A 72089-nucleotide genomic window follows, 5' to 3' on the forward strand; every position below is an offset into this window, starting at 1 on the left:
TTGGTCAATAGGTACAATCCCTACCTATACCCTCAGGAAAAAGAGTGGGATGGAAATGCTTCAGTTACTCTGAAGCATGCTGGGAGGAGGATTTGGGGTCATTTTTATTATTGTAATTATTTCGGTCAAGAATAGTGCAATTTGGGGATGTTATTTTGAATCAGCATGAAATCACACCTGGAAAAAAAATCAGAAGTGATGGTGAAAGAGCACGTCTATCCTGTACCCAGCCCCTGGTGCCACAGCAAGGGGCAAGTTGTTCAGATGCCACACGCGTTTGAGCTCTTTCCTTTGCCTGACAGGGAAGGTCTAAGGATCTTTTGGGTTTTGCAGCTTCTGCCCAAGGGGGAAGGAGATGCTCAACCTCCTACTGCCAGCAACAGAGTGACCTCGGGGCAGGGACTTCTACAATAGAAACCTCAAGAAGGCAGAAAGGGTAGCAGGAAAGTTGGTGGGTATGTGGGAGACAAAAGGGCAAACAGGGCAGCTGCTTCTGGGGATAGGGCAAAGGTGTTTTACCAAGGTTTCTGCAGGAGGGAATTCCCCAGCAGCTATTTATTGCCATTTCTGACAGGAAAAAAAAAAAAAAAAAAAAAGACTTGGGGAAATTCAGCACACGGGTAAATGGCACTGAGAAATACCCAACTCTCCATCGCCCATTTTGGCTTCAGATGAGGAAGCTAACCGAAGCCTGCTTCTGCTCTACAGAGCAGCTGCATCACACATACACTTTACATGATCTTTTCGTGTGCCCAGGAGGAGGACAGGGTGAGGGGAGCGATTCCATTTACAGATACAGAAAGCCTAGATTTGTTTCCCAAGAAGAGCAAGGCAAGGTCAGACAAGGTGCAAGCTGGCAGAGCTGTGCTGGTTTATGCTGCAGGTTATTTTTGGCAGCTCTGAGGGGGAATCCCAGTTTCAAAGCGAGCCTTGTCCTACAAACAGGAGCTTTCTTATGACGAGGAGCCCGTTTCACAGGCACTTGTAGGGAAGAGAGATGCCTCCAAAACCCAGGGAGGTGGGAGGAGAAAGGGGGGGTGTCTGCTTCATCTTGAGGCTTCCTGCAGGGACACGGGCTGTGGTCTACCCTGTGGCCAGGGATGAGGACGGGGGGGGGGCTCTCTCCCACACCAAAGCCGGACCCTTTCTCCCAGGACAGGGTCATTTCATACGCCGAGTGACCAGATAGCAAAGCTCAAATGTTGTGCTAGCCTGTTTCAGAAAAAAAAAAACCAACCCAGGACAAAACTGGCAGAGCAGAGGGAGCATACCACATGAACACATGCACCCACTCACCAAAACACAGCTGGCTGGAGTTATTTTTAGACCCACTTTGACAGGGTCCCTTTAAATTTCGCTAGCTTTTGTCAGTTTGTATCACAGAGCTAACATTGTTTAAACAGAGCACATTATTTTTGGCCGGTGAATCACAGGACTCGCTCAGCAGCCTTTTCATGCAAACCATCGAGAGGCCTCTGTTTTCTCTGCACCAGATTATTGCAAAAAAGCCCCCCTTAATCACCAGGTACAGTGATTGGCTTCAAAGATTTGCAAATTAGGAGTAAGCTATCAAATAGCTTCCTAGGGGCTGTAAGCCACACAAATCTCATTGCCGTTAACAAGGGCTTATGCCTCTAAATAGTATCTTTTCTATACACTCACATACATATATATATACACACACACACACAGAGCGTATAGCGCCTTTCAGCTGACGGCACGCCTGGCTGGTTTACCCCTGTAGAGGAGCCACGTGGGATTTCCCCAGCATAGCATCCTCACTAAACCGGCAGGCAAGCGGGGAGGTCTCCCCGGGACCCCTCGCCGGGACCATCCTCTGGGAACCAGCGCCCTGGGAGCAGCGGCGGGTAATTGCTCGGCTGTGGTTTTAAGGGAGATGCTGGCAGAGGAGCTGTGGGAGTGTTACGAGGGAGGGCGAAGCACCAGGGGACTTCTAAGTGTTGCAGGAGGAAAGGAAAAAAAAAAACCCAAGAAAAAAAAAAGGGAAGGCAGTTTGTTTTTCAGCTGTATTCCCAAAGACCTCTGTAAATACGTATGCCTCGCGCCTAACCGCTGTCAGCGGTGACGGGGATCTTCCCGGCTGGAGGAGGAACATCCCCAGCCCCGAGCTCAGCGCCTACGTAGGAGCGTGGTTCCCCGGCCAGGCTGGGCTGTGGGCAGCCCTCCTCCTGCCCTGGAGCATCACCAGCACCCTGACTCACAAGGCTGCCGGGGCTCGGCGCCTCGGCCAGCAGCCCGCAGCCCACGAAACGCTTGGGGGAAGCAAAACAAAAACAAGCCACATGCTCCCCTCCGCTCCATCCCGGAGTTCGCTGTCCCGAGGACGGATTTACGAGCGGATTTGCAGCTGTTGCACAAGACCGTCGACCTTCAGAGGCATCGGCCCCTTCACAGCGACGAGGGCGAAGGAAAAGCAAAGCCCGGAGGAGGGCAAAGCTCCGGGAAACCCAGCTCTCCCGCTGAACCGTCCCAGTTGTTACTGGCTTTCCTCAGCTTGTGCACATTCAAACCCGCTATTTTAGAACGGCAGGAATATCCAAATCATGACATATGTGTGAAAATGAAAGGAATGCAAATGTTTGGGTTTTTTTACTTGGATCTGGAGATTCTCTTCTGCTCTAAATAAAAAATAGAGAAGGAAAAGAAAAAAAACCACATAGCTTGCGTTTCCCAGGTTGAAACAAAATTATGTGTTTGCTTTTGGACTGGGGATTTCCAGGCTCTTCCTTCCTCCATGAGGGCCAGCCCCTCGGCACTGCCGGTCTCCCCGGCACAGCTGGAGCCTGTGGCAGGCCCGGGGCAAAGGGCAGGGCACGAGTGGGCTGTCTCCAAAATAAGACTCGGCTGCGGCCACATTTCCTCCTCACCACCCTTTTTGTGACAAGTCAGGAGCCTTGCCCAATCCTGTCTAGCCTGATTTTTCTTAGCCAAGGCAAGCTGTGCTGCAGTTTGTCTGAAAGGGATAAAGAGAAGGCAGTGGGTAGGGCTGCAACAGAGCCCGAAAAACCAAGGAGGTTGGGAGGGACAAGAAGCGGGATTGAAACAGCAACAATCATTCCCAGAATAAAAATGGTAAATCCCAAGAAATGATGGCTTGGAGAGACTCCAGGCAGATGCAACACTCAAAACTTCATATTTCTATATTAAAAAAAACCCACCACCACCACCACCAACAACAAAAAAACAGAAAAGAAAAACAGAAGGAGAAGCCCTGCCTAGCCCTCTCCATTTTAAAGACCACTTTCCTAACGTGGGAGCAGCAGTCATTGCCTTCGCTGGCTGCACAGCCCCATGGAGCGGGCACTTAACACCATGCCCCACGTCCAGGCACAGCTCCTCTACTCCTGCATTTCAGTCAACACCATCATTTGGGCATCCCAAATTCAGCCATCCCAGAAGGGCCCGAGAGGTGTGCCAGCACCTCAGCAATACCTGGGGTGGGATGCTCAGGACATCGCCCCGCAGCACGGCTGGGACACGGGGACCCAGAGGTTGCAGGTGGGCCGCCAGCCCCACCGCACTCAGGTCACATCACCTTGCCTTTCCTCACTCTCCCCACCACAAATGGTGAGCAAAATAAATGCATTCAAGTCTCAGAGGAAAGTCTGTAACAAGTACTTGACAAGGGCTCGAAGCTGCAGTAAGAAGAGGTGCGTGGACACGAGGTCAAATGGTTGTTTCTTTCCCCCAGGCAAACATTTCCATTTTGTTCACCCTCCGATGACACTTTCTCACTTTGTGAGGCAATCTTGGCCCACTCCAGCATCTTCTTTGCAAGACATATCATCATCTGGGACTTGTGGATAAAACTTATCCACTTAAAAAATACATATTACATACAATTACCAGTGTTGCTTAATAGGGAATGTATTCTCTCCAAAATAAACATATTGGGCCAGTGAACTCCAAGTGACTTTCAAACAAGGCTTACCAAGACAGAAGCAAAACAAATGTGAAAAACCATGCCTACTGTCTGCCCCCCCGAAATAAAACGTGTTTGTCACCGATGGAAGATTCCACCAGAAGTAGAGGAGATACAGGATTACACGGAGAGAACAAAGCCTCCTTCATTAGGGAGGGAATTTATTTCTATTAAGAAAGAGGAAGAGTCTGATGACTATTAGCTGCTATTTCACCTCAACAGTTGAGCAACAACAAGAAGGGAAATGAGTTAGTTTTGTGATTGAGGACACACAGACCTTAGCAGGTCCCAGGGAGTAGTAACAGGAGAGATTCCCATGAGGTCCCTGAGACAAAACCGCAGCGAGTGAGGGATAAGGAATTATCACCTTAATATAGAGCAAGTGTCTGCAGAGGAAACCTAGGATGACCTGATTTTGGGGGCAGGTCAGGAGGTGACAGGCCAGTTCAGTGACTTGCATGGTAATCCTTTACACCGTATGTCATCCCTAAGGAGTCCAGATCCCTTCCTTCCAGTGTTTCACTTGAATTTAAAGTTGCTGGGCTATGCCTCTATTCCTTCACAGGAGACAACCAGCATTGGAAACTTCTCCTTCCTACCCCAAAAAACTAACTGGGTAGAAGATGAACAAGGTGAGAGGAAGGAGAAGGTCTGCTAATGATCTCCCACAACTTTTTGACAAAATAGCCCGCACCAGCAGTGGGCAGACACCCAGCTGCAGAGGACATGCTGTGCACCAGTGGAGAAGGGATGTGTGAAATCAAGTCTCCTCTACTGGTTTCCTTGAAGCACACCTTTTCTGCAAGAATTGTGTAACACCCAAAAGCTGAACTACCAGAGAAAGGGCAAGACTTTGCATCACTTCCATTTGACCAGCATAAAGCACCTGTAGTTGTTAAGAGCTGCCAAACCCCACAGTTACCCCCTTCAGATAAAACTGTTTGCTGACCACATGTGCACATGGTTAGATGAACTCTGGCCACTGAAACATTGAAAGTGGGAAAAGAAGAAGAGATATTTGGGGACTAGGGGGTGGGGAACAAAAACCAGAACACAAGAAGTCTCCTTTTTAAGTAGCTCTGAGGCTGCTGAGTGATCTCAACACCAACCCGGGAGGCTGTGCAGCCCTGTTCCACCTCCTGCAAACTGGGGAAGCCCCAAGGGTTTCCTCTAACAGGTGGCAGCAATGGGGCACATGGTGCTGGAGGCGAACTGGAGATCTCAGCCTGAGTCCAGCCCCAGCCTAGCATCTCTTGGGAACGGTCCTCTCCAGGTCACAGCTGTGATGCGGCCCAAAGCATCCCCAGGGAAGGGGATGAAATGGGCAGAAATGACTGTGCTTGGCTGGGTGCGGACCCCACGGCAGCCCAGGTGGGGGGAAAAAGAAACAGGGTGAGGGCCAGGTGACACAGACTGATTTTCATGAGGCTAGTGTATTGCGCCTGCAGAAGGATAAAACTTTGTACAAACAAGAGCACGTTCGATCAATGCATCTCCTCAATTAGAAGCAGCATGTGGCCTCAATGGGGACTTTCAGCTGGTTCTATACGAGTCTGCTGTGGGCAGCAGAAACTCGACCAGGGCAGCTGCAACCCCAGTTCTTGTGCATTGCTTCTTCGCACATTCTGCGTGCCCTCATCTTAGTTTAAACCAGCTGCTGAAGTCACCTAGGGCCCTGGGTTTGGGGATGAAGCTGATAGACATTAATGAAAATGACAAAGCATACACCTAAGAGCTACCAGTTACAGCTACAGATACTGAACAGCACACTGGAAATATACTGGATTTACTCAAGCTTTCAATTCACCCTGCTTTAGGTAGAGGCTTAATCACAGAATAAGCAACCTACAAGTTAAATGTGACTTCTGACTGAAGAGTGGTTAACGCACACCATGGTCTCATACAGAAGTCCAGTCCAGAGACTCCCCCTTCCATCAGAGCACTGTTCCGACAGAAACAAAGCAACCCATGTAAGGGCATTCAGCATGTTGTCATGATCATTTTACATATATAGATATACATATATATATAAATGCACACAGACATTATAGATAAATAAATACAGGGAATCCAGAAGGCAGAATCCTCCTCCCTGTGTCACCAAGCTGTTTTTTTATTCTAAAGCAACAGCCTTAGCAGCGTATCCTCCTTGAAGGAATCAATACCCAAAGGTAACAAGGCCACTCCAAACTGCTGCTCCTGACATAGCTATCTACTTGCACAGGTGATCTTCTACATTTGAAAAGCAAAACAGTTCAAAAGAATTATACTCCTGCTTCCTGGAGACTGTTTGCTGTTTCCTCTTTCCATTCCTTTAGGCCACTTTCCCCCTTGCCCTCCTACATTCTTCCTGTAGTTCTCATGATATTTTTCAGTTCTTCACCTTTTTTGCCTGCCAAACTTCTCTCCATGGCCTAAATGCAAAGCTAACCACTGAGGCTCATTCAAAGGGAAGGTGCACTCAGTGAGACCAATTACACCCAACAGAGGGCTTTTTTCTCTGCTGCAGAAATACACTTCAAATAAATTTTTTTAAGAGTCCATACGTGTCCCACAGAATTACGTGGCTAGCTTCAGATTTGCAACAGCAATCCTCAAACCCATCATTTGAAGATGCCCAGACCACTGCACTACTGAGTCAGTTCAAAGAGCTCGCTTAAATGTATATTCTACATGTTTCCACATGGTGTTTCTGGCATTATTTCATGTTTTGGCTATATATCTAGAGCAAAAGACCAAAGAGTAAACAAGATATCCCATTTGCTGTTAACTGTATGTATCCAAAATCCCTGTACGTTGAAGTGCAAGGCTCCTGTTGCAGACCTAAAGAAGGGCTTTTGTTCGCAGAGCTTGTCTGCTTCTCCCCACTGTACGAGACTTGCTGATGAAATCTGTTACCTTTTCTCTCCCGTAAGCTGGAGTCAGTATTGGAGTGGCTTCTGCAAGTCCAGCATAGCCATGAATTCTGTGGAGTCACTGGGGAGCCACAAAAACTAGTTTTGTGGAAGAAACAGACTTGGGATTTTAAATGTCATGCAGCTAAGATATTGGGTTTTTTTTTAGTTAACTGATTACTCCCCAAGATGTTTTCAATAATCTATAGCAAAGCCCTTGCATGCCCTGACTTTTCTGTTGTTGCAAAGAAGCTCCATTCTCATGAAGGTGCAAGTCAGATCTGCTCAATATTTTCCACATTAACTTCACTCTGCTCAAAAAGATCTCTGCAACAGGCTTCCAGCAAAGCAATGCAAAGCTGCACTAGCAAATCCCTCTGCCAGCTTCGGGTCTTAAACCTGCAAGCCGTCCTGGGCTGGACCCCTTCTGGTCCTTTGCAGGACCTCTCCTAATTGACTTTTGCTGTGCTCACAGAAACCATCTCTTGCACGATCCAGCCCTTGCTACTTCACAGGTCGTGGTCTGTCTGTTTGGTGTGCGCACACACACCACCACGCTGCATTTTCTGGCTCCACTGGAAGGAGACTCAGGCGTGCGGCAGGAGGGAAGTTCAACAGCAAACCTCATCTGGGCAGCTAGGGGAGCAGGGCTGTGGGGTGCACCGCAGCTTCTACCTCCCACGCAGTACAGATGCAGCCCAGGTGGCTTACAGAGTCTTTATTACTGCACTGGTGGAGAAGCTTGAAGGAATGCAGCTATGGACAGTCTGGAAGTCATTATCCCATGGCGCTGCGTTTGGAGTAGCTATTCTGCCTTGAACAAGGCTCTCTGAAAATGTACACAACCTAACTTTTATGCTTTAATAAGAGAAATACAGCTTTACTTGAAAATAGCTGCCAGGGTATATAGATTGCTCTTTGAGAGGAATATGCATTTGCTAAACTAGAAGAACTGCCGTGGAAAGCAAAGATGCTCTGCTCAAGGTTGTTACTATATATCTGCAAAGAACCACAGAGGCCCGACTTCATTCAGCACAGACTTTTGCTGTGCTGTACAGTCAGCAATATTCACACGTGATACTTGGCCTGCCTGAACTGCATGCTTTACAGCTCCATTTAAAAAAAAAAAAGGGCAAAAAAGGCAGTTCAAAGCATCCTCAGCATGTGCTGCAGTCACGTGCCACATCCTAGCTACAGCTAGGGGGACTGAACTAGACATTTTCAGCAGACAGTAGTTTGATCCAATCACTGGTATTCTCAGCAAAGTCTTTCTTCTAGCGTAGCATCAGCTTGCTTCAGCTCCAACACCAGGCTGGCTAGCGGATTACAAAACTTCCAACCTTTTATATGGCAAGAGTATACTTCTCTGTTTCCCAGTCACATGCAAAGTAAAACTTCTTTTCCCTTTAAATGTCCTAAAATAATGTTAGCTTTTGAGCTTGGAAATTTACTTCTCAACAGAGAGGAGAGCAAGACTGACAGAGAAAAGGGTGAGAAAGCAAAATAAGTGAAACTGGGAATGATCATCTTTTTAATGTGGCAGTCTCTGTCCCTCCCATTCTGGTGTGAACTTTAGGTCCCTTCCTTTAACTACATTTGCTATTTGGCTATTCCTTAGTTTTCATTCATTACTACAGACAGCCTGGATTCTCCTCCATTTTGCTCCTGGTTTCATCACGAAGCATGCATAAAATACTCTCCAGCATCACTTTTCATTGCAACCATGGTAGGCTGAACAAGGATGGTTTATTGACAGTGACTACACATTTAATTAGAAGAGCAGTGGCGTCTGGATTCACACTTTATTGCATCACCCCATCGGCAGACATAAGGAAAGAAACACAGACTGTGCTTATGTACATCTGTGCAAGTGACAGCTTCTGCCACTGAAGTCAGTGGAATAACACCAAGCTAAACCCAAGGGCACCCGCAGGCTCCGGGCTCTTAGTACCAGCGCAGGATCACCTACTTTTTCCCTTGTGCTTTCCACATACGTGCTGGGCTGAACTCCAGGGATTAATTTACCACCCACTGCGCAGTTTTGCAGAGGAGGAAGGGATCAAACGCTGGTTCAACAACACGAAGCTGTCGCTAATGACGCAGAGGCCGATATTTCCTCTTGGCAGCCCAGGGTGCAGAGAGAGACGGTGCTGGCACCTCATTAGGTGCCACCAGCACCCCTCTCCATGCCAGAGGGGCACTGCTAGAAGGCAACACTACCCAGCCCTGGTTACATCTGGCTGCAAGGAAAGCTTCAGGCTTTGCATCCCAGCAAGACTCCAGCTCAACTTACAGGAGGCTGGTGCTGATGGTACCCAGGAAAAGGCTCATCCAGGTCTGAGGTCCTTTTGATTCTTTTTCCACTCTTGCCCTTTTTTCCCCCACGTATTTTCCTATCTTGGTCACCAGCACCGAAAGGAGCCATCAGAAGTCAGACTCCCCCTCGCAGCCACCTGCAGCGGCACCATTCAGCATCAGTGTATGTTATTGTGGGCAACGCCATTATTGTGCGAAAAATTTGGGAAGAAACAGGACCCTCTGAACTCCTAACTGTTTTTTATCTTTTCACCAACTTCCATCTAATGTGTTGGGACCAACACCCCTGCGCAGCTCCTCTAGAAGCTCAGGTTTCCTTCTTCAAAGTACAGGCAATGACACCCTCCCTTTTTAAAGGGTCTTGAAACATGCAAGTAGAAAGCAGCACTGCAGATAGCCGCTGAGCGTTACAATTAAACAACAGCAGAAAGCTTCTGATGAAAACAAGCAGGCAGCGCTGTCCGGCACGCTGCAGATGAACTCGAGCTCGCTGCCAAACACAAACAGTTGTTTAGCTGCGTGAACAGTAAACAGTAGAATTAGCTGATAACCAGCATCTTGAATTTGGCAAGGGCAGGTTTCTTTTCCACCCCCACTTTTCGGAAGCAAGAATGCAAGAGAACTCCAAGCCTTCGAGATGGGCAGCTAACAGCAAACACTGCCTCCCCCCACCAGCTGATCCCAGAAGCATAAAGGTATACAAACCACCTATGTTTTCGTTAAGCGGCTAAAGCACATGACTGAGAAAGTTCAGAGCCCTCAAATGCATTTAGCATTAATAAAACACACCATGTTTTCAGAGGGCAGTGAGAAGGAAGAGGTCAGCACAAGAGTTTTGTAGCAGATGGCCTTATTCCAAACTCAAATTCCTCACAAATACGTCTGATTATCTGACCAATAACCAAATGAAGTGTTGCAAAAGGTGGAGGCACTTTTCCTCACCACTGAAAATAGCTGTAAGGAAAGGAAACGTGCCAATGCGCGTCATGTAATGGAACAAACAGTGGCAGAAGGAAAGTTAAGGTGGATTTCGTCAAGAAGGATGAAAAGGATGTTGAGGGTTTTGTGGTTTTGGTTTTGTTGGGGTTTACCCCCCACCCCCCTTTCCTTTCACCCAAGTTCACTTCTACATAGGATAACTTTTGAGGGATAGCTTTTTGTTATAGGAGACAGCCTGTCTTGTAAGCAGCTATGGCAAAATGCTCCGTGAGAAGCCACCACTAAATCAACCCAGTCCACGAGATCGCAACCTGCTACATCAAGTAAAGAGACGCTGGCTGCAGATGCAAAGGTAAACCACAGCTGCTGCAGGAACAGCATCTCACTCCCTCACAGAGGGCAAGCTGAAGCTGTGCCCCAAGGACAGCCTGCAAACGGAGAGAGCAGGGCTGGGGAGCAGATAGAAAGTTCTCTTAATGCCCCGTCCATCACCCACAGCACTGCTACAGCACACGCAGATTGCAGATAGGTGCTATGTGTCAGAACTGGGTACTACCTAGCACAGCTGTTTGGGTAATACATGCTTTACCACAGTACCTTGGGGAGGTAGGAAGAGCAAAAGCCACCCAGACACGAAGGTCTCTGCATATTAAGAACTACAGCGAGCAGGTACACACGTGAGAGCTAAGAGGAAGCTAGGGGAAGCAGACTGACCCCCTCAAAAAGATGTTGGTGTTGGGAAACATCTTTATGTGGGGGTCGGTCCTGGTGATCAGGCCAGGAAGAAATGGAGGGGAGGCAGTAGGCTACTTCAGCTTGAGGAATCAGGGCGTGATGTACGCAGAGTCTTGCTCTGAGCATGACCCTTTCCGATCCTATCTTCAAGAAAGGGGCAATAAAATTCGGACATCTTCCCATGGCGAAGGGGCTGGGTGATAGGGAGCAATTTGCCAGCTCTTCACAGTAGCAGGAGTACTCACACACTGCTGCTGAAGAACTGTAGCTGAGACACCGAGATACCATTGGTATCCCACACAGCTCCTGCTGCAGGATTTGCTTTTTTGTTTGAGAAGGAGATGAAAAGCGGCATTCACTTGGTAAACTGGACACTTGCCTGCTGACAGTGCCCCATTAGAGCCTGATTACCCAGGCAATGCCTCACCCCCAGGGCTGTGCAGGCTGCACTCGGAGTCTGAGCAGCCCTCCCAGTAACCCCAGTTCCAGTAAGGAACCACCAGCAGCTGACTGCTTCTTACACAAGTAGGGTCCAGGGCCACGAGCTGGGTCAGACTCTACTGATATGTGAAGACCGTGGCAATGGTGTGACTGCTTTTAGGTAGGAAACCCACTTGTTGTCCCCTTTGCTAGGCAGGCAGTCTGACCAAACCACTGGTTCAAGCTTCATTATGTTGTTGGCATCACGTTGTTAACATCACTAAAACATTGCAATCTTTGCTTTACCCTTGCCTTTGACAGACTGAAAAATTTACTTTGTTCTTCAGTGTCTCGTAGCGAGCAGGAACTGGACATTGGATTGGTGTACAACAGCTATTAGTGCCCCCAGGGAGAGGAGATCCTCGTACTTGCCGCTCCGGCCAACTTGCAAGATCCCCAGAATCTAGCAGGGTTTGGGAGGCCCTTGGGGCTGTGGCATGTTTTATAACCTGTTGAGTCATCTGTCAAGGTGATACCAGTGGTAGGGAGCGAACCAGCACCTCTTCAACATCTCTTGCAGAATTACATCCTTTCGACTTCAGGACAACGATCATTAATTTGCATTTCAACAGAGGCTTTCAATGTGACCTTGGACGCACCATTTCACTGCTTTGGGTTGCACTTCTCCGCTCATACAGTGGGGATAAGCAGTTCCTTCCTCTGCCCAGCATTTGTTGCAATCTAAGTACCAAAGGTTGTGACAACAGATTTAGGTACTACACTAATACAGGCTATAGATAGGCCTTCATTATCTAATACCCATTTGTAACAATATCTGCTCTTTAAGGTAGATTTGCACATAAACTACACCATTTCAGCAAGCACTGACTGGTGGGGTCAGCGTTGGATGATTCTCTATTGTCTCTTATATGGAATAGTTATTTGTGATTATACATAGACCACAGAAAGTCAAGAGTAACATGCGCTAGATCTGCTAATCTTCTGAACAGCAAGTGGAAAAAAGCCACAACTGATTACTTCTTATAATCATGAAAGAAGAGTGACTTCCTTGATTTTCCTGCTCTGCCACCTGCAATTCTTACCCCATCAGACCAGCAAGGTGCTCTCTACATCATAATTCTTTATGAAACTCTTCTGTCAAAGAGTTATTGTGTCCTGCCCTAGAAGTTGCTGAGTTTCAGTAGTAGATGAAGAAACCCCACACAAATCAAAACATTTTGTTATGCAGTATGTTAACAAACACACATCTATTTGCAAGACCTGTTGGTACATTTTTGGCCCCCTCTGGAAAGGGCAAAGAAAAAAAATAATTAACAAACAGATTTCTTATCTTGCCCACCACAATTATCAGGCAGGAAGGAGTCTAATGAGAACCAGTCACACCTTGCGTATCCAAGATCTAAAAAAAAAATACCCTGGCATTTCTTCCCTAGTACACTGTGGTTTAAATGCTTGTTTCACTCTGAACTTCAGGTTGGTTGTGCACAATCTTTCTAAATGGACAAAGATTAATTTTGCATCTCTGACAGAAAAGGGAAAAGGTGAAATTGAGAAGCAATGTTATATATCTCTTCAAAAAGTATATAAGTTTTGGAAGATGTTGAGAATCAATGAAAAACATACCTTTTATTTCTAAGCAAAATTCACCTTGCCAAGAGAGAAGACACTATTAGGGTTTGGTGATAAGGCAAACAATTCCTAGTTTCCACTACAGGTTGGAGATAATGAGACAGGCAAGCATTTTTCCAATCAAATGTTTCTTAATTTCAACATACCTACTTTTAGTACCCAAGTTGTTGGCTGAAAAGGTTTTGTTTTGATTAATGTCATCATTTTCATTCATTTAAAAGAGTCAGAAATGTCAAATCATTGTTACACAGGAAGTTTTGTTTCTGGATCAAAGTGACATTTCATTTGGCAGTCTGAATAAACATATAGTTTAAAAGCCAATAGAACTCAATGGGAAGGAGAAACTCTGAAATCTGAGCAAGTACTTCCAACTACTGAATCCAGTTTCTCCTTGTACACCAGTCATCACTCTGGGACTGAAAAATCCCTCTGAATTTTGGCATTTTGGAACAACTTTTTAAAAACAATTCAGAACAAACATATTAAGATAAGATAAATCACTTCCTGTCTTCTCCTTAAAAATATATATTTAAAAAAAAAAATCTCACACAAGATAAAGAGGAGAGGCTCATGCAGGAGGATATGTAAGCTATCTTTCAACTCTCTAATTTTCCTGCTTGCCATACACAGCAAGGAGATGTTGCAGCATTGGTTGTTCTCAGATTTTTAGTGAGGGATCTCAGGATATTTTTATCGATCTTCATTAGCTGTCACCATCACTGCTGTGTCACTGGGCAAGGCCCTCAGCTTTTATTAGCAGTTAAAACATTTCTATACTTGTCGCTCACACAGCTGTGAAGAAGAGTTGGAAAACTCAGACCCCTAGGAGCTACTAAAGCCCAAGACAAATAAAACCAGAGAGAATTAAATCTTGTGAATTACAGTAACCACATGATTTGGGGGAGTTTGCCTCAGGATTTGAGAATGCCTGGAGCAGACTATGCCGGGCTTGCAATTTTGTCAATTATGTTTCATTTCATACATCAGGACCGTCACAGAACAAATCATTATTATAGACATCCCCAAGGACATAGAGCTCAGGCAGCCTCGCACTACATACTAAAAAGCTTTCTTGGCTAATGCTTATCAGAAAATACTTCTTCCGCACAGACCTCTGCATTACCTGCAACTAAACCAGAACATAGCAGAGATGGAGTCTGTTAACTGCGGACACGCTCCCATAGCGCACGGAGGATGTTGTACAAGAACAGCCCCAGGCCCTGCTTTCAAGGAACGCCGCCCTTAATGCAAGCCAGCTTACCATAGCAGTAAATTAAAGATAAATAAATTATGAAATCCACGCATGAGATAATAGAACTGCATTGAGAATAGAAACAAGCGTCAGGAAACTGGAAGAAAAACATACTTACCCAGCTCCTCATATTTTCTTCACCCTATGAAATCCCTCTGACCTGCACAAGTCCCAGTCGCGCATCAGCCCCTTGTTCTTAGATCGTGCCTAGGAAAGAGAGCCAGGCACAAAGACCCGGTTTTGCTTTTGAGGCCCCCAAACCTTTCCTAGGGCTTTGCTTGGCTTTGAATCCTTTCCTTCCACCTGGCCATAACTGTGTCACCTGCCAGTAATTTCCTGCGCTGCTTTCGCTTGTTCTGCCACCCCTGGATGCTGCCCTGACAGAGAGGAAACTTTGCCAGTGCAAAAATATTGAAGAATATTTGAAAGGCGCCTAACTGGTCTCTAAATGAATTGTCAGCCCATGAGGAAGCAGGAATATTTGTTTCTACCAGCTGCCTCATTAGCAACAGGCTGAGGTAGTAACTAACACTGTATGGTAATGACGGACTTACGGGGGAGTGCTCGATAGCCTGGAAATACCATGCCCATCAGTGGAGACACACAGTGACATTACAAACAGACATGTTGGTCTAAGATATTACCGGTTTACACTGTTTGCTGTCATCTCTGTACCTGAACCATACTAATAATATGAGTGAGTCAAGCCCATTTCGGTGCAAAGTCAGGCAAGCTGGTGTAATTCACCCCTCTAGAAGAGGGCATGAGCAGAGGACATTTTGTATATACAACGTGATTTACAGCTCCAGTTACTCGTTACTATTCTTCAGCTGACCCATGTTAATGGACTAAGTGGGAGCTCCCAGTTTGCTTCAGTACAAAGTCAGCTGTTGCTGCTCAAAGCAGTCGAGCCCCTGAAGCAGACTGGGAGCGTTGGCAGAGTGTGTGAGTGTGGCTCAGTGCCAGGGGAGAAGCAGATGTGAGCTGGGGTGTGATACCAAGCAGACGGAAAATGGTGTTTCCCTAAACGATCCCGCTAGATCCGTAGCAGCACATCTGCCCGTGCTTCGATGTGCTCCTTCTTTCTTCCTCCTCTCCACCCCCTGAAAAAACTTTGGGGCTGAATTTCCTGTTCCACTGAACCTTGAGTAGATGTTCATGCCCTTGGAGAGAAGGTGTAAGATATGAACTTTCCAGTGTATTTGCTCACTGCAGTGAAATAAGAAAGAGTCCATGAACTGCGGGGTATTAGCCTTCAGATCCTATCTGGTTCTCATCCTTTCTTTGCCATTTTTCTACATCTGAACTTCATCCCTTATCTAGGCTGAAGGATAAGTATCTTGCTTCTTGTATATGGGAAAACAAAGCAGATGGTCTCAGTCTGTTGGACAGGTGTCCACATCAGAAAACTGTCACCGTACTTGACACCTTCCCAGCCATACTGGCCAAGATCCTCCAGAAAAGAAAAAACATACTTTGTCATTTTCCATACATTTACATTCATTTGCATGCATTCGGGCACCTACTGAGCAGAAGCACATGCCTTCCCATTTTTAAAGTTGCTCTACAGCAAAACCTCAGAAAGGCTGGTGTGAAGATAACTTGTTAAGTGCTGACTGCTTGGTGCCTTTGATATGCAAATCGCTAATAAAAAGGGCCCTTCCATGCCATGGTCCTATTCTGTTCCTGCCTTTTGTCACAGGGATGAGTCTTAACAAGGAGAAGCAGAGGAAGAACAGCTCATGACAGCACTGCCTCTCCCCAGAAAGTTTGTAAAGGCAACTGAAAACTATTTTTTGCTGGATTTCCTAGGAAAAGACTGGTGACATTGTCAGAGTCCAAAAAACATATTCCCATCTTTTTTTTTTCTTTTTTTTTCTTTTTCTGGCAAGGGTTTTTTTTCCTGCAAACTCAAACAACCACAAAAGTATCTACATCTTTATTTTTCCTAAGTGAGGCAGAAATATTTCACTGGGATTGTGATGGCTGGAATGCCTGGGGAATCTGGATGTGGGTAATCTCAATTAGGGGAGAAGTCAATGAAACACAGGAGGATATTGAAGTGCCTTAGTGCAAGGGCTGTTTCCCAACATGCATCCACATTGCTGTCTGAGTTCATAGGAAATCATCCCACATGGAGCCTTATGTCTGGTACCAGGGGGGAAAAAAAATGCAAGAGAAAAACCAAAACAAACCGAAACACAGCAGATTGCTTAATGCTGCCTGTAGGCCAGTTAGAGGGGCAAAAAAAAAAGAGATCCTTTAATGCAGTCTGCTTGGCCGAAGCCCAGCCCTGTCCCCGGGGACAGCCTCTGCAGGGGCGAGAAGAGCATCCCCCTCTCCCCCTCTCCCCGTCCTGCGTGGGCAAGATCCAGGCATGGGCTGGGGCATGGTACCCGCTACCCGGCAAGGCTCCCCTGAAATGCTTAGGTGGCAATTACTGCTGACAGCACTGCGATTACGGAGACTCTGGCCCAAATAGCAAATGCCGTGTGTGTTTTCCAGGGCTAATTAGGGAGGGGAAAATGAGCATTTCCATGACAACTTTTTTGATCGCTTCATTTTAGGGTCGTTGCGTGAGCATCGGTTCTTCTCTTCTTGACCCCAGCCCCGACGGTGCGATAATGTCGCGCCACGGAAGAGGGGCTGTCTGAAAGTGGATGGCAGCACGTAAAGCAGCAGGTAGGCGAGATGCCCTGCTCAGTGCTTAGGGCTTGTCACCCAAGGCCTTTGCCCTGTGTCTCCATCCCTGCCAGAGCTTCAAAGCGACTCAGGGTTTGGCCGACCTGCCGTGCACGGTGGTGACGGATCCCAGCTGCGTGGAGCGGCGTAAAGGCGGCGGAGCCTTTTCCCACAAAAAAATGTCAACACTCGCACTGATTTTCAACCCCAAGGACCTTTGCCTACGAATCCTCTCAGCTTCCTTGCCACCTCCATAGCCTATCAACAAATCAACTCGTTTTTTTTCTTTCACAGACCGTTATGTTTCCCACTTCTTCCTTTGGCACAAGGGAAAAACAGTCACAGAGGCTTCCCAGGCTGAGCTGGAGAAATGGCTGCACCCACCGCTATGAGTGAGGAAAATGCCACTTGTTTTCACTTGCTACCCGAAGCGTGACAGCCCGTTACACAAAATCAGCAGCAAAGCTCCCCCTACTTTTGCAAAAAAAAACCCCCAAAACTTATGTAACTCTGCAACTAATCCGCTAATCTTGAGCAAAGCATTTAAATCTGGGGAATAAGCCTATTCTTCTTCCCCCCCCCCCCCCCAGCCTATCTGTACAGTGAAAAGGGAAACAAATAGAAGCAAAGTTCGCAGCCTTGTAATTATTTCTTTTGACGAGAGCAAAGCGGCAACAACGTGTCCAGAGTCTGCTCCGAAGTACACCCTCCTGCCCTGCCATTTCCCATGCACAGCGGCCGAGGACCTTAAGAGAAAAGCTGCTTTTGTCCCGATTATCACTTGCTCTTAGCTAAAGCATGGAAATCTCTACTCTCGCAACGTACCATTGCCTTGCTTTTGTCTGGTATTTTTTCGTTGCCTATTCAATCACACACGTAAGAACAGAAGAGCGGCCATCTGAAGTGTTTCTTTACGGTGGGCAGTGGAAATATTTGACAGTCCTCAATCTGGTAAGCAAATCATGTTGTACAGTGATATCAATTTGTCTATTTGTTTGTCTGCCATCTGTGCCTCAAGACATATGCAGCTGGTATATTTGCTGCTGTTAAACTGCTTTCTTTAACGGTTTATACCCCAAAAGAAACTAAGTAGGGATCCATGCTTGTGCTGTGAAACGTATTCACAGGTTTTATGCAGAAGGAATATTGGCTGGTGGGCAACTTGGCTTTCAGAAAGTCCTCTGAAGCTAGCTGCCTCCTTGTAAAAGAGACAAGCTATCAGTGAGGAGAAGGACAGAAAGGTAGCATACGTCCAGCCAGGACATGTGCAAGTCTGATGCATGTTACCTAACCCTTAATTCAATACACATTATAATGCTGCTTGAAGGTTTACTTCAGGTTTTTAATAGGCTTTTCTGTCCTGTAAATTACAGAAAAAGATAAAACAAAGCATAGCACGGTGCTAATTTGGCCATTCAGAGTACATGCTTAGTTTGATAATCAGCTGAGAGCACGAGGGAAAGAAATTCCAGCCTGCAGAGAGAGGTGATTGTGGCATTAGTGCCTGTGTTTTAACAGCGCTCTCAGCTGCTTGCTGCATTTCCTAACAGTACACAGAAAAACATAGACCGTAATGTGTTCTGCTTCGCCTAATATGCTGACATTTCACAAGACAGAAGTCAAAATGAAAGCACGTGAGATACCCTGGGGGAGAAGGTTTGTTCGCAGCCCGAGCGGTTCCTCGCTGACTGGTGGCAGCGGGGTGGAAAGACCAGGCGTGTGGAGAGGGTTCCTACAAGGGACAAAGTTCAGGGGCACTTGCTAATCTGAAGGATGACCGCAGGGACCTCCGTAGCCTTTCGTCCATTCTGTGTGACCGTCAAGAGTTAAATATCAGTGGGAGGTCTGGCCCGGGGTGTGTTTGCCTCTGCTTTTACTCTTTAGAAGGAGACACCCCATGGTGGAGTTCCATGGAAATTTAAAGGCTCCCCAGCTCCAAGTGGGGCCTTTGGAGACCCCCAAGAGGCTGGGAAGTTTAGGTCCCTTCCAACCTCAACCATTCTGTGACTCTGTGAAATATTTGCAACTAGGAGGCAGTGAACGGCACATGAGGTGGCTACAACAGCCTGGGCTTCAGGGAGCCACGGTGCCCTTCTAAGTGGCCAAGCCGGCTGTGGAAGGATGAGGGCACATATATCGCTGCAGTCAGGATGGCACATGTATGGTTCGTTGCTATGTTGTCTTTGTATCAGTACATCTAGGCTTTTTGTGATGGTTTAAAAATTAATTTTTCTGAAATGCCAGCAATCAAATGGTCAGGATTCACAACCTTAAGGATATTCAGTTTGTCCTGCTGGGACATATGTCAGTAGACTAAAACACCACCAGCCAAGTCCGAGGCAAGAGACTGTGTGCCCAGCTCCTCTCCTTTGTTTTTTGGGGAAGCTGGCCCCATTAAAGTATCAGCCATACTTTCAGGCAAAACAGCATCTCCACCCCCATCCCCTGGCACCGTTATAATGAGATCTATCACGCAGTATATGACACAACTCTAAAGCATGAGATCAAGAGGAGAAAGCAAGTAACCCATCTCCCAGTATTTTGGCATGCAGAAATACTCATTGAAATTATCATTCATCTTCCCTTAGTGACCAGCAGTGGATGATCAGGGAAAGGCTGCACAAGACAAGAGCATGTGTAAGTGTAAAATGAACTTTTTGTGACTCTACCCTCACGCTGGCATACCAATGTGCCCAGTCAGGAGAGAAATCCAGAGGTAGCTAATACCATTCAAAGTCTTCCCTTCATCTATCTAAAGGAAAAACATACCCGTTCATACTTTTGGTACCTTCCCTATCCTGTGGCAATGAGTGCCATGAGGCAAGTGTGCCTTGTGTGAAAGAGCAGTTCATTTTGTTGCTGTAAACCAGCTTCCTGACAACTGAATTTGATGCCTCTTTAGTTCTGTGTTATAATTTAATTGTCCGCCCCTGTTCACTTTTTCTTTGCCACTCATTAGAGACCTCCACCAGATTTTCCCCTCGGTTATTCTTTTCTGCAAGCTGGAAGTCTGAGCCTTTTTCATCTCTCTTCACAAAGGGCTGCTGCTTTCATTAAAGCATCCTTGTCACCCTTTGCAGTAGTTTTTCTAGTTTCAGAAAGGGGTGAGTAGGGCAGGCTGCAGTGGTTGAGCTATGAGCACAGCATGGATTTATACAGTGGCCTAAAGGTGTTTCCTCTTCTGTTGTTTATTTCTTAGCAATTCTTAACTCTCTATTTGTCTTTTTTGATTACTGGTGAGCAAGCAGCTGGCAATTTGAAAGCGCTATCCACAGTGATTTCTTTCCTGGATGGCGATAGTTAATTTAGAACCCACTGTTGAAAAATATATAATTGAAGTTGCTTTTTTTTCTGAAATGCATTACATTGCATTTACCAACACTGATTTTCACCTGCTATTTGATCTCTCAGGCTCTCAGCATCCTGAGATTCTCTGGCAATTTTGCAGTCAGGCTTCACTTTGACAGAGGAGAAAAAAAAAAAAAAAAAAAGATTTACAAAGCTTTACCACCTCGGTGTTTGCTCCCTTCCCCAGCTCATTTACGGATCTGCTGAACAGCTCAGGTCTCATTAAATCTCCGTGAACAGGAGCCCTTGCTCCACTTCTCCAGTCCTTTGTCTCCCATATTTTAACCACTTATTAATCCAATCCCGATGCTAAAACAGTGCTGTCAGCCAACAGGGACATGGTTTGGGCTGAAGATGTTGCCTATCTCTCACACAGAAAATGTGGCAATGGGGCAGCATGTGCAAAATCACTCCTTCATGGCCAGTAGTCCTTCTTCTACAGAGACATCATTTTTTTAAAGAAAGGATTGCCAAAAAGGGAGAGGGGCATGGGGAGAGAAATGCCCTCCTCCCCCCTTCTCCCGCTGATTTGGACAGCGTTTGTTGGTATCTCCAGGTGGCAAAATTTTCCTGGGCCGCTGGATAAGAGAGGAAGAGGGTGAGAAGACAACATGGTCCAGGGGACCGTGGAGCTCCCTGGGGGGCTGCCCAGGACCTAGAAGAGTCGTCCCATGGTTTGGCATTAAACCACTCCCTGCTGCTGCTGAGGGACATCAAGGAACGAGAGGCGGCTGTTGGCCACAGACGTCCATCAGGTGCACACCCGACCCGTTACGTTTCTGTGCCTTTGGACGTAGTCCCAGGAGACGCCTCGGGATGCCGGGAGGTACGGTCCTGGGGAAGAAGATCAGGCAAAAGCTTCTCGCTGGGCTGTGCTGGTTTGGTGGAGCCGCCGTGCTGGGCAGGGCTGGGCCGTATCTTGGAGGCTTCCCCAGGGCCAGGCACGCAGAGCGCTTGCCCAGCTCTTCTGCCTGTCTCCAGCCAGACTGTGATTGCCTGGCTTCTGGCACCAGCTGACTGAATCACTTGGAAATTTTCCCCCCAAAATTCCTCTTAGCTCTTTGGAATTGCATTTGAAAACTTCCTTCTGTGGAAAGCTGCTGTGGCTGGCTTGCTCTCATCCAAAATGGAAATACTGGGAAATGTGACATTTTCCGGGGATGGAAATGCAGCTTGACTCCTAGCTCTGCTGGAGGGATGCTGGAAGAATTTTTTCTAGATATGACCCTCTTTTATCACCTCATTCAATTCCTCGCTAGTCTCCCAAGAGAGCTACAGCTCTGACGTTACTTCAGATTCATTTATCTAGTTAATGATCATAGCAATCAAGATTCAGAAAGGAAATATTTTTGTAGGGGAAAAAAAAAGAGATAAGTGGGTTTTGTACCAGAGGAGTTCATTGACCGATTATTGAACAAGCAGAAATGACAGATAAAAACAGTTTTGTATCCATTTGTCTGTGACACAAAACAGTACAAGCTGAATCATTCATTGCCTGAAATATCCAAGCTCGTAAAAATCTGCTCACTGCTGTAAATCTATTAGTAAATCATTGCATAATGAGCACACTGCACCTTTAAAAACTATTAATTGCACTCCTGCCCCATTTTATTCCTTATGCCTTTGTCTCTCATAATTGAAATACTTTTCAATTCTCTTGAAAGCTGTTTTTTATTTATTTCAAAATAGACCCAGTATTTAGTATACATATTTTCCAGGTCTCTATCATGTGAATGGATGTGTGTCTACACTAAAAGTTGACTGTTATGTCTAATAGCCTATTTGGAATATTGGATTTATGCCCCCTTAAGGGCAGAGCTTGGAGCCCGATTTATTTGTACTAGTTGGAGATTTCAATATACACATATGGCTAGATCTTATACACGAAAGTAAATCATGTCAGGTTAGTTAAACAGAAACACCCCTTTGATCACTGCAGCAGATAAAAATTAAGGTTTGTCTTTGTCACTATGACTCTCAGTTTGGAAAATCGATCTGGCCAAATTTAGCATTTCTACAGCACCTAGTGCCATGGAGCATTGTGGGTCTAGAGAGGAAAGCGGCATCTCTCCGACAGGGATAATCATATCCATATTCTCTTCTTTGGGTTAATTGTTAGCTTTCTGAATGCTTCCAGTCTTCCTTCTGTTTGTGTGGGAATACTTTAGGGGATCCTCTTTATTTACAGCCAGCAGATTTATATTCCATGAGTGGCTGCAATGGATTTGTGAGCACCAGCACTGCTGTTTGGGAAACTCACAGGACATCTGGAATAATTTGATGTTTTCATGTAATTTTTTTTTTTTTTAATGTCAACATTTTCCCATAGTGAAGGGCTGCGAGATTTGGATACACCTTTCTTACAGGAAAAAAGCCTGAAAGAGCACGGGTTTGGAGCTCTGACTCCAGTCTACTGGTAGCGCGCCCTGCCAGACTGAGCATTACTAGGGATGGTTGCTAGGTTCAGTTTTCTGGCTTGAAAATTACTTGTATATTCTTCCATTGCTCCTGGAAATACAGGGTGATCACAAACTGACTGAAACGCCTTTGAACCCACAGTGACGGACAAGGGTAGAGCTATGAGCAGGGCAAAAACAAGCTCCCGAGACTGACTGAGTTCAAACTTCTTCAGGAGTTGTTCTTCTCCATATTCAGCCAGAGAAATGGGTCAGGTTACACACTCAGATAAGCATTTTCCATGCAGAAGATAACATTGTCCTCCCCTGCATATGACAGAATATTTACCAGGCTGAGAATGTGGCTGTTTTAGGACTGTTTCTTTTCAGAAATGTTTATTTTAGTTAATTTTGAAAGTGGGGGGAAGAAGTAGCCAATCCCTGTCCCATGATTAATGTAAGGCTGACCATGAACAAGATAATAATAGCCCCATCCTCTGGGAACCAGGCCTCTCCCTAATTGCTTTATTGGCAATTAGTCACCATGTGTCACCAGACTGTCACCATCCTCATGTTCATTTTCCATGCTTTTTACAGAAAGTTACTGTTGACTCTACAGGGTGTAACAAGAGCTTCTGTTTATTACCAGGTTTTTCTTAGCTCTTCAGGGACTTGGTTTTGGTGTCCTGGTGAGGCCGGGGACTGGGGCAGATGTTTGGGTTGAACGTGTGCTTGGGTCGAAGTACGCTGCGCCCCAGTACGGGCTTTTCTGAACTAGACCCGTGACTCGGAGGGCTGAATCCCTACTGACTGAAATTGTGCCTGCAGTTACAGAGGCTAATTGTGATAATGGGGAGAGAGAGAGAGAGAAAACCACATTTGAAAGAGCTGGTTTGGGTGCCTCGGAATTGAACAAAACCATATGTGGGTTCTGATGAAGCTGCTTGGGTTGTTTTTATGTCAAAATGTGGCTGTTCTCCCCATGCTCTTGAGAGGAAACTCGGGGCTTTGCAGCTGAACCGGGTGGTGCACGACCTCCGAAACCTCGTCCTGGGTGTCCCTGGGCCAGGCACCCAGCCCGTGCCAGCACCCCCCACCGCCACCGCTGTGGGTCTGCGTGGGGAGGGGGGACACCCCACCAGTGGCACCCGGCTGCAGTCTGCGGTGGCTACCATCTGGACTGCAGAAAGGAGAGGGGAGGAGGGATGTATCTTTTCCCTTTGCTGGGAAGCCACAAAATGGATGGGGATGCTTGCGGATAACTGCAAGGATACTTCGGCCATGCAAACTACGCTCATTTTGCTCCCCAGGACGAGTCAGTCTCTGCAAACTAAAGCTTGCAGAAACCCTTGTTTGACAACGGGCATGGTGAAATCATAGTCCCCTCTTTCCCTCAGATATTTTGATGATAAAGGAATTTCTGATGGAAAAGCATTGCACTAATTCTGTCCCCTCCCAAGCACCACCCTTCTCGGCTCCTTCAGAAACTGATGAAGTAACTGGCCACAACTTCAGACACTTTGCTCTAAATAAGTATCCAGTTCAGACTACGATCATGGCAAAAGAGATCTCATCCTGAAAGCTGTAACGCAGCCTCTTTCCATTTAAGCATCGCTAGCTGGTCCAGCATTTGCAGTACGCTGCATTTCCCATATTGCATCACTCTGGGACAACCTAGCCTTAAAAAGAAGAGGCCGCATCATGAGTTAACAGAACTGAACTAGACTCAGTGCTGAATGCAAGGTAACAGGAGAAATATTTTCCTGCAAGGCTTTGCCTTCATGCATCTGACAAATCTCGTTTAACAAGAACCCCTGTGCAGTGTTAGGAGAGAAAATGAAGTAATCAGAAAAGCAATATTGGTTTAAACCACAATATTGTGGCAATTTCATCCACAGTTTGCAGAATTCTGTTTTGTCACTGTGCACTTACCTAATTCTTTACCAAATCCTCCCAGCGCCCTCCCCAAACAACCCCATCCTCATTACTTGTAAACGATTTAAGGAAAGAAAAAAAACCAACCCAAAACAACACACACACAGAGCTCCAAAATCCGATGGTTATAAATAGTTTAACTTACTCAGTTTTAGTTACTGAAGTCTGGATTTCTGCTTCTAAGCACTTGAAATCCTTTCCTGAATCCCTCTGAGTTCAGCAAAAGAGGTTCTGGTTTTGATAACTTCCGCACCTAATTCTCACATTAGAGCATTTTGAGCTACTTGACAGTGAGATCAACTGCACTGTGAGTCCCTGGAAAGAAGGCCCTGTGTCGGCTAAATGGTGGGAGAAGCTATCTAGCAATTGCTTTACAGGAAACGTTTCCTGGCATATTTTGTTCTCTCCTGTTCCTACACAGATAACTTGAACATAACAATTAACATAGGAAGTGTGAAGGAGCTGGCTTTCAACATGTCCTGCCACCTCTCCCATCTGAATCACATCACACATCTCTGTTTAGTCTATTAAATGAGATACTGTTAAAGTTACCTCCCGAACAACTTTATTTAATCAGTTTCCGTTAGTAAAAAAGATTTAGCCGACAGCTATTTCCCTCACGCAGACTTGCATCTCAGGAACAAAACAGCTCCCTGAAGAGCAAGAACAGAGTTCATTGAGGAACGTGCTAATGAAAGCTGGATGAGTTTATCTCATTAGGTGTAATTACTTTAGGTTTTGCAGGCTGTCTTCTATGGGGTGTCCTTCCTGGCTGATGTGTTGAGACTAATTAAGAAACTGCGATGTGCTAAGTGCATAATTTCCAGCAGAGACCTTCTTTTCAGTGTCCTGGCTTTCCCAGTGTCCACAGTAAGTAACCTCTGCATGTAAATGTTTGCATAAATGATTAGGGGTGTATAGCAGCATAACATACACATGTATAAAATAGATGAGAACTGTAGGCTCTCTTTTACCATTTGAAAATGGATTTGGAGCGTTTAGAAGAAGAAACAGTGCTGAGCTTGTCATGGTTGAATGCAAAGCCTCTTGCACAAACTTTAGGGTTGCTGTCCCCGAGGGAATACAGGTTGACCCCGAAGGGTGAATGAGGTGTAACCTCTTCGTTAATCTCATAGTCCAAACAGCTGTGGGTTTATCGATTCAGGGCATTTCTCCAAAGGGCAGCACGGGCCAGGAGGACACGAGAGGGTACCTAAGAGGCAGCAGAATCTCCTATCTCCTTCTCTGACTCCAGTGTGGCTTTAAATAAGCGCTGGAGAGAAACAGATTCACAGGAAAATAATTGTAGTCACAGCCTATGTCAGATTCACCACGGATCACCTACTCCCTCACAGACAATGCTGTTTATTGAAAGGCTGTTTATCCGGTCCTGTGGGTTGGACAGGAACCGGTGGGTTATATATGTAGGTACTGCTCTGCGTGAGTGAAGCCTGCAGCCACCTCTGAATCTCAAAGGGCTGAGAAGTGCTGCTTAAATCTGGTCCACAACGAGCTCAGCCAGCTAGCTCACTAAAAAAGTCCTGCCAGGGATGGAGACAGAGAGACTGGCTAATTTATCTTCCCTGCACAGCAGTATTCACGATGCTGCTGTCATATTCCCCCCAGGGATCCTCACCATGCCCGCAGGACAGAGGCACACGGTAGTCTTATTCTTCCAGCATCTCACGTCCCTGATTTCCAACCCCAAGCACACAGTGTGCTCACATACAAAGCCAGACCAAAAAAGTGCAAATCAGCTTCCAGGTATCAGTAACCGATACCAGGGTTCATCTCCTGCAGTTAAGTTCTCCCACTGTAAATCCTTCTCTGTTGGGAAAAACATGGGTGCCCACAGTGCGGCTTGCACCTGCAGTTTAGGAATTAGCCTTATGAATTGTGAAGATAAGGGTAAGTTTTATGTGAACTGTCTTACCAAGATCTGTTTTTACTTTGTTACTGAGCAGAACAAATGCTGTGGCTTGACAGTCAATCCCTCGAGGAGAACTTCTGGACCATCAAAAGATCCCATCTGCAAAGGAGGCGGCGGGGGGGGAAGTTTAAAGCTAGTATTCCACAGAAAATGTCAGTGTTGGTAGTTTATAAAGGAGGTTTTTCTCGCAGTATCAACACAGAGCACTGCAGTTCAGAGTAAATTCCTTTCTTTATGTTGTAACATGTGAGATATGCGAGTTTATCTGGCAATATCACCACATTTCATGTAGGAGATGTTTTGCCTTCTTAGAAATGAAAGCACTAGCCAAATCCCATCAGTTAGGTTTGTCTTTCATTTTGAAATTTCTTTCATTTTGTATTTTGGTTCCAGTTTGTGTCTATATCCTTTTGGACACTGTATACCTACAATCGAGAGCTGGTTTACCCCAAAAGCCTTGATGGAATCATCCCACTCTGGTTAAATCACGCTATGGTGAGTAAGAAACACCCCTGCCTCTCACAGAGAAGAGAGACTTTGCAATGCGTGTCCCACCGTTGCATTGTGTCGCTTTCCAGAAGAGTTTCACGGCTTCTTCCTTCTCACCTCCTCCTTCCTACTTATCTGAACCTGATGTTGAGCTGTACGCAGCAAACAGATGCATGTGCTTGAAGTCACCTCAAGAAGCCTTTTAGCACACAAGCAATGTCAGTGAATCGGTGCTTGTCAAACCTCTGAAGTCAATGAAGTGATGTGTAGTCATAAGGAAAAAAAAAATCTCTTCTCGGTTATTGTAGCTCAAAAAGAAATTGTTTCTGCAAACAGAAGCCTATGAAATACAAAATGGCTGGGAGTATAACAAAGCAGTTCTTAATTTTTAAAAAAGGTAAAAGAACCAAAGAACATCTGACGGCTCTACAGCTAACAAGCTAATGTGTGCACAGCTTTGAATAGCTGAATTGCAATGATTGTTTACAGATTTTCTATAAATACTTTCCAGATTTCTCCTTCATTTGCTCTGGCTGTTTTTATGATGTGTTGAATAATCACATATTTCTCATCAGTCAAGTGTAAGGAGGCTGACAGTAACATGGAAACCGTGGGTGGATTGTAAGGTCAGGGAGGCCTCGTGGGGCTAATGGGAAGGGGGAGAGAAGGGAGAGGTTCAGCGCTAGACTGAATCAGAGAAGCCAAAAAGTATGAAATAATTGCACAGAAGACTCATTTCTCTCCAGACTTCATTTCTTAAGTACAACGCTTTGCAACCCACTGCGGCAGTTCCCGATGCGTGTTGAAGGTAAACGCGGGAGGCTTCGGGCTTTCTGGCTGAGGACCCTTGCTAAAGGTTTTGAGCAGCCGCTTGATTTAGACAGGCATATTCAGATACATGTGCCTGGAATCCAAACACACATAGGCACGTCCGCATTACTGATATCCGAGTGATAAAACTGCAGCCATCGTGCACTTTTAACCTTATCACCTGCTCTCTGCCCACCAATTCGTCTCCACCGGGGCCTTTGTGTGGCTGTCCAAACCTCTGCACAGAAGCAAACGGGCACCGCTCCTTGGCAAAACCATCATCCACCAAAAAGAAAGATTCCGCGTGTCCTCAGCATCACGCTGGTTTCAGGTCCGGGATTTGCTATGGGCGACTAGTTGAAGCTTAAAATCTTCGCGGTGGCGGAGGTGCTGGGGACAGGGAGGGCACAGGGTGGAGCTGAGAGGAGATGGGCTTTGCTGCTTGTTTTAATCCCGGCGCACAGCTGAGAATTTGCCCTTTCCATTTCCACATTTGTTTATGACATGGGAAGGTCGAGATGTGCTAGAACGCACATTTTTATTTCATGTGCAAGAACTCTTTGCAGGAATCCCTCAAACGTATTTGTTATAACTCCTTTCTTACCCTACCTACATCTACATTTCATAACAGAGTCATTTTGACAACAACAAAAAGCTTTTCCATTTCAGAAATGTCAAAAACAGGTGTTAAAAAAGGAAAACAATTCTTCCTCAAAATTATTTTGACGAGAGAGAAGCTTCACATAAAGCAAACCTCTACCACAACCTAGTATTTTATTCTAAAGCTCTTAATACACTGCAGACATCTTGTGCTTGACAGTTCCTGGGTGGGAAATTTTCCTTCCAGTCACTATTGAGCATAAAACATCTGCCACCAGCGTAGACCGATCCCTGCTATTGACAATCCCCACATTTTGGGACACCTTCCAACAGGTGCCTTCAGGCTTAGCTGAGGCATTTCTTTCTTTCAACCCAAAATATCTGCTGGGAACACTGGGAAGATCCAGGCAGCTACCGACACTTTAAGGGACAATCTCCAAGTTCTGATTGCCAAGCTTTTTCTTTGGGTTCATTTCCTTGCACATTGCTATACTTTATGGCTCTGAGATTACAGGCTTTTCATGGCAGATTGAGGCAGCATCTAGCTGGCTTTGGTGGGAAAAGACATCGGTGTATCAGTAGTAGACGTCAGTGCCATATCGTTCGCAGTGGGAGTATATTTTTTTTTATCTCGGTCTATTTTAACATTGTAAATAGGGAAAGCATATGTTGTTATGTAACTGAAGAGTGAACCTAAAAAATAATCATGCAAAAACACTTCAGGAATACCAAGCTCCTTGCGTTCGCAGTGATGCTGCAGCACCTTCCTTGCAAAAATGAACTAGCCATTTATTTTTCTCACATTTACTGCTCTTACAGTGGGAAAGTGTCGTTGCCCACCTGGTAGCCCAGAGTCGTACAGAGAGCATTACATTTTAGGCATGTTTTTGCACTCCGAGCAGGAACATTTTCTGATTCGCAGAAAGGATGGCTAATGCAGAAAGGAATCTTGCTAATATTTGAAGGAGGCCAAATACTCCAGACTACCCGGGTTTCTCTCTTTGCCTTTCTACTGAGTTTAACCCAAGGGCTATGCCTCGGTTTCCTCTTCTGTTTGCCTGGGATAATTATGTTTCACCGTCTTTATACAAAGCTTTGAGCTGCATGGGTGAACACCCCACCCCTCCCCCCCCTTATATCTCAAGCACAATTATTTTATTTGAACAAGATTTTCAAAGTGGAATATGGCTGAGACAAAAGATACACTGGCCAATTCGTCAAGTGAAATTGTTTATTTCTTTCCCAGCCATCTCTTTTCAAGCAACACCTGGATACTCTCCAGAAGGCGACTAACTGCAGGAGACAGCTTGGATTAAATCATATGCATGTATTATTCAACTTAATGGCAGCATAGGGGAACACTACATTTTGAAGGGGCTGACAGAATTGAACGCTAAACAAAGAGGGGCAATGGTGGGTCAGAAGAGATCACTCAATAACATTTTAGTCTGTAACAAAAAGAAAAGATACGCATCAACATTGACCAGATGTGTTCACAAAAATGGTAATGGTACAATTGCCTTTTTGTAAAGGAGGTTTGTATTTTCAGTCTGTAAGGCACAGTTCTTGTAAAACGCAAATTTTCTTCAATAAGCACGATTTTCTTTATTTTCAGGCTGCAGCTAAGTTCAGTTTAGCCGTCTCTTTTCCTAATTTATTCTGTAGCCATGCTACCCTCTCATCTTGACAAAAATCAGCATTTTAGTGTCCTGGGAACTTTACTGACACATAGTTATGAACTGTGCATGTTCTGAAGACCTTGTAAGCTAAATAACTAAGAATAAAAAATGAGTGATGGTAAATGGAGGCTTAAGAAGAAAAATGACTTACCTAGCAGACTTTCAGCAAAGATGACAACAGACCCTACATGGCCTGAGCCTCTCAAGCTCCTTTGCTCTTTGCCCTGGTGTAGCTAAGCAGTATCTGAATGTAAGAAGAAAATACAAGGGAGTGAAAGAACAACCTGGGTGCATACAAGTAATTTTCCTTCACTGAAGCAAGCCATCGATGCCCTGACAGTAAGAATACCAGCAAGACTTGCCATGTCCTCTCTCATCTCTTGGAGCTTCTTGGTATCTACGAGCTGCTTGTGCTCTGCCCACCTAGCTAAACCATTACCTTCCCTAGTGTGGACACAACTACATCAACAGAAATGTTATTTTGGATCAGCGTGATTTGGTTCCATCCGGAAAAGAAAATAAGTTACATGAATACAAATTACTCTTACTCCTATGTGAGGGCATCTGTGTGAAGGATTATATCTTCCTACAGCTTTTTTAGGAAGCTGCTGCAACCCTAACCAACCAAGGGAGTGCAAAATCAGTGTGTGGAACAGAACCCGCTTGTCCAGGCCACTCTAACGGGACTCCTGCTCCAGGTTTGTGCACGAGAGCCACCTCGGGTTCATCTTCGACCATCTTAAACGATTCTCCTTGCAATTGGTATTTAATGCTTAATAATTCTTGCATATTTACACAAGAGAGAAACATTTCCATTTGTTTGCATTTCACAGTATCTCAATTTTAAGCTGTCTGGCAACTATGGACATTCATAGGCTTCCAATTACATTCAGCTTTTGGCAAAGAAGAAGAATGTGTGTGTGAGGGATATGGCACATGAAATTAATCACCCCGCACATTTAAGAGCAAAGATGCTTAGCTTTTCCCAGCACTACATATATATTTTTTTGAAGTTTCCATTTTTGTTGACATAAGCCCATTTCCTCAGGGAGAAAGTATGTGTTTCACAGACAAATGTTATGGCAGGGAATCCTCCCTGGCTGCTGCTACCCCGGCGTGCACAGGTGCCGTCTCTGTAACCCACCCTGCGAAGGCACAGCTGGAGACAAATATTCCACAGCGAAGGATGTGTCACTTCAGGCTCATGTCAGCTTCCAGCTGCAGTGCAACATCAGTTTCTTAGACTACGTATCTAATGTCAGGGAGAAATGCAATTAAAATTCTGGCATTGACATGGAGACAAAACATTTGCTAGTAAGCAACAGGATATTCAGCCAGGGCCTTGTTTCCAAAAATGCATGCGTGCACGCAGGAAACGTTATCTCTGAAGCTCTTTTACCTTTGATCATACAATTGGTCTGACGTTTCATCCATTTTTCACAGTAACGCTCCCAAACTACCTACACATCTCAGAAAAAGCAGGGGGAAAAAAAAATGTTGCTTTTCAGACGAGCATGAACGGACCTGGAAAGGGCAGAAACGGATAGTAGCTGACAGTTCAGAGGGGAGCGCTGCTGGAGTTAAATTGAGCAATAGCTTCCTGACTAATTTGTCACCACACCTGCTCAGTAACAGGACTCCTTGTGCCTCCTGCTCTTTCCATAAAATAAATCTGTGGTTCCCTGAAAATGTACCGATGGCTGAGAATATAAAAGACAGGTAGTAACTCTAAGAGAGAATTATTTCTTTAACTAGATATGGCAATGTACTAGTTAAAGAAATAAAAGGAACGATAATGCTTAAGCCCCTCCTACTCCAAAAAACTAAAAAGAGGTTAAGAGAGGAAGCAAAATGTGTACAGACAGATTACAAAAGAAAATTTTAAAGGAGGCATTTGAATGAAAGCAGTATCATAGCAAAATAAATCAATAGAGGGAATTTGTTCCCAAATGAAGCCAAGAAAGGAGAAAGCATACAGAGATTCAGAAAATTATGGGGAGTATAAAACTAAATAGAGGTTATAGTGACAGGAAGCCATTTAGTTTTATTATGCTCAGATAACACAGGCTGTAATTGTTTATGAAAGCATCCAACCCAAGGAAATTTCCATAGACAAGAGGACGTTTCCCAACCAAGACCTGAATAACGGAGTAAACACCTCAAGGGTCAACCAATGAACGCTGGCTTCATGAGCCTCGTAAGACAGCACCAAAATGGGTTTTTACTTTTTTCTTTGCAGCAACATACCGACGGAGAAGATACAAGCATGAGTATCGGCCACGAGTGGTTGTCAGCACACAAGCTCTGCGGGGAGTTTGTCTGAAAGGAGAAACACGGGCAGTTTTTCAAAAGCACTTGATGGTGTCCAACTGTGCCCAGTGGAGTTTAGTTTGGCCAGTGGTAACTGTTTGTGAAAAATCCCCCGCTAAAGTCTCACATGTTAATGAAAAGCAGACACGGACGGTATGTAAATGCAGACGAATTAGAAACAAACAGCTATGGTCAACCGAGGCATCATTTCCTTCACTCCGGAGTCAAACGGGGTCAAACCAAGGCAAACTGCGACACACGCGTTAGGCGTACGAGTGATCTCAGCAGCTCTGGGGAGATTATTCATGGGCTTAAAACTCAGCCTAGGCTGGAGCCTGCAGCTGAACACAAAACTCTACCCAACCCTGTCTTCTCAGCCCCAGGAAACTGGCTTTTACTTACATTCTCAACAGCAAAACGAGGATATAACATTGAATAAATACACAAATTACTCAAAATATGGGAAGTAAAAATTCCATATGGTCTTACCAAATAGTGGAAACAATACCCAGACAGGACTATTTATCTCAGATTAAACTCATGAACCTGAAACGTATCCTGGGAAACATACAACATAGGGTAGGAAACAAAAAATAAAGAAGCAGCAGAATGTTATAATTTCATTCTTCTTTGCAGGAGATGAGTTAACATGCCAATAATTCAGATAAAGTTCCGCATATGTTTAAGAAACTTTCTTCCCTCTGTATTCATATGCCAGAATTTATGAGCAACAAAAAGAAATTTGCAATTTTATAACTAGTTCAGATTCACCTGAGTTTGTCAGGAAAAAAGCAAAGAAACCAAACCCAAGTTAAAAATCATAATAAGTGCCAAAAAAAACCACAGAGGATTTTTAAAGCAAATGTTTGGAATCAGAATTCGGATTATAAGTGTGATTAGTTAACAAAATGTCTCTGATAATTTTGAAAGTCCCGTAACTTTTTTCTTTCCACTATACAAATACATTTTAAAAAAAAGCATTTTAAAATACTTCTGTCCTTACATTATTTGTAAGCTGAAAGCTTTCCTCGACAAACAGAGGTTATTAGACAAGTAAATGTATTAATATTTCAAAGAACATAAAAATAAGTGCTAACAGGATTCTTGCCAAGAGAAGAAAAAAGCTCTTTGATTCAGTTTGGTTCATTAATAGCCTGATCAGTACACACAGCTATTGTTTTAGCATGTTTTCCTTACCTTGGAGTGAAATAGGTTTTTCCTCCCTCTGTGATAATTATTTTTGACAGTTTCACTGTTTATATGTGAAACTGAGAAACTGTTAATTGAAATAAAAAATGAGTCACTGTTTCCAGCAATTTTTGCCAATGTTTTGATCTGTGTCAATCTGAGCTTAATTATTAAGTTTTCTTTAAAGCAAGAGGCAAAACTGTATATTTTAATTTGGCCCTGTACAAATACTCTTCAGACATACATCTGTGTAAAGATACAAAGTGCAGCTAAATAGGGTTGAAAGCATATTTAATGACCATGCACTAGAGACCTATGGTAAAAATCACTCGAATCAGAAAATACATCTTTTTTATTGAGAAGGATACGAGAAGTCTTTAAAGCCTTTCAGCAGATATGATTAACCATGATATATGGTCTATCACTAATGATGCTGCCAAAGTCAACGTCTATCGGCTATGAGAGGGAAATCATTTGGAAAGCCAACTGCGTGTCGCAGGCGAAGGGCAGGCTTTGCACCCGTAAGCCAACCACGCCTTCCTGTATAAATACACATCTGCTCTCGCAAACATGCTCAGTTATTGGGTAGAAATTCCACCGTGATTTTATTGTTAATGGACAAACAGGGCACAGCAGAAATACATGAAGTCACCAGCAGACTCTGGGGTAGCAGAAGTGCAAGGGAAGATTTTCCCACATGTGCATTGGGCCTGAGGTGTATGTGTACATGAGAAGGAAGCAGGGGAAAAAAAAAAAAAAGAATCTTTATATCCACAAGGGAAAAAATGCTAAACCAAAAGATTTTCATCCTGGGGATGCATGAAATAGCTGAGAACTGTTGTAGAAATCTGTCTCAAGAAGATATTTGCATGGCAAGTTTAAATGGCCCTACAGAAAGCATGTCTAGTTAATATACACAGTGATTCTCTCTAACTAGGAATAAGCTAATAATCTATTAATAAATAAAATTGAATTAATAAATGGCAAAATATTTTTTAAAAGATACAATTATTTGTACAGAAGACACAGCACACACTTTAAAAAGTCATGTGCCGGTGTCATCATTGGACTTGGGAAGAAAGCAGCTTTCCTATGCCACAACAAATTTCCTTTTTTTCTTTCTTTTTTCAAATCAGGGTAGATCCAAGACCTTTAACAAACTGTTCACAAAACCAGAGGCAGACAGCCCCACTCCTGAACACTTTCACAGCTCTCGGAGGTGGAAACACTCTTCCAGGCAGTGGGAAGCTCAGCTTCAAGCCCCTGTGAATCAGGCAGAGCAGAAATTTGAACCTACCCCTTCCACTAAGCTCTTGGCTATTTCCAAAAGCAGCCAAATTTTCCAGCTTTGCCAGTGACTTTCAAACTTCTTTTGATTTATGGCCCCCTGAGGTATTTTCTCCAACTCCTCCATAAGTGGAGGAGCCCGCCAAAAAACGACTAGCTAAGCAAATCAGCATTTTCTAAATCACCTTTTCTAAATCCCAACTGTCTTTCACAACCACTACCAGTTTGCTACTCATCTGCAGTACCAATGCATGTGTTAGAGCAGTGGGCTCTCCCTCGGCACCCCCAGCTCGCTGCTCCCTGTGACCGTACCGTGCCGTCCGCGGTTGTCAGTCTGCTGCTGCAGGGTGCCTCCAGCCATCATCCAGCGCCCTGCCGCTCGCTCGCTCCCGTGAGGAAAAAGAGAAACTGTAAATGAGGTGCCAAGCTCTGCTTTCCTCTCCTCTTCCCCCTTTCCTGCCGGATTCAGGTACTGTAAGGTAGCGCAAAGATGTATGAACTGAGAAAGAGAAGAAGGTGGCTAAGCAAGTGGAGATGTTGGTGGTCTTAGTCATGATCGCTTGCTCCCGTCAGGAGACCCCCTGTTTCTCCATGCTTTCATCTCTGCTTATGGACATGTGCACTTGCACCAGCTCTGGAGTCTGCATGGCCCTTGGTAGCTGGTTCAGAGGAAAACTGAGGCTCAGTCAGAGATGCCCAGAGGGTGCTTGGCAGAATCACGCTCAACTTCTAGTCTAGCTTCTCCTGGAAAGGGCTTGCCCAGCTCCCATAGCTGGTTGTTTCCCTGCTTGCCCTTGCTACGTATTTCCCAGTATAAAGCTACATCTCTCTTGAGGAAAACTGAGCCAATTGCCCTTGGTTCTACCCACAATGGACATGGAGAACTTGCCCATCACAGTCATCACTGTATCAACCTTCCCAAGCCTTTGAAACCTCTCTCATTTTCCTTTTCTCTCTAGCCGCAACAACGCATTCAGTCCCGATTTCTACACCTGTCTTTGGACTGCTTTCCTGTTCATACTTTCTGGCGTTTGTGCTGTCCTTTTCTGGACATGCTCCAAATTATCTGCACCTTTCAAAATGGAGTGCCCTAAATCAGAGACAGAGTGCCAGCCAAAACCTCATCAATTCAAGTGGAGCAGCATAGTTACTTCCCAGGTCTTTCTTACACACAATATTCCTGTTAATACCATCCCAGAATGCCACACGCTTTTTCTAATAAAGCAGCATCATACTCCTGACTTGTACTTATTTAACATTTACTCTGAGAACAAAAAGCCCCAAACGAAGGAAATAAGTATATAAAATAAACCCCACCTAAAAACTGTTCACTTCGACAAAGGGTTATTTCACCAGGTCACTCCTACTAGATCCCTCTTAGGACAGCAATAATACAGCTGGAACAACCAGCTTATAGGTGTTAAAAGTGTTTAAATTAATTAAAAGACTAGCAAGGACATTTCATGTGTCCCAAAGGAATTTTGTAGCCCACTGGATGTCAGATGAAAACCAGGACTTATATCCACTTTGCATAATGGACAAATCCACGGCAAAAGGCTAAAGCCTAAAACTGAGGACCGAGTGCAAGTTTTCCATCATTGCTGTCTTGCATGGGCATTTTGGTTTATTCAAAGACAAACTATGGACCACCTATGGAAAATAAACTTTTTTTTACTCATTCTAAAAGCAGCTTAACACACAGATTTCTGACTAAGAGACAGTTACAGAGATGATATATGAAAACTGTGTGCACTGAAGACATTTTTCTGGTTAAATGAATCCAGGAATCACTTGTGCTGATAAAACGAGACCTCTGCTATCAACCAAGCAGGCTGTAGAGCTGAAGAATATCTTTGTGAAACAGAACAGAGGAAAATCTCAGTGCCAATGAGTGAGAGGAACTGGAACATCAAATAAATCTTTTCTCTCTTTTCTCTGAAAAATGATAACTGAGGTGGGAGGGTTATTTTGGTAGTAGGACAGCCAGGTATGAATAGCAGCTCCTGGGGGTGTGCTGCGGGGCCTGAGGGAGGACATGCAGCTTCCAGCAAGTTGTCACTTGGCAGTGGCAGGCAAAAATGGCTGTCTGCCTCTTAAACAAAGAGGCAAAGAACGTTTTCATGCATGCTGTATGTAGCTCCATGTGCATTTAAAGAATTTCATGTGTATTTGTGGCAACTTGTACTATAAATATATAGCAATAAAACTTTGACACCATACTACCATATCAGATACTCAGCACAGCTTCTGACAAATATATACATTGAAGGTACTAGAACCACTTACTTGGGACAAGAGGAAACTTCATATCATATACCCAGCAGGTTGTGCCTTTAGGGAAAAAAACAAAAAAATAATTAGTTTGGTGTTCTTTTCTGTTTAAAAGTCTATCTATCTTTCTCTGCTGCCCTCCCCCACTTCCTCCCCCCATCTACCTGTGAAACTATTTGCTTAATAGGAATTTAACCAACTAGTCAGCTATAGTTGTTGCTATAGTTTTCTCCCACTGCACCTCATTGACTGTTTTTGCTGTGTTGTCCCCCAGCGTTGTTTAGGCCTTCTGTCCTAGGTACTGCAACTTAAAACTATTGTTTGCTTGCACAGAGAATATTACAAAACTTTTAGCGGGGAAATTTCACCCCAACAAATTATTTTCTGAAGTTGCCAGAAATTGGCCAACAAGTTGAGGCGTTAGCATCCCAAGAGCCCCGCATTGTCTGTTTCATATCCGAGCCCAGAAGGACTTCTGCTCTGCTCCCAACCTCCTCACAGTGAGGACCATCCCTCTTGGAGGCAGCTCCCCACCACAAAACAGTCAGTGCCACCAGGCTGTCTGCCCTGTGCTGAAAATCCTCTGTGCTCAGACACTTATCATCGTAAAAGCCCTTGAAACTGAAGCTGCTTAATACAATTCAAACTCTTTGACAAAAAAAGAGAGAAGAAAAAAAAAGCTTCTCCAGCAAGGTAACTCTTTACTAACTCTTGGTTAAGCTTGTTTGAAGTTCCTTGATCATCTTGAATCACAGCTAACTTAAGTCCTCTGTATGTTTACGTTTTTCAGTTTACGAAGAGAAGCACAACACATTGCAATTGCACTGGAGTAAATAATAAATGACAATATATAAAATACAATAATGACTTGAAGAGAACATGAAGGCAATTCAGCAATTGCTTAATGAGTTCAAGGAGGAGACTTTTGACATCCTCAGGCGCACATAACAATAGAATTCCATGTCTTTTGTACTCTAATGGGAATTACCAAAAAATTTATTGCATTATAAAATGTAAAAGGAAACCTCACCTATTATAAAATAGTGCAGATCATTCTACGGGCAGACCTCGTTACAGTACTTTTAACAGCATACTAACAAGAAAATTCCCGTGCTCATTACTGCAGGGGTACTTCTTCACTATGAAAAAAAAAATGAAGTATGTATATTTGTATACAATTGCATTCAGCATTGTTAAATAATTCTTTGCTCACAGGCAGGCTCTTGAGCTTTGTGATCAGCAATGACCAAAGGTGAGGCACTGCGACCGGTCAGTGACGGACTCTCTTTTCTCCTCAGCACACAGCTGTATTGCCATTGGCTGTCCTGGAAATTCTTGCCACGCCGCACCGTTACCCAGCAAAGAAGAAGGGATTGATCCTATTAGGATTTGTCACTTTTCTGTATATCAGTTGGTAAGAATTACGTACTTTAAAACATTTTCTTCAAGTGACCTACTTTGTAAAACAAGGCCAAATGCTGTACTTAAATCTAAGTTCCATCCCAGGCACACAGGAGACAGCAGTCTATTCTGTGGAGAAGTCATTTAAACTTCAGCTGAGACCCATGGAAACTATTTCCTGACGTATGCAGAGCAGGTTTCTCCAAACACAATACAGGTCCTGAGACCATAAATAGCATCTCCTGCTCTTCTAAGGCCTCTTATAGAAAAGCAACTAAATTGCCATAAGCTCTGGGGTACTTTGAGTTACTTCTGCTGGGTTGGAGTTTTTATTTCTACCAGTACCATCAAATTTACCTCCGCTCACTGCCTTGCTCACTGCAAAACCACGAAATCTCAAAGGTCTGGGGGTCGCAGGAGCGGAAGAGGAGTAAAACTCAGTTTGGTATTTGGCAGGGACACATGGCTGGGTTTAGAAACTCGAGATAGAAAATGATACTCAGAGCCAGGTGCAAACTGACGGGTAGCAAGGAGGCATCTGCCCCACTACCACCTCCCACTCCACCGGTGGACACCACCTACCTTGCCAGCAATGTACCACAGTTGATCTCCAACCTGTTGGAGGGTGATCCTGAGAGAATAAACTAGATCTAACCAGCTTCCCCCCTTGCCCCCCCAGCCCATAGCCATCCACCCACCTCCTCTGTGTCTGTCACGCACCCCTTGGAGCCGGGTTTGCATCCGCTCCTGCTCGTTGCATCCCGGCTGCAGTGCTGGGGTCTGGAGGCCTTAATCTGAGAATCAGCTCGGGAACGGGTCCTTGTAGTTTTGGGGTACGCTGCAATATCACTTTCCAGAGCTCAGGAAACACCCAGGCCCTGGGGTGGAGGATAAGGAACAACTGGTCAGCAGGGAGGTGACTTGTCCTCATGCAAAGATTTCTGAGAAATCACTGGGACTATGAGGGAGCCCATCCTTCCCAATCCTACCCACCAGTTCTCCCTCTCAGCTAGAGGCTACCTTCAGGCCACCGAAAGAAAATCTGGAATAGAAAATAAACTGCACAGATGAAATGCTCTTGTGACTTGAAACCCATCGGAGCGGCTGTGGAAGCAATGGACTTCACTGCTACATTACGTAACCAAGTTAGGAGACATTTACCCTAGTCCAGCCCAGAGCCTAATAGGATTACGACCACGGCTTCCTAAATTCCTTTTCTATGTTCTGATACACCCAGTTGCTTAACACCAGCTTTGTTTTGCTTGTCTTCTGACAGCATTTGTTTTTTACTGTCTTTGAGACCAGACGGCTCTCCAGGCAACGGCTGCAGTCACGTGTGCCATGCTTTCCCCTACAGCCCCTATCAGCTGAGCAATTCCACCCCACAGGAGACACAGCTCATGCCAGAACCTGAGGATGAGGATCAACACAAGCGTCAACCCATTTGTGCCCTCCCAGTGTCTTCTCTGAATTGATGTTGCATGGTGCTGCCAGGGTCCTGAGTGGAAGGCGGTCCCTTAGAGCACTTGTCCCCTGTGTCCCAGGGCCCCAATAACTGGATAAAAGATACTAGGATTCCAATACTGTTGCTTTCTGTCCTCCCGAGGCAGCAAGGAACCTCCTGTCTGCTTCCTTTTTGCCTCCTCGTCTTGGTTCCCTGCAACCACAAACAACAGCTTTCAACTAACAGAAAATTTTTTTAGCCTCTGCACTGAAATCTTAACACGTGTACACATTTTACTGTTGGTGCTGCAAGCCATTTGGGCACCTTATGTTTCACAAGCAACAGAGTCCTTCCTAAAAGCCTCTCCTTGAATTGTCACTGTCATTGCTGCGCTTCCCCTTCCCCAGTGCCGATGGGCTGAGAACAGACTGGTCCCTGCAAGGCAGTGGAGAAACTGAGCAGCCGGTGACGCCTTGCACCAGGTACCTGCCTCTGAGTGGGGCTTCGCTACGGCTTTGAGTACCCATAGTGTGCAAAAAGGAAAGGTGGCTTTCAGTTGTGAGACACCAGGGCTGAGACAACTATTAGGCGTATTATTTAATTCTTGCGAGGATGGTTCTTGCATCTCCTGGTTGCATTAAGTAACGCCTTACTCCTGGAGTCATCACATTGAAAACAGTGAAGAATATATAAATTTTAGAACTTGCATTTTAGATCTTAAAAAGGAAGTAACAATAGATTGCCTTTTCCCATTTCAGTGGTAATAGATCAGTAAAAATAAATCTTAATCTTCCAATTTTGCATGTGTCTTCGGAGAAAGGTTCAAACTACCTTTGCAAGGGAATATAAGTCATTATAGATTGCACTCTGTATACGAAACTAAAATACAAAAAACCCCAAACCAAATTAAATCTAGAGACTGATGGCTTTCTTGTAATATGTCCATATTCTACCTCTGTTAGGAATCAAAATATTTTTCCTTCACTGTATGCTCCTTTTCAGTTCACAACCTTTTAATTTTGAATTAACCACAGTCTCAGAGAGCTCATATGTGGCCAATATGTCCTTTTCTCCTTTCTGGATCTTCTCATTTAATAATTCCCTAGCGATACTTTCTTTTCCCTTCACTGAAAGCAGTGGTCCCATAACATTAATGGATGGGTAACAAGAGGACAGGCTAAATCCCCCAGTTGCATCCAGCTGTACTATGACAGCACATCACCTCTCCCTGGTATCTATATGCTGTCCTCTATCCTATAGCAGTTTGGCAATTTTGGTTATACCCAGGGCTGTTATCTCAATCTATCCCCCCCATAATTCAGGGCATTGTCTGCTTCTGACTCACTCACTGAAATCTAAGGTAAAATCTTGGTAAAAAGTTGAAATTTGGTAAAATGAAATCTTCAGAATAATAAGCCTCTGAATCCTACATGTGTATTTAACAGGTGATTACCCATGAGAAATAAGCAATATGTATTTGCAAGTTGTGGGGTGCACTTTATGAAATCCCTAGCAAAAAAAACCCAACCCAAAACTAAAACCAAAACCTGTCAACTATTCAGAGACCAAAATGAGTAAGTTCAGGAATCTGGAGGTATGCCCCAAGATAAAAAAACCTGGCAACACACAGCTCCCACCAAGTCAGGAAGCTGAAAGTGCTTTAGTGGTCCTGCACAGCCATTTGTTTAGGTTTGAAAATACGCGTTGGAGTGCTTCATATGGGGCACACCAGCTGGCCAAATTGCATCAAGATAATCTAGTTCCTCATTATATAAAATAAAGGTGGTTGTCACTCTCTGTTTTACTGTTTGAGACACATTAAGAAAACAGTAGCCCTGTGCAGTGAAGAACACATGCCGACATTTGCACGGGCTCCAGTTAGCACCAGTATTTCTGCTCAGCCTCTCTGTGGCCTTCTGTACAGGCTTTTTTTTTTTTTTTAAATTACTTAGATGTTTCACAGCCCTGTTCGCTTGATGGAAGAACCTTAAATCATGACAATGAGTCTCTACACTTAACATTTGCGTGCTCAGCCCAGGCAGCTCTGCTACCAACCCCCTCCATTTCTCCACTCTACCCCTTAGGTGGGGATTAGTGAATCTCTCTTTACAGGCGAGGTAAAAACCCACCTATTTTTTTATGCCTTACCTCTTCCTTCTCTAACTAGAGAAAGGAGAAATCATCTTTTCAGATTTTTTTTTTTTTTTTCTCTTAGCACTCTCCCATTCCTCAGTTTCGTGACACAGTTTCAGGCTGGTGGGGCAGCCTGCTTGTCACTTCTCTTTAAGGAGTGATGCTCAGTGTAAGGTGGCAGGCTGGGTGCCGTCAGAGAGAGTGGGGTTGCATTCCCATGTTAGCACTGGTGGTGGAAAATATGGCATACTCAGATGTCTTTTTTTAATCAAGAATTAAACCTTTTAGGACTCTTTGGACCCAAATGTTCTTTTTAGGGAAGTGCTGCCCATTGTTATAATGGCACATCCTCATACAATCACTGGAGATCTACACTGTTTTTCACATTCTTTACATATTGAATACAAATATATATAATTTGATCCATAAAAATGTTTTTTTTTTCCTATATTTAACATAAAAAGGCCATTTTTATATTCTTAAGTCCAGGCATTTACTACCAGCCACTCTTAGGAGCCATAAACAATGAAAATATTATCAGTGAACTGACAGCCACTACAAGATGTTTTTTGAGAAAAGAAAAAGGCAGAAAGAGAGGGCCTAAATAGAAGAAAAGAAGCCCTATAAAGCAGGCATGTTCATCCTCTTCCTTTTCCTTCTTTCCCTTTTCCAAACAGTGCTTTGCAGATGGTTCTGGCACAAAGGAGCAAAGCAGCTACATCTGCTTCCTACCTACCTGCTCTTTGTCTCCTCCTTCCCTTAGACCAAGAGAAAAGGTGCTGGAGAATTCCCCTTGCCCTCTTCTCCTCCTGAAAATTCTTTCCTCTCCCCAAAACAGTGGTCAACAGTGGCAGGATAGAGACAGTGAGAAACAGCACTTTGCCTCCACAGTCCCTCGAGATCTGGATGGGGGCTGAAAAGCTGTTGTAACTAAAAAGCAGACATATATGTGAGATCTTATTTGAATAAGCTTCACTTGGAATAGCCAAGTACACATCCCTATTTCTGAGCATTTTGCTGTTTTAGTGTTATTTTACTGCCGTTAATAGCCAATGCCACCAGGGTGACAGCAGAACATTGTGTGCATTTCAACCTGCGCTGAAACCCATCTAATTTAGCAGTGGTTCAAGTGTGCTTCGCAGCAAATAGCCCAAATGCCAAAGAGATCTGTCAACAGCTGAGCTAATTTTCTCTGTATCAAGATTATTTTGGTAACTTGGCCCTTCAGGAGTTAGAAATCATGAAGTGGTTCTTCTGACTGAATGATCCTAACCAAAGGTCATTTCTCTCCTTGCCTAGGGTCCTGTGGATTTATTCTGTAACAGGAGAGTGGGTATATCCTCTCTTTGCTTTGTTCAGCCCGGCCGGGCTAGCAGCCTTTTTCGCCGGTAGCCTTGCCATCGTCGTCTCTTTCTACACCTTCGGGGAGTTCCTCAACCGTATGATATGGGGTCAGTCCAAGTTTTGGTTTTCACTTCTATCCATATGAAAAAAAAATTATCTAAAATTAATTCCTGTGATTGCCTAGGCAGGTGAGGAGAGGAAGGGAGCCCTTGTACACTGCGGGGGTGGCATCTGGGTGTCTGATAGAGATTGCCAGGTTCTAACCAGTTACTAACAAACAGAGAACAAATCAGAGCAAGAATTCCAACCCTACCAGATAAAAGGCTGGGCCAGGTTACTCTAATGTGGCTTGAGAAGCACTTCTTACCAGCATAATCACTGGATTTTGAATTCTTTCTCTAACAAGGGTCCAGAGAAGCCAAATCTCTCTGGCTAAAGCTCTTTGCACCTGCATCATGTGGTGTTTGTCAGACTAGGGAATGGCATTGTTTACTGACAATTTCTAGGAAGGCATTAGTGTATCCAAGTGAAAGCAATTGCAGCAGCTCCGTGAGTAAAACAACACTTCAGAAAGTTTTACGAACTGTTGAGAACATCTCCCGTCTGCTTTGGTAGTGGTATAATCAGTAGTGATTTAAAGAAAATGAAAGGCAGCTTCCTTGGACAAATGGGCAGTTAGAAAAAAAAAAAAGTAGTTTAGGAGGACACGTTCAACAGGTGGAAGAAAGAAAGAACTGATGAAGCAGCTTTGGGGTTTTGGCATGGGATATTATTATTGTTATTATTGTTGTTATTAGTAGTAGTAGTATTAGTATTTTCCCTTCTGGTTTCCCCTCTTCTTTTCATTCAAGATAAAGTTTTTGAGGATGAAAGTGTTTCTGTCAGGAAAACGTGTGTATTTTATTTAGGACAAATGTGTGAGCATTTGCAATTTCCTAAACTAGCTTTCTGATGAAAGAAAAAACACTGCAAAAACACCTCTGAAAATAAATAAGACAACCTCCCTCTGTTCTTAGGGAACGTTTGATGCCTGATCCATTTTGTGAAGTCTCACATGCCTGTCAAGCCAAAGTAGAGTGTCTGTAGCTAGTCTCTCACCATCCGTACTCAGCTACCTAAAAGCAGCAGATTGACTTTCAAATGTGCTGAATAACCAACTTCACTGCTCGATACCTTTGCAAATAAGATGCTTGCTCTACATGTCCATGTTTGGAAATTTTGGCTGAATTCTATTCTTGCATAAACATGATACAAGATGAGGATTGCTGGTAAATGAAAACAGATCTGCAGCCTTTCTGCACTAGCTCTGGTTTAAGGGGCATCACATAACCATTAACTATTACTAATCAAAGACCGTATCATCGCTACAAGACAGTATAGGTCTTTATATGAAATCTGATATCTGACACATCTAGATATCAGATTTTTTCATCTCTGAGTACGTATTAGTAATTTCAGGCCTAAAGTATGCCTGATGCGCAAGTTGGAGATAATCAGAATTAAAATAATTTGATTTTCAAGGTGTTAATTGATCGGACAAAAGGTTGTGCCAAGCAGAGATCAAATTAACTGCAAAAATTAGATGCATTTTGAACAGCTGACTAAATATACTCACTTAAGAGATGTTAGAGATTTCTAAAGAAACTGGGCAAGCAGTCAACTTCCTTTTCTGTGCACACAGAAAGGCTGAAAAGCCCCCCCATGAATGTAGCATGAATGTAACCTCAGAAGATAATATATCAACCCGGCATACACGATAACCTCCGTTGATATCTGGTGTGATACTTGGCATTTTTCAGAGGAGCCACAAAATCACGGCCTTAACAATTACATGGTGTCTTCATCCACGTGCAGCACCTCCCCCTGAGTCACGGTTCCCCATGTTTGTGCAAACTCTTGCTACTTCGCAGGCATCCTCAGCTCTTCACCCCCAGGCCTGGCAGCATTGCCTGGATTTGCTGTACGCTGATAAAAGAAGCTGCACCCCAAAAGCTGGCAACTCTGCGGTATCTGAGGCTGCAGTTCGATAATACGGGGGCTTTGGCAGCAATACATCCTCAATAAGCTCCTGCCCACCGCCCCTCACTCCTCCCTACTCCACCACACACGCCTGTTTCTTGCAAGCAGGGGCTGTTTTCAACTCAGATCATTTTCCCAATCCATTTCCCAGCTGTGTCCACCCAAGAGAAGGGTAGGACTTCCTTAAGCTGGTATTGATAACAAGGTCCCAATAAGCATTGAAACACAGCCAGAGAGAAGCTATTCCAAATTACAGCGTGCCAGAGTCTTAATATGTTCCTGACTGAGACAAATCTTTGGCTCAGCATTGCCAAAGAGAGCTGCAAACTGAATGAAGACGCGATTCCAACATACCTTTCTTCTCACAGCAAAAATGGCTCCACGTACTTTTTTTCATCCTACCCTTTCCTGTCTCACTTTCCCACCACGATAAGGTCGATGATGCAGTTAAAATAACCCTGCAGGAAAAAAAACAAAACAAAAAACCCCAAACCCCCCAACCAAACAAAAAACCAACACATGTAAAGCAAAACAATCTGTGGTGGTAAAGGACAGACTTCTTCATCTCTCCAAACCCTTCACCCTGCCCACCTTCTCCCTCCCCCAAAAGAAAGGGTACATGGGAGGGCGCTTCTGCCCTCTCTTTTGCTTTCTGCTCAGTGCCCCAAAGGCACAGTTTGAATTACAGAGTAACGCAATTGTCCACCGGGTTCCTATAAGCACATCTGGAAACCCCTTCTCCAGCAACACCTGCAGCCACCAAGCAATTAGACCCGGCGCTGGTGGCATCTGCCAAGGCAGAGCCCCCTGCCTGGGCTGCTGTCACCAGGCTTTGCCCCAAAGGGAAAGGCTCCGGGGCAGCTTTTCTTTTTCTTTCTTTCCCGCCTGAAGGAAGAAAGCTTGCCGAGTTTGCGCCCGGATAAGTTGTGTTTATTCGAAGGTGCAAGAAGTGATTAACAAATAGCTCCACATGAGTGGCAAGCCTGGTTTCCTTCTGGACTTACATCCCGTGGCAGACTGTCGGCTGCAAATGAAGCTTGTCTCACAGCATCCCATGCTTCATATGGGCTCTCTTCCATGTTCCTTCATAGCTTCAGGCCACTATTGCTTTTCCTAAAACCAGCTACATAAATATTTACTCTTTTTCACCCTTAAAACTACATTCAGTTCCAACTTATTCCAAAGTCTATGGATGGCAGCTTTCAGCTTCAAGCAAGTAATTTTTAAAGCTACATCCTGTGCTTGACCAAAAAGATGCCGTATCATTTCTGAGAGCTGGAAAATCCAGGCTGTCAAATAATATAACCTTGTTTTTCCTTTTCGGAACAACCAAAAGATGCCAGACCCTATATTTGTTTTATTATTTATAGACAAACTGTTTCATACAGTATTGGAGGTTTTAAAAATGTATTATCTCTCATGTGCCTCTTCCTCCCCTTGCACAGTTGGATTGGTGGTAACTAAGGCAACCCAGCTGCACAGCCTGAGAGGCAGAGAAAATAGTACCAGTAATGACTTTTTTTTTGTTTTAAATCCCAGAGTTTCTAGAGTACTAGACAATGTTGAGCAATACAGAAACTCCAAAGAGGGTAACTAGAAACAATGGGCTGATTCTTTTACTGCCATAAATTTACCTCAGCCAAGAATTTGGCTGCAGGGTCTGAGTACCAAAGATGAACCGTGCAATAGCTTCTCCCATTCCCGATGGGTAGAAAACATCACGCAGGCAACTGATCTCATGTCACTTTGACCAGTCAAACTAGAACCCTCAAAAATAAAGCAAAGCAGTTTTCCCTCGGGTTTTGCTCCCGGTGAGACAACCAGGTCCTTGGGAGAAATCCGGATCAAAGTTCTCCACATCAGAGAGCAACATTTCAGGTGAGGTGTCTTCTCTGGCACCAGCTTTTGAAGATGGAGCAGATTCATTTGTCTTCCATCTAACACACCTGAAAAAAAAATGCAAAACAACATTAATCACCTGCTTCATTTCAATACTTTGAAATGCAGGTGGATAGGAGCTACAGGTAGCAACAGCTACCCACTCCACCAGTGATTTAAATGCCTGCTGAGAGACACTGGGCAAACCACTTGTGAGACTTTACAGCCCCAAGGCCTCTCTCTGCCAACATCCAGAGAAATGCTCATCCCCAGGTGGTGGAACTGGCCTTTGGGAGAGAAACGGGGCAGAAAGGGAGGCTGGCTGTCCGAGTGGGCAGCAGCTCCAACAGACTCATGCCTGGATGCTCACTGCCCTCCAGAAGGGAAAGCTTTGGTCAGCAGGTGGCTGAGGAACACTGCAGGGGCAAAGCCGGAATTAAAGATACTCTAAAGCAAGGGATAAAGCAGTACAACAAGAATAAGAGCCGTTGCTCTCAAGAAAAAGAGGAAATTTATGTTGCAGTAACTTCCTCGTGCCCAGTGCACGGATGAATGTGCTCCTCCAGATCTTCTACGAGCTCTTGAATATCTTGTGAAGACATTGCTGAAATGTATTCACCTAAGCCTGAGCTAAAGTTAGATGGCAATCTTCTCTTTAATGTTTTTTTCCTCTTCTTTTTGGAGTACTTTTGCATTAAATGCATTTTCCAGAAAAATAAAACAAGTTTTAGGAACTGGTTGTTTTCCCTGGGTTTTGTTTTTATGTTTATGTGTTTGTGAAACCAAGCTCCCTTAATACCTTGTATCAGCTATTGGTAAACGCCAGCCTATGTGACTGCGCGTGAATCCGTGCATTACAAAGCACTATTATAATATGATTGAATTCTTGATGCTCTCATTCTCCTGAGCAGCTATTGAGATTGCAGAAACCAGAGTGGCAAATGAAGGGCTGCAAAGAGCATCTGTGTGGGGTACAAAGTCATTCTACTGTTGCACTGGTACAGGCTTATGAACAGCAGTTTTTGTATGAATGTTAAAATGCTTATGATCTGCAGATAATTATGGATCCAGACACAGGTTCCACCCATCGTTATTACAGCCCTCTTACTTCTTTACTACTTTAGGGAGGGATTTTTGAACTGAGCCTCCTGTCTAGAAGATATCTTCATTTGTTCTATCACGCCTTTAAGAACAAAGAATAAGAGTCCAGGGTATATCTATTTCTTTCAGTGAACAAATAATGTTTATATCTACAATTTCACTATATTGCCAGTGACAAATGGAACTCGAATTTAAGAGGATTTACAGCCCAGAGTTTGCAAACTAAATAGGAATATTTACTTTTGTCTCATCCATTCATCCTAGTTGTGCCACAAACCTGTGATGGCATATTTATATCCTTCATATTTGTCACTCCCCCAAGCTGCAGTTTACCCCTCGGGTAGAGGAGTCTAGCTATTTAAAGGAAACCTGCACCATCTGTCACACGCTCTGCTCTTGCTGACAAGTTTATCTGATGATCCACTGGAGGCAGACTGGATCGGAAGCTCTGGCAACCCAGGGCTTACAATTTCATCACTGGAGGCCAGACATCAACAGGTGCTTGCTAATATGCTGTCCCTGGCCTAATAGGCTAGGTGGTTTTTTGGTGGAGTTTTTTCTCCCTCATCTTTAAAATTTCTATTTGGTCAGTACAAAATACTTACAGGATCATTTGAGAAGGAAGAAATGCCAGGATTTTGTTCTGTATCAGGCCAATTGCCAAATGCTATGCAGGCTGGAGATAAATAAAATACAGCAATTAATGTTTCAGAGCCTCTGAGGTCTATGGACAAGGAAAGCACCTTTAAAAGAGGGTTCCCTGTGAATAAAGGATCATCAACAGGGAAGAAGAGAGGCCGAGACAGCGCTTTAGATAAGGGTACCCAAATATATTTGGTTATTGCCACACCTGGTGCCCCACAGTAGCACATCTGGTCTCTAGCTGGTGCTTCAGAAAGCTGTGGGTCTTTGGCAGGTCCTCTGCCATCCTGGCCAGACACGTGAGGATGCTCCAGATACCTTAGCTGCAGGATTAATCATCTGTTGCCTTTTCAGGTGAGCTTTATTTTCACATATTCTTGCACCAAGCCAGGCTTGTTTGGTGGCAGATAGTTTTTCCCCCACCAGCAAAGCACCATTATTTTCAACGGATGTGGCCCATGCTAGATTTCAAATCATTCCTCAGTAGTCGAGTAACGCCTTGCTTGCTAGGGACATCCCATTCGACTTCTGCAGCACTTCAGCGTTAGCAGCTGGTCCGAGCCATTCACTCACAGCCCACTCCCACTCCCAGAGGGGTTCAGTTCCCCAGGGATGGTGGGAGGCTGGGGCCAGGTTCACATCCTCCTCCCAACAGTGTGCTTGGGCTGTGGGAGGACTTCTCTATTGTGACTTTTTTTTTTTTTCCCCAATAATCTCTTTTTCTCTGCCTCCAAACAGGAGATTCAATAGTAATACTGGACTACAGGCGGAAAGGCAAGTGAATCCTCCTCTTCAAGCCAAACAATGTCTCCATGAATGCTGAAGCCATGAAGTAGAGGAAAATAAATGCAGCTGTGATAAATCCTTTCTCCAATGCATTGCAGCTTCTGCTGAAGCCATTTAGTCATCAGACATATGGAAAACTGGTGGAAAATATGAAATATTTGCCTCTTACATGATAACTCTGCAACTGCTATGAATAAGAAAATTGTGTTCATCTGTTTACACAGATTTCTCATCTCTTGCACAATGTATGTGAGGATGTGTCCATGGTTAAAACTCATCACTGGTAAACGAACTCCCTCATAAGCTTGGCACCACTCTGTAAAAGACCTGTGAATGCAAGCCAGCTCTTGTTTGGATTGTCCTTCATCAAGTCTGGAAAAAATTAAGATGAGGGATAAATTTAACAGTGCTGTGACTTCCAAGCTAGCTAGATAACAAATTGGGCTAACAAGGACTGTAATTAGGAATGTCTGCTCAGAAAGTTCACCACGAAGCCAAGTTCTTCTAACAAGAAACTTTCTGGAATATTAATATGCATAATATCCCCCCTCCATTTTAACAGGAAATCTGAATGCAACGTTTTCTTCCTTTTTCTTGGTTTCAGTTAATCTTGCAGCAAAAGTAACCTAATTATACTGACTGTATGATTGCTTTGACAGAAAGCATGTTAATTTAAAGCACTGTTTAACATAATGCTGCCTGCCATATAATTACACTCCATTCACATGTTTACTAATCTTGCTCAATATAGTTGATTTCTGTTATTAGCCTCAACATTTTGTTAACATCTAAAACACTGGAGATCTGCTTTGCAAACTCCAATAAACAGGCAAAACCGACAGTAGCGTAAGTGTTTCTTAATGGTCAATGTGGAAAAGAAAGATCTCTGTTATTAACCTTGCATTTAAATGAGGATTTGAAACCAGTTGCAGTACGTAGATGTCTAACTCCATCTTTGTTGCCAAAACCCCTAGCTTAGAGCTACTGTGCACGCAGTTCACCGGGGTGTTATTTTCATCTTTTGAATGCTGCTGGAGCTTAGCAAAAACGAAACACATTGTAAGCTGCCTGTGAGCAATAAAAAAATAATGCGTATACATAAGATTGCTCATCTCACATGTTAAGCACCTGATAAAATTCCAGTCTGAAGTTAACATACTAGGGCTAGACTGTAAACTAAGTTAACTCAATGAAAGACGTGCATGCATTCAATAATTTCCAGCTTATCTAGATAACTCACTCCAGCTAACTTTGCAAGGGGAATGTAAGCAATTACACCCCACCCCCCCGCTCCTCTTCTGTCGCAGCTAAAGGAGAACATGGAAAGAATTCAGCTGAAAGATGCTGGTCAAAAGAAATATTTCAGAGAGACAGACAGACAGAGGAAAACCCATGAAGGGAATTGGGGAAGAGGAGAAAGTTCAGGAGACTCCCTGTACAGGTTTGGTGGGTATTTTTCTCTCTCTCTTTTTCAAAAAATTATTTTGTACTGACAGTCCAGTGCAGTTTAAATGTCAGAAACCTAAAACAAAGCCCGGGCCCTGACATGGAGGAGAAGTTCTTTCCATGTCCAGAGGAGCTGAATGGCAGATCTCGTCCTCAGCTCCTGCTCGTGCCGGGATCACCTTCGGGATCTGGCAGGGTGACTGTGCTGCTGGACTACAGGGGTTTGAGGAGAATCGGGGGGGGGGGGTGGCGTCGTTTTTTTCCTTTGAAAAGGGCTCAGCAGAGGCACTGCTCTGCTACGTCCTGCATGGAGAGGCTGGATTCCAGTCATGCGCTTTGGGAAAGCAATCAGGAATGCCTGTCCCCAAAACACAACTGCTGGCATCTTGGGTTTGCTTTGCTCCTTTCTCTGATGCACACGAAGCCCTGTAAGAAAGGCGGCGTGCATTGCTGTTCGCAAACTGACATTTTCCCTGTAATTTCAAAAAGGCTTTACTGAGGCACTCTGAGTAAGGATCTGGCCTTCACATTTACGCTAGATTTCTCTTTCCAGTCTGTTTCTCTCTCTCATTTTATTTTGAGTAAGTATGCAAAGTCAGTCAGAACTGTTTATTTATAGCTGTAGATTTTCATGGCTGTATAAATTAGATGTTATTACTGAATGAGATGCCCGCCCACTCACCCAGTGCAGCTGTACAGGAATCCTTTCATGCTGCTCGCCAGTACGCAGTCTCAATCGGGAGGAAAACGACATGCTCCCAGTCAGACGAAGGGACCGCTGCTTAAACCCTCAGGCGAAAAAACAGCAATTAATTTTTTCCACAGTACAATGTGCAGTACGACAACCGCAATTACCTAATACTATTTAGACCTGCCACTTTTGTTTGGCAAGGAGAGAAAATGAAGGTTTAAATTCACCAGAGCAAAAAACCCACCAAACTAGAACCTAACCCTGCACTTTCTCTTTACTAGATTAAGTGATTTTTCTTTGGAGGGAGTTAGGGGATGGGGACAGTCAGGGGAAGTAAAAGTAAAATTGGTCGTTATTTGAGATAGAGCACCATCAGAAAATAAGGACCCATCCCATACACACACACACACAGAGCTATTTCCAGCAGAAACAGCTGGAAAGCAATATCCACCACTATGAGGAGCTTTCATCTTAGCTCACACCTTTGTAACAGTTTACTCCCACAAAAAAGCATAGGCAAGTGCTAATTTATTCCCTCCCCAATTTCCCACACAAATTTCTTGGTTTGGGTCTCTGCCAGGGCTTCAGGGTCACAATCTGACCTCAATAACATAACTTAGGATTGTTCCAAGCCTTCAGTGGAACTACTGAAGATTTACTTTGATGGATATGGGGCCAGGATCTGGCATGCAGAAAATATGCATTTACATTCTACCAAAGTGTCTAAAATAGTTGCCCAGAGAGGCTGAAATTCAATTTGAGACCTTGTATTCACTTGGCAGAGCGCATAATTAAATATTTTGTGCCACAAAATTAACCAGAGAGTCTCAGGGGTATTGGTAAGAGGAGGTTTAGGATCAACCATGAGAGTTAAACTAAGACCCATTTCCCAGGCAAGTTATTCAGTTAATATCGGAAAAAATAATTGCATTCATATATGGGTTCATATTAATTTTTGTTAGTATTTAACCTTACTGATTATCTGGTTACCTTGGAGGAAGAGGTTGTTGGCTGTGTGGATTCATATGAATAACCCCAATACCAAGTTCTGCTCTTGAACTAAAGCTACTGCTAAGAACTGTTTGTGATTGAATGAACCATTTAGAAAAAACAGCAGGTAAAACCCAAATACAATTGCAAGAGGCCAGACCTCGTAACAAGTGGTCAAAAGCTCCAGAGTGAAATTTTTGCCTTTTTAAAGTCTCCAGAGGCCCTACCCAGCAAGGAGTTAAATGTTTCTGAAAAGCAAACCAAATACCTAAGGTGTTTGACGTCAATACACTTTAGTTTAAATTCCAGACATTGGTGTTTAAAAACATGGGTTTGAGTAAAACCTCTAGGACACGGCCCAGTAATAGTTCTGAGTTATAAAATCTCGTAATAAAACTTGTGTTTCAAATGTCACATTCTATCAAACGCTCTCAAAACATTTAAGCAAGCCTTCAAGTTTCTTTCACCTTGAGACAGTAACTTGCCGCTGGAGAGGAGCACGTATACAAGAGAATAATGCTGTTTTTCCTACACCTGAGACAAACAGAACTATCTCCTCCTCGGAGTACACAGGACGATCTGGTTTTAATGTTGGTAAGGACTACGGTGCTCAAGGAGGAAAGACAGAATGCACCAACGCATACCTGCTTTTCGTTTTGAGATGTTCATTCGAGTTTGTGGCGCGGAACCGCCTGGTGACAATGCTGTTGCCAGCTGGCAGGTGAGAGACGCGTTCGTCACCCAGTCTGCTAAAAGTTTGCGCGCTACAACACACCGCCACTTCTGCCTGTGTTTGGAAACACCAGTTTTCCCTTCCATTGCTTTTCTTCCACGCCAAAAGCTCCGGTAGCAGCATCCCCTGGCCCTGACGCAGCATGCGGTACCGCAAGGGTACAAGCACCCAGGGAAAGGGATCGGTTTACAAACCGAGCGCCGCGGAGAGGCGACTGTCCCCCGGCACCCGCCTCGCCACCTTCGGAGGTGACCGTTCTGGTGGCGGTGACGGAGCGGGTGGCATGTGCCCCTGGGAGGCTGACGGAGCCGTCACCCTTGCGAGGACGCCACGGGCCCTTACCCCGCGCGCCACGGTTCGGCCGGCCTGAGCATCCGTGCCAAGGTGGGAAACGGGGACACGTGTACCCGAGAAGAGGAGCTGCGGGCTGAAGCCCTCGTTTCTGTCCACGCAGGAGGACCGCTTTGGAAGCGTGCCTTTGAACGGGAAGAAGAACCTCACTTTGAAGCACGGGTATTGCTACCAGAATAAAAAAAAAAAAAAAAAAAAAAAAAAAAAAAAAAAAAAAAAAAAAAAAAAGCCCCAAACTCAGCACCTCGGTTCCACCGCGGGTCCTGACATTTCGATTATTTTTTTTTTTTTTTTTAATTTTTTTTTAAATTTTCCATAGGAGGAGCGGGCTCCCGAGGCGCCACAGCTCCACCTGGTGGGTGGCGCCGGCGCCGCCGCCTCCCGCCCGCCCGCGGAGCAGCGCGGAGCAGCGCGGGGTCCGCCCGGTCAGCTCCCGGGGCTGCCCCAACGTTCTACACCGTTGTGGAAAAAGCTGCGGTTGTGGGGCGTTTCACCGTTACCCGTGACCGCCTGGGATGCTGCAGCCGGGGGGTCGCTTCGGAATCATAACCGGTGCTAATTAATACTTCGTTACGAGACGCGCCACCCGAACTGCCCACGGATGTGCTAGCGTTTACTCCTCGAGCGCCGGTGGGGACTTGCGGCAGCCCCAGCCCAAAAGAAAACCCACGTTGTGTCCCGCTGTGTCATCTCACAACCAGCCAACACCGTGTTATTAAGTCAAAATCACGGGGAGAATAAAGAGAAAGTTGGTCATTTTGGTCAACACGTGTAACAATCATGTGGAAGAGGCAAGAAACAAAAGCTAATAGAGCACATTATTTTTATGCATAGTCCCAGGTTTGGGGAGGCTTTGCTTTTTTTTTTTTTAATTTTTTTTTTTTTTTTAAAATCAGCCGTTCCAAAATAGTTTTGACCTTGAATCACACATCCATTAAAACGGCTCACAACCTTTTGAGGAACAACCCCCAGGCTCTAAACTGTTCCATCGCTAAAGCAGCCTCCTTGTTGCTAGCTGCCAAACAATAGCCATTGTTCCTGTAGGATCTAGCCAAAAATAATATGATGTGCAACTGCCTTCCCACTGTTGTCTTTGTAAAAGTACTTATAAGTTCCAGAGATGACTTTATGCATGGTGTACAGCACAAATAAACCCAAAAGGAGCAGAATGACTTAAAAAGCATGTAGAAACATTGGAAGTGGGTGGAGTAGGAATAAACGCAGTAGGGGATGGAAGAGAAAAAAACTTCATAAGGCAGAGTTTATATTAAAAGATAGTGAAGTGTTTAAGTTAAGCAGCTGTTTTTATGTTGTTGTGTGAGAACAAAACACAAATATCTGAGTACTCTGTCCATGTGCTCCTATTACTAAAACTTGCATATTATTCTTGAGCAGGGTTGTTGCATGGCTGCACCTTAAATGGTGCTTTTATGCAGCTCTGATTTTAGAAAGAAAAGGATTTGCAAAGAGGGAAAAAGGTACAGAAGGTTGAAGTAGTTTTCTCTTAGCTTCCCCCCCCCCCTTCAGCTTTTACTTCAACTTTGCCAGCGTTGTTTCTCAAGACACAAACATCAGTTTGAATGACTATTTGTGAGGGAATGTACAATGGCTACCCCCCTGATTGGGAGAAAAAAGTTATTTGAGGATGAAATATCTGGAAATCATAGGGATGACAGACACACAGCTCAATATACATAGCCTGTGGCTTACAGGTGGTGTGTCCTGAATTCAAAACTTTGCAGAAAAGCATGGGGAGGAGAGGGAGTTATTAATAACTGAATTTCCTACATGTAGTTCAAAAAATACCAGTGAAGGGTCAGCTTAGCTTTTCTGCTATTAATAGTCCAGGCCATGGCAGAGGCATCTTGGTCAGTGGAACTTCATGTTGTTGTTGTCTTTGCTGTACACTTCCTGATATAAAATAAAGATAATCCATCTTCTATCAGTAATACATTTATCTTATCAACAAAGAAAGCCCTTGAAAGAAAGGACAAATCCGCACACATACAGTACATTGTGTGAAAGTTTGACTTTCAAGTTTTCCTTCACATTTCTACTTCTAGTCATCAGCCTACTCAGTCATCCTAAGTCTCAGTTCTAGACTCTGACAGAAATTTACAGCTGAACTTTGACTTAAGTCCTGAATCATAGGTGTAGAAGAAACAAAGCAGGCCAAGAAAAGTCACCTCAACTAATAAAAGCTAATTTTTTTAAAAAAACTTATTTTAAAGTCCAGTTTGAATTTCTGGCAAGTATTGAAGCTGATATTTCCATGTAATGCTATCCAATTACTACATATTTACTAACCACAGCATATTTATTGCTAACGAAATGTGGCAAATGCCTGCTATAATAGGGCTCTGTTTAGCCATTACTGGCTATTTGATAAATGATCTGCAGTGTTAGAAGGTCACAGAAGAACAGTAGAGAAACACTGGGGGGAAAAAAAGAAAGACAAAAACCCCCAAACCCCAAGTGGCCGGCAAGACCAGACTGTGGGAGAGACTCAGTTATGCTCTCTTTAAATACGACCAACCCTTATAAGGGAGAAAAACATTACCAATGTCAAGCACAGCCTGTAGGCAATGCCTGTGCCATTCGGATGCATCCCCCAAGCTTTGTCCCTGGTGGTGTGTGTATATACACTCATCGTAAAAGTATGTTCCATGGAACGTACAGCTGTGGCGACTTCCTCCTCGGGGGAGCCGGCATCTATATGTCTAGAGAAACGAGCACGTGGGGCCAGGTCCGACCGCTCGGGTCCACACAGTGCAAGCTGCTTCCAGAGCTGAAGGAAAGGAAATGACCTGGGGGAAACGGTGCGGGATGGCGTTCCATGAGTGCGCTGTTGTCATCAGCTGGAAAAAGAAACCCAAACAGTCACAATGGAAATGAGGTTGATCTGGTCATTACTCTGACAGAAAAAAACGCGTTTCCTTTTAGTGGTGGTGGTGCCTTTTAGGAGTTTCTGGTTTGTTTTGCTTAATTACGGGGGTTTGGAGTTTCCCAATTATCAGAGCACTCACAAAGCACTCCTACATTCTCTGTCTGTGCATGCGAGTGCCGTCTCCTATTCCCCGAAGAGAGAGACATTTTTAACAAATTGATAAGATGGCATTTTCCCATACAGTCGCTATCAGGCAATTGGAGCACTGCATGGCATGTTAGAAATGAAAAAATGTGCTTACGCTCTTTCTAACTTGGACAAACCCCCCCCAGTTCCTCCTCCCTCCTCGTCTCAGGGTCAGAGCCAGATAGAGAAACATCTCCCAGGCTACAGCACTTGCATTGCTGCACCAAATGCCAGAAGCCATCTCGTGCCCTGGGTTTTGTCGGTTTGCACACCCACCTTAACTGATGGGGGGTTTCAACAAAGCAGAAAAAAGAGTAGCTGAAGGAGTGAAAAATAAGCCATTGTACCAAACGTCAGTAACAAGCTCGCAAAACCTGCGCACTCTATCTGATTTGTATATTGCCTCGTACACTTTGAGGAGCAGTCGGTAAAGTATGATTTCCTTCAGATAGACTGAAAATATCTGAGACCTGGGCTTGCAATGCGAATGCTGGGGTTCATATGGGAGGGTTTTCCTGTGGGAAAGAAGCAAGGGGCAAAGGGGAATTCTCCGCTGGCCAACACACCATCCCATGAAACACCTAAAACTCCCAACGGGTTAAAGAGAAGATTTAGGTTTGGGCAAGCGGTACAGTCATAGAATAATTTCTTAATGAACGGAGGGGCTCCTCCGTTTAACTCCGCTTGCGGTGAGCTTTCGGTTCTCCGTGGTGTCGGGAGCAGCCAGGACATTCCAAGGGGCGGCAGGCAGCAGGCCACATCTGTCAACGCCGTGCTGCTGGAGGCGGGCAGCATGGGCCAGCTCAAGGACCTCTCTTCCTGCCATTGTTATCCCTGCAGCCCTGGAATTTCATCCAAATGGATTTGACCCCTCGCTAAACAGCCCGTGCATACTTCCCTGCTTAGGGTATTCCTGTGCGCGGAGAGGACGGAGGCGGGGGTGGAGGTGGAAGGAGAGCCGCTTGCTCCGTCCCTGCCGAAGCGACACGAGCGTGCTGCTGAGCACCCGACTCCCGGCTGGGCACGTGGCTTTGAGGGGCAGCAGCTCTCCTGCCTGATGGGGAGTGGATCTGTGCACCTCGGGTGTGCTCCACCAGCAGCGACTGCTAACGGGGAGAGAAAATAACGCAACGGATGCAGTTCTTCACCCAGCTTGCATTTGCTTGTGAATCGCGAAAGAAATTTAGTAGGTGCCATTTATGACCCTGTGCTTTAGGAAAAGTCTGTTATTATTTCAATTTTTAAAGTCTGAAATGCATTGTACTTTCCTACAGTGCCGCTATCAGTGTGCTGTAATGCCTCGCCGTGCTTGCGTACAGCTTTTATTTCTGCACGTCACATTGATTTTGCACAGCATTCCCCTATGCAAGCACTGGCCTTGGTTTCTGCCTGGGAGAAACCCTCTCTTTGCAGGAGAGCTGATTCTTTTTTTGTCTTTTTTTTTTAATATTTTCTATCCATAGGATGATTTTCATAACAGTTCATTGCCACTAAGCCTCTGACATCTCAGATGATGCTCCAGTTCCACACTGCAAGAATATATCTGGGTGGTCTTTGCCTTGCAATTTGATGGGTATAGCCGCCCCAAGGTTGACTGCTGATTTTATCTTTTTCTGATCCTCACAATCCTAAAAAGCTTCATCCCACTCTCAACCCCCCCCATCTGTTTTTCCCCTCATATTTGTACCACAGCGTGCCCTGCTAAAATTCCCTTTACCTTACTAGACCTCAAAATGTATGACAACATTTCATATAACACAGAATAATGACCAATTAGTACCACAATCTGCTTCCAGCTGCCCTACTTTGTTCTTCTCCATTCTATTCGCCCAGCCTTCCTACAAAAGAAACTTCACAATTTCTTCCATGACAAGGCTGCTGATGTCCAAGGACAGGTCACTGCCAGCACTTCAACCTCTATCACGCAATCTATCCCTCTGCCGATTCATGAAAGCATTTCTAAAATCCAAATATTGAAGAAAGCACTTAAATTTGAATCCAAGTTTTGCCTTTGTAACTGGTTCTCAATTTCTATTCCAGGGCATCCCCTTGTCCCCTGGAGGGGTTGGAAACATTAGGACCCCCTCTCTTCTCTCCTGTCATTCAAAATTTCCATGTCTGTCTTAAACAGATTGAGTTAACAGGAAGCTTTCCTACCTCTTTTTTTCTCTCCTTTCCTCCTCCTCCATCCCAGACTTAACTCCCTAGCAGATGCCAGTCACACACCCTCTACAAAAAGCCATATTCCCTCTCAAAGTTTCCCTCCTCCTTCCCCCCAGGATCTCCTAGAAGAACCGTTCTTCTTCGTTCTTCTATTCCAAACTTCTGCCCCGAGGCAGATATGGAAACATTAAAACATTTATAAAACATTATTAACCCTAGACAATGAAGAGTTATTCAGGAAAAGGTCCATAGTTTGCTATATATTAATAGAGTTTTTGGTATCCCAGGGCCATGGCTTCCTTGTAGCTTTAAGGAAGAGTGAATGTCAGAGGGTAATAATCAGAAATCCTGTTTCAGCAGATTGACCTTCTTCCTAAGAGGATATTAAACAATCTTTCGTTTGAACAGATCTCCAGGTACTTTGGGTAGGAACTTCAGCTGTGTGTCAGTGTAGCTCTATCTGTAATTAGTGGGATCATGTCAGTTTATGTCTGGAGTTGCTGACCTGGCATAATGTAACTGTACTGTGGCTCTTTCACCTAAGAAAATCTAAATATCCCCAAAATACTAATTAAGCCTGAAAATAGGATAAATACTTTAATACCGCATTTACAAGCAGGGAAACTGAGTCTCGAGAAGACAAGACCCAGGTAATCCATGATATCCATTGCTTCTGGATAGGTGCACATGAAAAGTGCACCTAGACTGGATTTTCAGTACAGTTCAGCACAACAGAAATCAGGGGAAATGGTTGCCTGACAGTACTTCTGATGACCAGGTCATAGGGCTCTCATCCTGGATTACCCTGAAATAGAAAAGCACATAAACCAAAAGCTACTTTTAAAACACATGAAGCCAGAATGCTCCAGTCTTATCAGAAGAGGATCTGGGTCTTCTGGCTCCTTCCACAAGACCCTCATTTCATTCCCTTTGTCTTTGCTGAGCTTTGGATCAATGCATGCAAAAAATGTTTCCACTGGGCTTTAACTTTGGCCATCCACTCAACTATGCACTCCTGTACAGTCACATGCTATTATTATGGTTTTAATCAGTAAAGGTTACACAGCTATACCTATTGTTTCAGTAAAGTTTTGGCCACAAAGTTCACATGGTCATACTGAGCCGAAAACTGAGGTTATCAAGTAATGAAGCCAAGTACATTTGTTGTAATTACAGCTCCTTATTTGTTTTATTCACACACACTCACCTTCCTCTCCTGCCCTCCCTTCTCCCAAGCCCTACTGCCAGCTTACCAGCTTGGAGCAGTATTGTTGCTTTGTGTTGAGCAGTGACCCTGCATCATGTAGACAGCTGAATTAAGTCCTATCGCTGTACCGATCTAAACTGACATTTTGACAGGGGCAACATGGGTGTGCCTTGGCAACAACGTGGCAGTAAATGATGTTACAGCAAAGAGACACCATTTGAATAGGCAAAGAACATTGTTTGTAGCTCTGCTGCATTGATTTCAACCTCAGGCCAGGCTGCTCTTAGCCAGTGGATTCAAATACCATAATTGATTGAGTTCTTCCTGTGCCAAAACAATAACGAGAGATAAAAAGGGATTTGGACGTTCTTCCCCTTTCACTCTCATCTAGACTCTAAAGAAACAAACAGCTTCATCACACATGCACGCAATCAGGTATTTTGAAATGAAGGTGCATGTAGAAGACAAATTGTGGAATGAATTCTGTTCTTAGTTGCACTGGCAATAGTCCCGTGTAAACTACATCAAAATTTTGGCCCCTGCAATTTGACAGAACTTTCACCTTCTACTGGTAAAAAAGGTTATGTCTGATAATCTACATAAAGTGATTATTACACCTGATACATCACTCCATATGGCTGTTTTCTTATTTACATTTCACCCATCTTGGACTGTGTCAATGAGCGAGCCCATTTTACTTTAATATTCAGCCTATCATTTTTTGGTTCTTAGGAATTAGCATGAGGTAGTTATGTTTGGGTCACTGCGATGAATGCTGATATTCAAAATTTGCAATAGGTTAGCTTAAGATGGCTTATTAATTGATTTAATTCAATACCTGGAAACTCTGATATAGACAGTCTTACCTATTCAAGCCTTGCTTGGTTCAGTTTAATTATGCCTGTTAAGAGATCCAGCTCACTGGTAATTGTAGTTTGCCACCCTGCTCTGCTTTTCACTATCTTTAAATGCCACGTTGAAAAACCATGACATTAAGAGTACTTCAGCTGGGGTTCTTTTTGTTTGTATTCTGTCCGGCAATCCATTAAGTCCTACGCTTCTCTCAGAAGCAAAATGAAGACTAGAATCTCTTTCTGCCTTTTGTGCTTTATTTATGAGTAATCAGACTTTCTCATAATTAAGCGACACTGGAACAGTGGAGCCTAAACTGTGCTGCCACCATGATTCACAGCAAAAAAAAGCAGGGGTTTGCAACACAGCTATTGTACTCCATAAAAACAGTCTGGTACCCAGCTCACAATCAGCTCTCATGCTTGCATGGTCAAGGATGTGTAAGCTCACGTTTGAGCTTAGTTCAGTGGCAGGCTAAGACTTACGCACGTGGTTAGGTATTCAGGTGACACAGGGCTGTTGTTAAAACCCTTGAGCATCTCTGGAAGGGAATGAAACCAGGTGACCCAAAGGCGCTACGCAGAGAGTGCTGGTGTCCTCCTGGAACAATAGCCTCTTCCCAGAGACCAGCTTTCGTTCTTTAACTACTTTCACTAGTTTATCCCTCAACAGCTTCTCCATATAGAGGAGCCTTAAAAGTAGGTCTTCTTGAGCTCTTTAGCTTGAGAGAAAAGGATGCCAGCTATCCTCAAATCCAGCAGTGACCCCTCCATCAAAACCTGTCTGACACAAGGTTTATTCATGGACCACACAGGTCTATTGTTAGCGAAACACTCCGTGCCTGTAGCGGAGTGGTTACCTTCTTTTTCATAAATGCAACCACAGAAAAATCACATTCAGTTTAATGAAACGGTAAGACTGATTCTTTTCTCAAGAGTTAAAGGGGTTTCAAATTTGGTGGCGAAACCAGACTTTCCTAGATCTCAGAACAAATGAAACCAAGTCCTTGGAGACAACTAGTCTCAGAATACCCCCCAAAAAATTAAGGAAAAAGATGTAGGCAATTCTCTGATAAGAGATCAGAAGTCAGATCCAACAGAGCAAACATACAATTTTTGTTCTTGCTCAAAAAATAAGGGGAGCAGTCTGTCTGGGATTCCTCAAAAAATTTGTACGAGAACTAATTTACTTTGGAAACAGAATGGTAATTAGTATCCCTCTTCTCAAGCATCTGTTTTGCTTTCCCAGGTAATGTATTTTTAAGCACAGTATTGATTAGCTTAATGCAATTTTTTCCTGTGACTACTCACCCATAACGATGAAGATTTTTCCTCCTCAAATGCAAATAAGCAGCAATATCATTTTAGAGCAGTAGGTATCAAACCATATGGTGACTTGTACCTGAAATTTAACAGTTCAGAAATTAAAAGAAAAAATATTATTTTTCTTAATACAACCAAATTTAAATATTCTTTTTATTATACCTACTTTTTTAATTCCCTCCCTGACTTTCATACTAATAAGGCTGTAGGTATCTAAACTGGGCAGCTCATGGAGACACAAAGCACATTCAGAACCAAGTTACAGTAGTAAATATCAACCATATTTCATTTGATCCTGTGTGAGGCAAACACCTACTTTGCCTGTCTCAAGCAACCTTTTGTGCTTCTTTTAGAGCACAGAACAGTTTGCATGTTGTTAAAACTGGTGCCACTAACGGAAAGAAATGAGTGCTACTCACTGAGCACGATTTCTAATACAATTTGCCTGTCACTGTATCAAATTCATATCACAATGAAAAGTAAGTGGCATAGATTAGTTTTGCACTGGAGACTTTTCACTAGCTGTTTCGTTCCTGTGCTCTGAAAATGCTTGTAATTAAATCTGACAGACACAAGAAATTACTTAACATTAGGCTCGCACAACACAGAGCTCCTGAGAAAGGCCAGAACAGCAGATACTCCCGTTTCAGGCTTCTTTTTCTTCCCAATAAACAGCGACAAGAGTACGTTATTGCACGAGTGCTGTTTATTTAATGAATCCAGACTCTGGTTCAGTCTGTCCTCACATGAGGCATCCAGCCATTGCAAGGCTGTGTAGCACAGAGGAAGGTGGTACAGGAGGTAGGATGCTACCGCCGTGCCAGCTAGTTAGCGCTAGGATACTCTACAGCTGAAATACAGGCGATAAAAGATCACGGCCACTTTCTGCCCCTTCTGGCAACGACTCTTATGAGACTATGTCCTGTTCATTTTCTGTTTAGCTGGCTTGCTGTTAACACACTTAGCAAGCAGAAGGAAGAGTCAACAAAGCCTTGGTTGATATTTTGGAAAGGTCTTTTGTTCAGTTGGTTTTGTTCCCCCTCCCTCCCCCCCAAGAATAGCACTCTTCTGCCTCTGCCATTCAGTTTCTCCATCTCTTTCTTTAATGCCAACCACAGAGTAAGAAAGGAGTGCAACGGAGAGATATTTGGAAGTTCCTACAAACTAAATCCTTTTGCTAAATCTATCTCAGCGTCCCCAATTTCTACAAGCACATGGCGAGACCAACATGAGGACTAAGAGTCATCTAGAAAGCACAACATTACTTCACAGACTTTGAGTCAGCTTCTCAATTCTTTTCTTTCTCTTTGAGTGAAAGAGTTCAATGAACCTAAAAGACCATTTCTTATTAGAAATTTTAAGTTCTTAAAAAAAAAAAAAGCAGATGTGTAGGGACAGAAATCAGGACTGTGTGTAATGGTTACAAAAATATTTTAACACTGGAGCTGGTGACACAGACTTACTTTTATTCCACAGCTTGCCTTTGCTTTCTTCCCTTACAATCTCCTGTATGTCATATATATTCATGGTACTCTTCCAGCGGTGAGGTTGCAGTGGCAGTACAGACAGCAGCCCTCACCTGCAACAGAAATTGAGCTTTTATTTATGCCGTGAATATCCTATGCCACTTAAAGACGTCAAGTTGTTCGGTTGTGTGGGGGTTTGGTGTTTGTTTTTTGTGTTTTTTTTTTTGAGGGATATGTGTTTTAGAAAACATTCTTGCTTGCTCAAAATGCTAAGCAACTTCAGTGTCTCACAGGGAGGAAATACAACTAATCGTCATCTTTCAAAAAGTGACAACTGCCACATGAGTAGCAATAGTGCCTCATGAAGTATAATTGCTGGTATTTCAAAGGTGACCATGTAAGTATTGATGTCTATAATGCACGCTGCTGTCTGTGCGCTATTTGAAAGTTGCTGTGGTTTTGTGTGATTTTTATTTTTTTTTTAAGCTTTTATCTTCTCTGTAAAAGCAACAGTTTGACTGTAAAGCAGAGCTTGGCATGCGATTTAGCTTACCAGTGACAAAACTGTGGTCTCTTACAGAGATATCAGAGAAGACCAAAGAAAACATGGAGATAAATTCTAAGAATTATAAAAAAACCTAATTCTAAAACCCTGTGGCTCTTTGTGAAAACATAGCTATGCAAGAGAGAAGCAGACAATGAATTTCTACCAAATCATTTTTTTACTGAAATTTCCTCAAGCAATGTATCTAGATTATCCACCATTATCTCAAACAGGTTCGTAGGATCACGGGTTAACCCAGGTTGGAAGGAACCTAAGGAGATCATCCAGCCCAGCCTCCTGCCAAAGCAGAGGCAGCTATGTACATGGGGGTTTAAAAAAAAACCAAACACCTCCCAATTCTTCCTGTTTATATCTTAAACACCACTTACAACTAGAAAGCAGCCTCGTTCTCATCAAGCTTTTGAAAACAATTACATCTTAATTTTTTTTTCCTTTTTTAAATACAAGGGTATTTATTTAAAGATGACAGAACATGAAGCTTTCCCATCATCCAGTACCCAGTGAAGAAAGCAGGGAAAGAAAAACCTCTCTTGGTAAATAGATACATTAGCACATGCAAGAGGGGACACGTGGTGACAATACAAATGCCAACATCTGACTTATACCAGTTAACTCCAGGGAAAACAGGTTAAAACTGCTAGTGCCTTCAACAGAGTTATGGTTTTACCATATGGAATTACAATGATATAAGCCCAGACTAACTGAGCTCTAAATCAATCTTTTAAATCTAGTTGAAAGAGGTGTTGGGGAGAGGTGGTGTTGACCAGTAATTATAGTTTAACTCAGACAGTATTATGAACAAGAAGCAGCAGCAGAACTCAGAAAAAAACATTTCTCCCCCAACCCAAACCTCCCTTAAACCAAAATCTTCACTTGTAGGTCTGACTTTGTTTGACATGCTGTTGTTCACATGTAGCAAACTTGACTTTAAGCCCAGGAGAGATGAAGAGTTCCCAGGAAAGAAAGTGGCTCAACAACAGAGTAATAAAAAGCTAAGAAAGTCCACATCATGTGCTGAGCTCTGAACCAAATGTCTACTCAGGGAGCGAGCTAATGCACAACACGATGAAGTAGGAAGTTGCTAATGACAGACAAGCTCCCAATTAAATTGTTACTGGAGATTCTTAGGTGCCTGTCAGATGAAAAAATAATTGCAGCAAAGCAAAATATAAGAAAACATCAGAAAAAAAGACTATTCTTATGATCTATTGGATGTGGAACAGTCTCCCTAGCGAAGAGCATTTGTCTCAACTTGAGTCACTTGTCCAAAGCTTTGTTAAATCAATTGTAAATACACCTCCTAAAAACCCCAGAATTGCATTGGCAGGTGGAAAGACAGAAAAGACCCTCTGGATCACCATGTCTCGAAGTACCATGACCTCAACTGGACATGCCCAAAAACTTTTACAGAGGAATGTGTGTTAACGCTTACATGAGGACATAGGCCCCTGGGGAGATGAATGCATAATTGCTCCAGCAAAGAAACATCATCTAACTAGTCAGGAATGGAAAGCTGTTCTACACAAAGCCAGTATTAGTCCAGCTGGGCAATTTCTTCTCACTCTCTCTCTTTTTTTTTTTTTAAATTACCATCAGCAGTCTCCCAGTGTAATCCAGGTGATTGGTTTCAACTAGGTTTTCTATCCCAGTTAGCAATGAACCAGCCAGATTTCAAATATTTTTAAAGTTCAGATTAACAGTTTAATTCAGCAGTATTTTATAATAAATTTTTAAAAATTTGTATCATTACCAGATAAGCAAAAGTTTGTTTTGGGAAGAAATTGCAGCATGTTTCAGATATTCTCTTCACTGAGCACACCTGCCCTCCAAAAATCAATGACTGTAGTAGTAATTAGGGCTGATTGAACTCCCATTGTTGACACTACTTAAATCAAAAAGAAAATTTCAAGCAGCATTATAAATATTTATGGGCTGTCTGCTGGAGAGTTTTTAGCTGCAAAAAATGATTTTGGAAAAAAAATTTCAATTTTTTCTTAGTTTTCAAATAATAAAGACTTTTTTTTTTTTAAATATAAAATTGTAACCAAAGGTTTTCAGCAACATTATATGTAAGTTTTTTGTTTACAGCTTTCTATTCAACAGGCACATAAAAATGTCATAAGAGATTAAAAAAAAACAACAACAAACTTCAAACCACATCCATTAAACATTTCCTGAGAGGGAAAAGGAGTTACTGACATTTTTATTGTTTTATTTTTAATAAGAAGAAAGCACAACTGCTGCTTTGTTTCAATAGCAAGTTCTGAGGACTTGTCAGAACAAACATTACTAAGTACTAAAATGGTGATAGTTGACTGCAATTAGATTCAGCATTCCTACCTGAAGAGCTTATTGTAGAATCAAGGTAAACCTATGTGGTTAAACCAAATCAAAGGAGTAACATAAAAATCAGCATGGGAGCACATAACCATGTCAGACCATAGGCATACTACATCACTGGCTTTTAGTATCTGAGGCAAAGACCTGGGAATAATATCAAGAATGGAGTTATTGAGAAAGGTGAGGAAACCTCCCTGGCCTCAGCTTGACATGGAGCAGGAACAGGATGCCCTCTAAGTCTGAAATCAGGGAAAGATTTTGTAGTTTTAAGGTCTTTCCCACCCCAAAACCTGCCCACCACCATCAAGGTAGCATTCAGCCCTAAAACTTGCTGAGACTGAGAGGACTAGAGAAGCACATACTTGGGGACGTAAGCCTCTGGCTCTTGGTATTAGCTTTGTCAGTGCTGAAGATAAATATCTGAAGAGAACAGAGTTAAGAGTTTGGGATTTTTCTGGTGTTAAAATGATAAGGGAAAAAACTCCTGCTTGGTGCTCCATAGTGATATGACTTTTTTTTAGTCACTAATAACATTCAAATTGCCTTAAAAGCCACAATAGGGAAAGACTACATTTGAAAGAAAGATCGGGGTATGAACTTCTACCCAATCTCTGAGGGAGGTGGAGATTTTTTATCATCATCATCATCATTACTTTGTTATTGTCCTGAGATTAGCCTTAACAACAAGAGCTATTTTTGAAACCGAAACATGAGTGAAAAATGCTTGGGTGGTGAGCCAAGGTTTCCTAGGGCACTGTTCCTTAGCTGGGTTTTTAAATATTCTGGAAAACACTTCCAAAAAAAAATTGGTTTTTTTTTTTGTTTTTTTTTTTTTAAAAAGCAATATACACTGTTAGCTGCTCCAGCATCAGGAGCTGCACACCTTTGGCACCCTGGAGAGGAAACACAGCCCTGCCGGAGGCACCTTGTTTCTGTGCCTCAGGACACTCCTTGCCTTCCAGGTGAGTGAAAGGGCTGCGGTCAGAGACTTACCCAGCCATGCTCTTTTAGGGTCACTAACTACTCAGCAGTGCCTCTAATCCCAGACATGCAAACCAAGCAGGAGTGCAACAGGTGGAATAAATTGCTCCTTTCCTCTCTTTTCCCTAAGAGGCCCTTGACAACTCTATGAGCTGGAGCTTATGCTTTACATTGGCCAGCCTGTACCCACTAAAAGCATGATTTTTATTTTTTTTTTTCCTAAAGTCACCACAGGTCTATATGCTGCAGAGACTTCATGTGTACACTCATGTATCTAAGTATTCTAAAAATCACCTTACACGTGCATATGCTCCCTACAGACTGGGTTTCCGTACAAGCAATGCTTTTCTAAAATGTAGCTGGACTGTGTTTCTTAAAAATATCAAACTGAGTAGACTGCACAAGATATCAGCAAGGAACTTAAGTATGTACCCCACCTTTAACTCATTGAAAACAACATGCATGCAGCTGAATATGCATTTACCCATCTTGCTAAATTGGAAACTGTAAGATTTGCAAAGAACTGCTACAAAATAGATCAGGAACTTATTGTTCCATTTTCTCAATTGGGAATTCATAGTTAAAAGTTTGGAATGACAGTTTAATGAACGTTAAGATGAAAGAAATGTTTTGCTGTGCCTTTATGAAAATCCTCATGGATTTAAAAAAAAAAAAAATTATAATTGACATTTTTTCTGAGATAGTTAAAGAAATAAGAGTTTTTCCTGTCAGCAAAAAGTGATTTTTATAGAGGGTCATTCCTCTGTAGAGGAGATAGTGGGCACCTGTTCCCAAAAATGTAAGAGCTTTACTTGTGTCCTCAATTAAGATAATTGACTAAGTGCATATTGGATTAAAAATGTTGTTCTATAGGGATCCTGCCAAGCCTACAAATGTCTTAAAGTCAGTATTACCATTCAAGAACTGCAGGATGATTTGGCAATGAATTCCTAAAAAGGGATTATTTATTTTCTTCCTCTCAAAACTGAATTCTTGAAAAAAATAAAATAAAAAGGCACACCAAAAAAACCCTGGCATCTGCCCAACTGTACGTTGGAAATAAATTATGAATTTGCACTTTGCAACATGCAAATTCAGCCTGTGTTTTGGAAGCAGGGGTATTATGTGTTGCCCTTTGTGTGTCGCTGGGCTCCTCTGCACCTGTTTCATACTGTACATATTTGGAATTTTTCTGTATTCTTTATCATTTCAAAGACAGGAACATAAACATCTCCGCTTTTCCTGAGATGACTGTCTGCATGTGTATATATGCATCACTGAAAATTCCTAGACCCAAATGCTGTTTTCTCTTGCCAGACACCCCTGTGGGTCTTCCTGAACAGCAGGCACTTTTTCAATAGCAACTTGGAGATACTGAGGGAGAATAGAAGGTCATTTTCTAAGACAGGATGCCAAGAGGACAGGAATTGAATGGTGCTGGCTGGCCACAAGACGCCATGCAAATCAAGAATGCAGTGTGGTCCCCGGGGAAATAGTTCATGAGCCTGGAGTATACGATAAACCTGCAACCAAAGCCTTCTTAGGCAACTGCGATAACAATGTGTCACATTCCAGAGGAGTCAAAAACAAAGGTTGCAAAAGTCCTTGCAAAGCAGCACTCCCTTAGACATCTGCGCTTTCAAGGAAAAGGAAAAATTGGGCAAGTTTTGTCACTTCTGGCTATTTTCTGAAAACAAACCAGAACTGTTTAGGGTTAGTCCATCTCAAAACCTCTAAGTAAGCGACAGCGGAAAGTAGTTGTACAAATCTTTAACAGGTTAAAAAGTTAAATATGCATATGCACCCGCAACATACTGAAAATAAGTAAATGCCACAATAAGAAGGTGGTAAATGGATATTTCTATAGTATATTTGTAATAGACTATATTTTTTATATATATTTACTAAATGTGCAATATTACCTACCTGTCTAAATGCTGTGTTAACCACCAGCTAGGAAGATTAAACCCATATCTTTAAATTGGCTTTCTTACCCTTTTCATTTAAGCATTGTACTGCTTTCATAGATAAGTAGTCACTTCATTGCTGCTCATAAATTGAGCATAAACAGTCCAAGATACTTACTCCTTCTGTTTGCCATTGTTCAGCGACTAGTCTGTGCAAATAAACAGATCATGAAATAATTGCAGCGAATAATTGTTATTCACTATTAATTATTGACGTTGGCTGACTGGCCAAGTCCCATAGGCTGAGGGAAAAGGGGGGGCGGGGGGCGGCAGAATGGGAGACCAAACAAAACACCCTTGCTAAGGTGACAGACAAAATTCTGCCATGCATGTATGAAGTATGTGATGCAGCACAAGATTTCACGGAAGAAGCATAACTCACGGTGTCCTTCTGAGAACCGAGGAAGGAAAGATCAAGAGCTCCCCAGAATTCGGAAAGCAACTACATTGCACTTTTGTGAATCAGATCAAGCTTACTACCTCACCCTGCTTTCAACCTTGAGGTTTGCTGCTTCTCTTTCAGATCTGAAGCATCCAAGAGCTCATTTGCTTCTTTGTTCCAGATATTCCTGCCAATAGCAGTAGAAACAACACAGATCTTTGTGGTGTTGCTTTGTAGAAATTCTTTGATATCATCAAAGATCTCTTCTCCCTAGCAGAGTATCACGGTGCGCCTCACAACATGCCACTTCAGCAGCGGGATAAAGGGCCTTCGTGCCAAGGCCTAAAGCCAGAGATGATTAGCTGAATTGTAATAAACAACAACCAACCAAAAAAAAGCAGAGTATAAGAGCAGAAAAAATAGTTTGGAAAACAGCATGAAAATTATTCCATTCCAGGTAGGAAAGCTGTATACCAAAAAAGAAAGTGCTGGGAAGACTGCCAAGGCAACAGCTGAGCTATCTGTATCAAGGCTATGTCTTTCACAGGGACCCGCAAGAATTAGTAGAGCTGGTAAGTCAGGCTAAGGTAGGCACTGCCTCCTTATTTCTCAAAGGTACCCAGAATTTATGCATGACTGAGTACAAAACACACATCCACAGCAGAAAACAGCTACAAAGAGAGCCTCTAGAAAAGGATCTGCTGTGCAAGGATGCAACACCATATGACCAGAAAACCATCAAGGTTCAAATACAGGTAGGTGTCCTCTACAATAAGTTCCATTTCTGGCACTGCTTCTTAAGGCATCTTTTTGCCTGGCTGTCAGTATTGCTGTTTATGTAGTGCTCTATTTCTAACTCCAATTACATGACAATCTCTCACAGACCTCAGAAGGCACTATTTAGACCACCATATTTTAAAAATTAAATAAAGATTAACCAGTTACTAGTCATTCTCATCTTGCAAGGACTGAAAATTATCCTCAAGCACTCCAGTAGCTTCAAATTAAGAATACAGAAAGTGTCAACCTGATCAGAGAATGTGCTAAAAAGCTATTTAACAAGTGCAATTTGCCTGCATAAATGCCTCCTGAAGAAAAACCCAAAGATTGCCACTGATTTTACTTTCTGTGTTCAGAAGTGCATTTGAGACAATCAGCCCTTTGCTTCACTGGTAATCCACATACTGACAAAGCCTTCCCCTTCTCCTCTGCGCCCCATATGTGCTTCTGAAGAAACACAGAAATAAAGAAAAGTTGTAATGCCAGTCATTCACTTCCATGCATTGTTCCTTCCCTTCCTCCCAAATAACTTCTGTCCGCAGTAGTGTGCCCACTCTGGACAGACAGAAAAAGCTGTCCATCCAATGGACAGTTGAGAGCACTACATGGTTTGGGAAGTCAGAACATTTTGTTGTTTCCATTACTAGAGAAAATGCAGTCCTTGCGAGTACCTGAGCTGTGCAAGAATCACAGGTCTCCTTTTCTCCATCCCATGCCCGCTCCACAACTCCAGGGCAGTCAGCTAGTTTTCCACCAAAGTTCAAATCTCCAGGTGATTCTTTCTCTCAGAGTCTCACACACACCACAGATGAGCATGAATCCTGGGTTGGGATTTGCAGCCTGAATTTAGGCCAGCATTCAGAGTTGTTCACGTTTAATTTTCCAGTTCAGACTCACCTGCAGAGATTAATACATTTGGGAAAAACAAGAGTAGCACATTAGAACAGTGATACAAAGC

At 43.6% G+C, this 72089-nt stretch overlaps 1 protein-coding gene across 1 annotated transcript; it reads left to right on the forward strand.

Annotated features, from left to right (window-relative positions):
- Positions 1-17629: 17629 nt before the first annotated feature.
- On the forward strand, positions 17630-49818 carry ADTRP (androgen-dependent TFPI-regulating protein). The gene is made up of 6 exons (XM_010573217.1): positions 17630-17782; positions 25246-25380; positions 26834-26935; positions 38373-38488; positions 43352-43503; positions 49775-49818. The coding sequence occupies exons 1-6, from the start codon at positions 17630-17632 to the stop codon at positions 49816-49818; spliced, it is 702 nt and encodes a 233-aa protein (XP_010571519.1).
- Positions 49819-72089: the final 22271 nt, after the last annotated feature.

The sequence above is a fragment of the Haliaeetus leucocephalus genome, unplaced genomic scaffold, assembly GCF_000737465.1.
Source record: "Haliaeetus leucocephalus isolate CR32 unplaced genomic scaffold, Haliaeetus_leucocephalus-4.0 Scaffold373, whole genome shotgun sequence".
NCBI lineage: Eukaryota > Metazoa > Chordata > Aves > Accipitriformes > Accipitridae > Haliaeetus > Haliaeetus leucocephalus.

Excerpts from the sequence above, each read along its gene's own strand:
- ADTRP (XM_010573217.1), top strand. The coding sequence starts at position 17,630 with ATGGAAATCTCTACTCTCGCAACGTACCATTGCCTTGCTTTTGTCTGG. Across the intron at positions 17,783-25,245 it reads ATTTGACAGTCCTCAATCTG|GTTTTGCAGGCTGTCTTCTA; the intron begins GTAAGCAAATCA and ends TAATTACTTTAG. Across the intron at positions 38,489-43,351 it reads ACTTTTCTGTATATCAGTTG|GGTCCTGTGGATTTATTCTG; the intron begins GTAAGAATTACG and ends CTCCTTGCCTAG.